This window comes from Quercus suber, unplaced genomic scaffold, assembly GCF_002906115.3.
Source record: "Quercus suber isolate HL8 unplaced genomic scaffold, Cork oak 2.0 scaffold_681, whole genome shotgun sequence".
NCBI classification, from domain to species: Eukaryota; Viridiplantae; Streptophyta; class Magnoliopsida; order Fagales; family Fagaceae; genus Quercus; species Quercus suber.
The window spans coordinates 230,052-300,246 of NW_027070122.1; the positions used below are offsets into that span (position 1 = coordinate 230,052).

Below are 70,195 nucleotides of genomic sequence, written 5' to 3' on the forward strand. Positions count from 1 at the left end.
AGCAATGTCATATTAAGTTTAAGTTGTTTAATATATATTGCCAAGAGCAATGCATTATAATTCAAATAGTTGTCACCTTCTTATATGTTCATTACATTCAAAGTTCCCTAAAATACTATTCTCTCAATCCCTAAAATTATCTACATTTCCGTTTTTCAAGTTCTCCCTAAATAAATTAACTATTTTTTTTTTTTTGAGAAGATAAAAGTCCATTGTAATCCGATGTCGAAAATAATGTGAATTTTGCCTCATCAATTCTAATATAAGTGTTGATGGAGATTGTAGAAGTTGTTGAAGCCATGTGAGCTGTGATAGTCTACTCCACTTTTCATCTAAGTAAAATAGAGGGGAAAAACCAAAATTCTTCCGAGTAAAAAAAAATTGTAATGGTGAACAAAGACTAATTTAGTACATAGGGACCTATTCCAACTACCACATTCCATAACTTTTAAGAATCTTTAAATAAGAAAATTGTTGATTTTTTTTTTTAATAGAGGAAACGATAGTAAATTTTATTAATTTAATAATATATTAACAATGAGAAAGAGAAAAGAGGAGCTCTCATCTTTCTCTTTTGTAGCACTAGCAAGAGCTAGAGCAACATAATATATTATAAAAAAAAAAAAAAATCTCATGAAAAAAAGGTAAACTCAAGCAAAACAAATGTTGATGTTATTATATTATAGTTTTGATGTAATTTTATTTAGTGGTTGTCCCCATTCATAGTTCATAGTTCATACCCTTTTTTTTCCTATGTATCTGTTTAAATTAAATGCAAATTACTCTTTAAAAAAAATTAAATGTGAAAAAAATCAATATTGTTGAAGTTTATGGTGTTGGAAAAATTAGGTTAGGAACAGTCATAGTTATTACTTATAGTTTAAGCAAAACCTTTTCCCTCAAAAAAAAAAAAACATATATTAACCAAAGAGTATTATATAAAAAATAAAACTCAAACACAACAAAGTAAGGAGGGCAAAACCTTGCCACTCGGCCAGCATAATTTTTCCCAAAACCCAGAAGCAACCATAGATCCCATTCCATTAACCCATGGGCTAAAATGCCAAAGCCACCTTCGCGTTGGCCTCAATGTTTGGAATCATAGTCCTATGAAATTATGTAATTTATCCAAATCTTCCAATAAGGGTAGCCACTTATTGCAAAAATAAAATAGTCACATTTTTCCGTCGTAGAATCAAGAAAATAGTCACTTGACACACCATATTTTTTAAGACCAAACTTTTTTGTATTAATGTGCTTTGTGTTATTAATATCAAAATCCCCTTTTATCCCCATCCAAAAAAAAAAAAAAAAAATCCCCTTTTATATATCTTAGTTTAAGCACTTGATTTTATTTTATTTTTTTTAAGAAAAAAATTCCTTAGTTTAAACACTTGGATGGCTAGCACAAGCTTTACAGTTCAACTGACACTTTCTAGTTATGATGTCATTCAATACTTTGTGAATAAACACTGAATTGTAAAAGAAGTGGTATAATGGTTTACTGGTTCAACCAATAGATCATTAGTTTAATTGTTGAAAGAATACATTAAAAAAAAAAAAGATAAAATATATGAGATCTAAAAGTATACCAAAGATAGAAATTAATGTTCAAATAGATGAATAAGAGATTTGTGGTTCAATCTCCACCTACATCAAAAATCGATTGGTATTTTGGTCTGATAATAAAGAGCTATCATCAAGAGTGAACGTCATAGATTGAAACTTTTTTTATTAAAAAAAAAAAAAAGTTTCTCAAAAAAGAAAAAAAAAATGTTCAGAATATTTACTCATATCATTTAATTTTTTTTCTTTTTTGTATTAATTTTCCACCTTCGACATATTATATAATTTTTTAAATAAGTCATATGACTCATTAAATATTTAATGTGAATATAAGTGTACTTAATCTATATCAATGGTCATTTTCTTCCATATTAATTTGGAGGGAAATTTTTTTCAATTAATAATACAAAGTAAATTCTTTAAATTAAACAATAATAGTGTATGCCAACATTACGTTTTTGACTTTTCAATGACCTTTTTTTTTTCCTAAACTAATTGTTGTCATTAATGCATAATAAATATAGAATCGGTGGAAAATTCAAGTAAAAAGAATATTATTTTAATCACAACATATTGAATTAATAATTATTATAAAAAAAAGTTGGGAAAAAAATATTATATCCACAACATTATTCTTCCTAAAAAAAATCCGCAACTTATGAGGAATATAAACCGGACTAGGTCAAAGATATGGTTATTGTCAATGTTTGAATTGTTGGTAGAAACTAGAAAACATGCCAACTTAAATCTCCCTTAAGAACAAAAAAAGAAAAAAGAAAAAGGATATTACCATCTGAACATTTTAAAAACTTGCACAATTTGTTATGAGAAATCAAGACCTAACATGCAAATAAAGAAAAGATAAAAATAACTAGCGGCAACCATTCTATCAAACACCCCTCAATACTCCTAATACTAACAATTATTTATTTAGAAGACTTATACGCCATTTATCTTTTATGTTAGACCTTCAACTTCCTAGAAGTGAATGATGCTCTACTTGGAGACTTGACTGGCTCAGAAACTGGGAGGACATCAAAATGTGAGGTTCTACCTGGAGGCTTGACTGGCTCCGAAACGGGTAGTATATCAGTATGTGATGCTCCACTTGGAGGCTTGACTGGCTCTGAAACTGGGAGCACATCAGAATGTGAGGTTCCACCTAGAGGCTTGATTGGCTCTGAAATTGGCAATATATCAGTATGTGATGCTTCACCTGGAGGCTTCACTGGCTCTGAAACAGGGAGGATATTAGAATGTGATGTTTCACCTGGAGGCTTGATTGGCTCCGAAACGGGCAGTATATTAGAATGTAATGCTCCACTAGGAGGCTTGATTGGCTCCGAAACAGGCAGTATATCAGAATGTGATGCTCCACTTAGAAGTTTGACTAGCTCTGAAACAGATAGGATATCAGAATGTGATGCCCCACCTGGAGCCCTGACTGGCTCTGAAACGGGCAGGATATCAGAATGTGATACTCCAACTAGAGGCCTTATTGGCTCCGAAACAGGTAGGATATTAGAATGTGATGATGGTTGCTCAGTAGAAGCATGACTCAAAAACATGAGTGGGGACAAAAAGAGAAGGGAAGCAAAGGCAAAGAAAGAAATTGGGACGTGGGAAAAGGAAGCCATATTTGTATTAGCTATTTGTTTGTGTGGTGCACTTGAGAGGGTGATGAGAATTTATAGGAAGAAGCCCCTTGTTCGTAGACGTGTATAGTTTACTGCTCCATTCATTTTGACCTTTTGTGCTAATTAAAATGATTTGCATTAATGGAGAATTTGAATTTGAATGTAGCATTTCCTAATTAGAAGCAGGAAATTTAAATAATTGAAGAATTAAAATATTAATGGATGTACTGATTTTTATAATGGATGTTCTTATTTTTAGAATTAAAATAATTGATGTACATGGCACCCAAAAACATGTCATCGTGCATTTATTATTTGCCCGAAACAACATCATATTGATTTTTATACAGATAACGAATTTGAGGCGGACATTTGCTGTGAAGAATGAAAATTAGGGGGCTAGGAAATCAGAAGATACGGTTATAAACCAAATATATAAAAAGCTGATTACATTTGATTTGATAGCCTTTTTTTGTCATGTTTATCATCAGGCATTAGATGTATTAATTAATATTAATTTCTCACTTTATATTAGCTCAAAACGTCCGTTTGAATATAGCTTATTTTGTTGAAAATTAAAAATACTGTAATAAAATAATTTTTAAATAGGTAAATAGTGCTGTGAAACTCATTTTTAATGAAAAAGTTACTGAAAAATGAGATTTGTAGGTCCTATAAATAGTGCACATGACCCACTGGTGCGCTGAAAAGTCAAATATTACAACTACTATTCACTTTTTTTTTTACTGTTCATATGCCTTTGTGCACAGACATGAACAGTGCTTGGGGCGCTGGCCTAAAAAAAAAAAAAAAAAAAAAAAAAAACGCAAAACGCAGACCGCACGAAATAATTTGTATCCAAACAGCTGAAAAGGAAGAAACGGATTTTTAACATTATTTCCTAATTGTAATAGGTATTAATGTATTATATTAATTTCATTATATTTTGTGTCATGCTTATGACAAACTGTGGTAATAAATTAATTTATTTCCCTTTATTTACTTCAAAACCAAGTTGTTTTTTAGATCCCCAAGGTCAACAGTCAACACTATAAAGTATAAACTAATTTATGCTTTTTTTCAACAAAAAATTTGGATTGGTTTCAACAAAAAATTTGGATTGGTTTCTATCAATATCCAATTTGGATCTCCTAAAATCCTACATCTTTAAAAAGTTCGGGATCTCACTATGATTTTTAGTGAAGTGAGATATGTATGAGGATCTCAATTTGGATCTTAAGATCTTATAGGATTCCAATCCTATAAGGAAACTAAAGATCTTGTGCTATGAAAGTTTTTTTTTTGCTCGTTTTAGGCCTCCAAATGGAGCACAAAGACCCAAAATTGATTATTAAAAAAAAAAAATCAACAACAACAACAACATAATAAACAAATCAGCGCTAGCCCAAATTGATAAAAATAAATTAAAAATCGAAAAAAAACCCTGAATCTCACATCACCTTAATTGCTTAACCTAATCAACAAAATCACATAAGACAGATGATAAGAGAAGAGACTAGAGAGTAAAGGGCGAGTGTGAGCACGGTGGCGCTGCTATGAGAGAGATCATTGATGTTGATAGTGAGGGTTTTTTTTTTTTTTTTTTTTTTTGTTGGTCTAATTCCAGTGCTGAGTAGTTACTTAGTTGCCTGACATAGACACTAACTAATTATAATTTCTCAACAAACACTCACTGATTACAATTTCTCAACATTAGAAAGATTATTTGATGAATCTTATTATCTTGGTAATTGTTTAATGGAATTGTTATTTGCTTTATGTTGTTTATGTGAGATATTAGGTATTTTTTTTTTTTAGTTATTTATGTGAGACATTATGTATGTTTGTGGTGTTAGAACTTCAAACTTGGTATTTGTGAGTTGTAAATTTTGAACTTTGAACATTTGTTTATGTATTTGTAATTTGGTACTTTCCCTTTTACTAACAATTTGTGTCAAAAACTGCTTTTGTTCAATATTTCTTTAATATGTATTGTGAATTATAATTATAAGTATTTTTATAATAAGAAATTAAGATTTTACGATTCTCATGCCGATATTATGATCCGATCCCCAAACCCTCTCACCGATCTCATGTAGGATCTTAATCTTGATAACCTTGCAGAAAAGTAAAAAATGGACTTTTTTGCATTATCCCCTAAATTCCTAATTGCGATACATTTAATATATATATTTTTATACAAGATAGAAATTTTACTCTAGCCTAATCTAAGTGTATATGTGTGTGAAGCTCCATTTTGGATACTTGAACTCCAACCTTTGCCCCCCACACACCACAAGCACTTATACTTGTGGAGTGACCATCGCACCAAGGATGTGCAGTGGTCCAATACGTTTAATATTAATATCATTAAATTTTGTGTAATTTTATAGTCAACACTATGATAAATTAATTAATGCCTGTTCTACCAAAAAAAAAAAATTTGGATTTTGTTTCTACCGTTCTGTTATGTTTGGAATTCCATTTATTTCTCATCAAATTAATATAATTTTTATTATCCAATTAATGAAAATTTAGTGATTTGAGGAGTTGTATAGTTTTTTTTTTTTTTATTAATTTATTGTCCGACGATTAGGGGCTTAGAGCCGATTAATCTACCTTTACATCTCTCGAGCAATTAATATAATTTTTATTATCCAATTAATGAAAATTTAGTGATTTGAGGAGTTGTATAGTTTTTTTTATTTTTATTTTTATTTATTAATTTATTGTCCGACGATTAGGGGCTTAGAGCCGATTAATCTACCTTTACATCTCTCGAGCAACCCGTCCATGATATAAAAGAAGCACATATATGAATATGACCATTTGCTCCTTATCACACGTCTTCCAAGTTCCAATGAACATTCCCTCAAGTCCGCCATGAAATGCATTTGCCTTGCTTGATCTCTCTCCATTTAATTCCCTTGAAACCACAGGAAAATCTAATCGAAGGAAAAAATTATCAACTAATTCAACATGGTCGAGTTTTTTATTTTTTAAATTTATTTTTGGATAATTGTGTTTAGAAATACAATCCAAATTGCATCAATATCCTTTTTTGACTCATCATAAATTTAGATCCAACTATTATCAAAAGAAAAGGCAAGTCTTTTGTCGACTAAATGTTAGCATAATTTTTTTTTTTAATGCATTTGAAATATACACAATTCAGATAGGGATTGAATTACATGTGGATATTGTTGATAATGCCGTGTTAATACAATTAGATGCTATATTAATTTGATGGAAAAATGCAAAGAAAATTACTATGGATAAAGTTTGACTACAACTTCACTCGGTATCTTTTTATTGCATGACTACATTTTCTTCTTATATCCTCTATACTTGCAAAATTTTTAAAAGATCAAAGATCAATAACTACATCATTAATTAAATGTTTAAATTTCAAGTTTTTGTAGTATAAAATTATGCATAAAAAATAAATAGATCAAATAGTAAATAACATCTAATTGACATGAAATTTGACATGCATATTAAGAATATAAAGAACATGTAATCAGACTGCTAGATTTTCAAAATATGTAATTATGTTAAATTTTTTAGTGGAAGTGGTAATCATTAGTGATGTATAACCAAAAATCACATCTATGATTCGTCCAGACGGGTCGTCCAGAGAGTTGCGGTTAGCCAAACATCAGGCCATTTGGCCATCTTCAATTCGTCTAGGTATCACGTCTTTGGAATGTTGGGCAATTGATCACTCCAGGGAATCAAGTCGAGAGAGTCGTCCATGCACAAGGTGCATGGACGACCACACGACACGACAAAGAGTCGTCCATGCGCAGAGCACATGGATGACTACGCAAATACTTGGCGAACTTCGTAGCGGTTCATCAACCCGCGTTCATCGCCGCAAATCCCTCTACTACATGTAACTTCCAATGGCGGTTATGACTTTTTGTAGCCGTTGAGGAGGTTATGTCCGAATTCCAAGATTCTAGGGGAAGTTATTAAACTAGTAACCGCCCTAGGGTACCCTATATAAGGCCCGGTCTTCACCACGCAAAGGTATGAAAAATTCCTGAGATTTTACATTGAGTAAAGTTAGAACTCCATTAGAAGAGAAACTAACTTCATCATCGGAGGGTGTTTGGCCGGCTCACACCGGTCACCCTTTGACTGCTTTCTCTCTTTGTAGGCCTCCGCTAGTGCTGTGGTCCACCGAAACCGAAGTGTTCAACTAATTGATCTCATACATCATCAGTTGGCGCCGTCTATGGGAATCTATATTAGAAAATAAAACTTTCGTGAAACGATTTGCGTTTCGTTTTTTCTGGGACAAAAGTCGAATGGTTCGGACCAGATCGAGGGCTACTAGCCCAGGCCATCAAGGGAGTAGGGATGCTTCTAGCCATCCCCATCGAAATCACCAATCAGCGCCTGCCACGCAGTCGCCTTCCATCTAACACATACAGTCCATGGCGGCCGCGATGGCGGAATTAACCCGCCAAAACCAAGAGTTGACTAGGGAGATAGAAAGGCAGCGACGAGAAGGGCAAGCTGAGAGACAATCCCAGAGTCGAGGAGATAGAGGAAATGCTGAGCCCGAGATCCAATCAAGAGGTACCACTTTGCGAAGGGTGCCACATCTGGAGAAGGAAATGGATCAGATGAGGAAGGTTATGGATGAGATGAAGGAGAACATAAGAAGGGCAAATCCCGTAGAGGATTTGGTCCACCGAACAGATTCCCCTTTTACTGCTTCCATCAATGGGCATCCCTTGTCGCCTAAGTTTAAAATGCCTTCCCTGGACTCATACGATGGAGCACGTGATCCCTTCGATCATATCGCTACTTTCAAGACAACAATGCATCTCCAAGGAGTTCCGGACGAGATCATGTGCAGAGCCTTCCCTACCACCCTTAAGGGACCAGCACGTGTATGGTTCAGCAAAATACCCCTGAATTCTGTGAGTTCTTTTGAGGAGTTGAGCAAGTTATTCGTCAATAATTTCATAGGGGGACAGAGACACAAACGTTCCTCGTCCAGTTTGTTGACCATAGAGCAAGGAGAAAATGAGAGTCTGCGTTCCTTCATCACGCGCTTCAATAGGGAAGCCTTGACAGTAGACGAGGTGGACGATAAGCTCCTATTGGCAGCCTTCCATAATGGGGTTAACTCTGATTTATTTATTCACAAGTTGTATGAAAAAGAGCCCCAATCCATGGCTGAGCTCGTCCATTCAGCCCAAAACTTTATGAATGCAGAAGACGCTATCATAGCTAAGAAGAGGAAGAGATTTGAGAGAATGGAAGCCAACCCCCCGCGTCATCCTGACCAAGGGCCTCGTCCAAAGAAGGGACGAACGGAAGACAAGAAGGACCGAGACAGGGATAATAGGAAGGCAGGCCCATCAGCACGGAATCAGAATTACACCCCCTTGAATGCCCCACTCGATCAAGTGCTCATGCAGATTAAAGATGATCCTTCCTTGAAGTGGCCAGAAAAGATGAAGGGAGATCCTAACAAGCGCAATAAGAATAAATATTGTCGCTTCCATAGGGATCATGGTCATGACACAGGTGAGTGTTATGACTTGAAACAGCAGATTGAGAATCTCATCAGACAAGGAAAATTGAGGCATTTCGTTGGAAGAGATCATAAAGATGAAAAATTGAAAGCGAAGATGGAAGAACTATCACGGCCCCCACTCGGAGAAATAAGAGTTATCATTGGTGGGACGTTGACGGGGCAATCCTCCAAGGCGAAGAAGACGTACCTCAAAGCGGTGCAGAACGTCCAACTCTCTGGACGACCCCCAAGGACGAAGGAAACAGACGAACCAACCATTACTTTTACGGACGAAGAAGCTGAGAGGATCCATCATCCGCATGACGATGCAATCGTCATTACCCTGCTCATAGCAGATTATAAAACCAGGAGGGTGTTGGTGGATAATGGGAGCTCCGTAGATATATTGTACTATCCCGCCTTCCAGCAAATGAGGATTGGACGAGATCAGCTTCGTCCTGCATGTTCGCCGCTGATAGGATTTTGAGGAATGAAAGTGCAGCCCGTAGGCACCATTACCTTACCTGTAGTAGTAGGATCATACCCGCAGCAAATAACCAAAGAAGCAAATTTCCTTGTGGTGGATTGTTCCTCCTCTTATAATGCCATCATTGGAAGACCAACATTGAATAGCTGGAAGGCGGTAACGTCTACCTATCATCTGTCAGTTAAATTCCCTACGGAGTGCGGAGTGGGGCAAGCACAAGGAGATCAGTTGGGAGCCAGAGAATGTTACCTAGCCATGTTGGTTGTGGACGAGCAAATGCAAGCTATGATTATAGAAGAAAGAAAAATTGTTGCAGAACCGACTGAGGTATTGGAAGATGTTTTATTGCAAGAAAATGATGGTGAGAAGTTTACTAGAATTGGGACAAGTATGAAGAAGAGGACGAAAGAAGACCTCACCCAGTTCCTAAAGAAGAATGCTGATGTTTTTGCATGGAGTCATGACGATATGCCTGGTATTGATCCAAGTGTAATCACTCATCGGCTGAACGTATCCCCCTCATCGAAGCCTATTCGTCAAAAGAAGAGGGTGTTTGCCCCTGAACAAAAGAAGGTTATCAAGGAAGAGGTTCAGAAGCTAACTGCAGCACAGTTTATCCGGGAAGTTTACTACCCAGATTGGTTGGCAAATGTAGTAATGGTAAAGAAGGCAAATGGCAAGTGGAGGATGTGCGTCGACTTTATTGACTTAAACAAGGCTTGCCCTAAGGATAGTTATCCTTTACCCCGTATTGATCAATTAGTTGATTCTACAGCTGGCCATCAACTGTTGAGCTTCATGGACGCCTTCTCAGGATATAATCAGATAAAGATGGACGAGGCAGATCAGGAAAAGACATCTTTCATTACCAGTCAGGGTTTGTTTTGTTACAAGGTGATGCCCTTCGGTCTGAAGAACGCAGGGGCAACTTATCAAAGGTTGGTGAATCACATGTTTCGTCCACAGATAGGACGGAATGTGGAAGTGTACGTGGATGATATGCTTGTGAAGAGTTTGGACGAAGGTAGCCACTTGGACGACCTACAGGAAACCTTTGAAACGCTCAGGCGATACAAGATGAAGTTAAACCCAAGTAAATGTGCATTCGGAGTATCGTCGGGAAAGTTTCTAGGATTTATGGTTTCAGAGAGAGGAATTGAGGCAAATCCAGACAAGATCCAGGCCATATTGGATATGGAGCCACCGAAGAACATCAAGGAAGTCCAATCCTTAACTGGACGAGTTGCAGCTCTGAACAGGTTTGTCTCAAAAGCCACCGACAAGTGTTTACCCTTTTTCAAAATCCTCAGGAAGGTGTTTGAATGGACGGACGATTGCCAAAGGGCCTTCCAGGACCTAAAGCAATATCTTACCACAGCCCCGTTGCTAAGCCCATCCGTGCTAGGAGAAGAACTATATTTGTATTTGGCAGTGTCCCCACATGCCGTAAGTTCAGCGTTGATCAGAGAGGAAGGAAAAGTACAGAAGCCTGTGTATTATACTAGTCGGGCACTGAGAGGAGCAGAAGGAAGGTACCCATTGATAGAAAAATTAGCTTTCGCGCTAATAACAGCCTCAAGGAAGTTGAGGCACTACTTCCAAGGTCATGTCATCAATGTCATGACTGATCATCCACTTAAGAAGGCAATAAACAAACTTGAAGCTGCAGGACGATTAATTCAGTGGGCAGTTGAGCTTAGTGAGTTTGATGTTCGGTACCGACCGAGGAATGCAATAAAAGCTCAAGCCCTGGCAGATTTCATTGCAGAATTCACTCCAAGTTATGAGGACTTGGATGGGAAAGAGGATAGTGAAAGATGGGTCGTCCACGTAGATGGATCATCTACGCAGCATACGGGAGGCATAGGAGTTGTTTTGCAGTCACCAGAAGGAGACAAGCTGAAGTGCAAGGTTCGCTTGCAATACCAAACTACTAATAATGAAGTAGAATATGAAGCCCTTCTTAAAGGGTTAGAGTTGGCCAAATCTGTAGAAGCGGACTCAGTACTCGTCTTGGGAGACTCACAACTAGTCATAGGCCAAGTAAATGAGACGTGTGAAGCCAAGGAGGATAGAATGAAAAAATATTTGAAGAAAGTATTATGCCTTGCAAGGAAATTCAGGGAAGCTAACTTTGTACAAATCCCAAGGGAAGAGAACATGAAGGCAGACACTCTAGCAAAGGAAGCCTCTGCCAATGAAGCGATGGACAAGTTTGATGAAATACGACACATGCCCAGCATAGATCTCCCAGAAATGCTACAAATAGAAGGTGAGGAGAATTGGATAACCCCAATAGTATCATACCTGAGGGACGGAAGGCTTCCAGAAGGGAAGGACGAGGCTCGGAAGCTCAGGGTTAGATCGGCTAGGTACATCCTCGTGGATGAGGTTCTCTACAAAAGAGGTTTTTCACAACCATACCTAAGGTGTTTGGCCCCAGACGAGGCTAATTATCTACTAAGAGAAGTTCATGAAGGAGCGTGTGGTAACCACTCGGGGGCCAGATCACTCGTCCACAAGGTCATCCGTGTAGGGTATTATTGGCCAACCATCCAAGCTGACGCTAAGGCGTATGTTAAGGTGTGTGATCAATGCCAACGATTCAGCAATATACCTAGGCAACCATCTGAATACCTTACCCCAATGATGGCCCCTTGGCCTTTTGCACAATGGGGTTTGGGTATTTTGGGTCCCTTCCCAATCGGAACCAGACAGATGAAGTTTTTGGTGGTAGGGATAGATTATTTCACTATATGGGTGGAAGCTGAACCCTTAGTGAAAATCACGCAGCAAAATGTCAAAAATTTTGTTTGGAAGAGCATTGTATGCAGATTTGGAGTACCAAGGGTGTTAGTGTCTGACAACGGACGACAATTTGATAATACACCCTTCAGAGAATTTTGTGAACAACTCGGGATCAAAAATCACTACTCCTCACCCTCCGACCCACAAGCCAACGGACAAGCAGAAGTAGCAAACCGATCCTTGTTAAAAATTATCAAGACTCGGCTTGAAGGGGCAAAGGGAGTATGGCCAGACGAATTACCAGGTGTTTTGTGGGCTTATAGAACAACGGTGAGGACTCCCACAGGAGAGACTCCTTTCAAGCTAGCGTATGGGAGCAAAGCAGTCATGCCCGCAGAAGTGCATATGGCCAGCCAGAGGGTGATGAAGTATCAAGATGAAGAGAATAATGAACAGATTCGTCTTAATCTTGACCTCATAGACGAGATAAGGATGGACGCGGAGCAAAGAGTAGTAAGGTACAAAAATCTCATGGCGAGACAGAATGACGCCATGGTGAAACCTAGGTGCTTCAACATTGGGGATCTCGTCCTGAAGAAGGTTTCTTTGGCTGCCAAAAATCCGGCCCACGGAAAACTAGGACCAAAATGGGAAGGACCTTACAGAGTTATCAACTCCAAGAGACCAGGATCCTACTATCTGGAAGCCCTGGACGGACGAAAGTTAGAGCACCCGTGGAACGTTGAACACCTGAGGAGGTACTATCAATGAAAGGTGGTCATGGACGAGGCATGAGGTGGACGAGGTCTTTGGATGTTTTAAGTAATGTGTTTAAATGTTATTTTCCAGTGTGCTTATTACTATTGTGTTTTAAGTGGATAAGTATTTTATGCTGCTCATGGAAGAAGTTATGTTGTATTATGTATTTTTAATTCCCTAAAGGCATAAGCTCTCAAGCATGTGCCATGATTGTGGACGAATGATTATATAGTATGGATTTCTGAAAATTATGCGTTTTGAGTATGATTGTATGAGAATCCCTCATTTTCTATGATTCAAAATGATCCACGGAAGGCGAAAGGCCAAAGACGAGTAAAATCCTTGGACGCAAGGATTTATCGTCTAAAAGCTTTCCTTTAGAGAAGGATAAAGCATGAAAAATAAACGAGGTATGTCCGTCTAAGCTCAAGACGAGGCAAACCTGAAGAGCAATCGTCTACACTATGGACAAACCATGTGCGTATGAAAACACCATGGGCCCATAGACGAGTCTAGCCAACTTAATCCAGCCCATGGAAGAGAATTTGTTGGGAAAATTTTATTAAGGACGAATGAATAATCGTCCTAAATCCGAGTAACGATTAAGTCTGACAAAAGGACATCGTTCATGGACGAACATTACTTAATAAACATTTCATAATGTTACACAGGAAGGAATTTGTCCACATGTTCAAGACGAGATGAAACATACAAGGAAAATCCCACAACAGCCAAAATGGTATGGACGATATAAATGAAATTTTGTTCACAAAACTTAAGGAATATTCAAGCACAAGGAACAATGAAAAGTAAAAACATTCATATATTCATATAAGATTCATAGGGTGGACGACCACCGTCCAAAAACCCTTAAAAGAGTAATGAGTGTATGTTCATAAAACTCGTCCATAAACTTGGACGAAGAAATTATACTTGAATAGATTTAAAAAAAAAAAAAAAAAAAGGTAAAAGTAAAAGCCCAAAACACTAGGGCACTTTAAACAAAGAACATAAAAACTCTGAATGAATTCAATTTGCTGGGTTCTTCGGATCGTCCTGGTTCACCTCATTAGTGGCATCGTCCTCCACATTCACGTCCTCAGAACCCGTCACAAGCAAGGAACTTTCTGTGGCTTGAGGAATCTTGAAGGCATCAAAGTCAGGAAATGCGTCCTTGGCATCAGCACGGAAGTCCTCATACCCAGCAGCATAATGGCTGTCTAGACGATTTTTGTATTCGCCAGACTTCTTGAAAGCTGATATGGCTTCTTCACGCGCCTTCTCCAAGGACGAGTTAAACTCTGAGACTTGTCCCTCCAAGTAGGTGATGCGAGTATCTTTTTCCACAGCATCTGCCTTAAGTTCCTCAACCTCGTCCTTCAATCTCGTCTCAGTTCCTAGCAAGCAGTTGATTTCCTCCGTCAGCCTGATCACCTCCCCCTTTTTCAGCAAGACCTCATTGCCTAACTCTTTAGCCTTCTCATTTGTCGTCTTGGCCTCCTCAGCTAGTTCCTTGGCCTGGCACGTCGCTGTATAAAACTTTGACATAGCCTATGCAGGGACGAATAAGAGTTAACCAGATATATATATAAAAAAAAGAAGAGAAAAAAAGAAAAGGGAGCAAGGACGAGTTAAAGTCTACCTTAAAGAGATCGTGGATGCCAGAACGTTCAAATTCTTTCACTGACATGTTGTAACATTCGTTAACCTCATTGTCAGTGACGATCCCTTTGAACGTCCTCCACGCATACCCCTCGTCCAGAACTAAGTTGGAAGGACGATCTAATTGCTCTGGTGGATGAGGCTTCCTAGAAGTCTTGGTTGAAGGAGCAGGGTCAGTCTGAACAGGATGAACCGTTTGGACGGGCTCCACATCGGTAGGAGACTCGTCCAAATTCACCGTGGGGGGAGTGAATTTGGGGACCTTGGGAAGAGGAGTCTGAGTGGTTTTTGATTTCTTAGGACCTCGACGACTAGGAAGGTCGTCCAGGTCCACAGAACTTGAAATCTTCTTGGACTTCCTCTTCCCAGGCTGGACGGCAGCCTTCTGGACGATTGGAGGTGGAACATCCTCGTCCCCACTAGTTACCGTTTTTTCTCTATTCTCTCTCATTGTAAATATTCCTACAATGAAGGAAGTCAGTTAATAAAAATAAGCAATGTGAATAATGAATATGGGAATGGAAGGAGCTGGACGATACTTACTCTTACGCGTGGTTTCCTCGTGGCTTAAATTCTCAGCAATTGGTTCTGGACCAAGACCCCACGTGGCTAAACTGCTAAGAGTCACTAAATCGTGGAAGGTCCTTCTAGGGAAGGCACGTACACGATCAATTTGTTCTAAAAAAGCTTTGTTTAAACGTAGACGAGTAACAGCTACACCAACAAAAGAAAAATGGTTAGACAAATGAAAGATAGAGAATATAACAAAGTGAATCACATGAAAAAGAAAACATACCCTCAGGACGAAGGCGGCCTATGGGGCTGGTAAAAGGAGGGAAGGGGGCATTACTAACATCAGTTGGGTCCCCAGCCCAGTTACCAGAAATGATAAAAAATTCTTGTTTCCAGAGCCTATCAGACGAGCTACGGCCCTTTATTAAGCTATAAGGAGAGCCTCTGGATGAGAACTGGTAAAAACCAGCTGATTGCTTGATTTCTGAGGGCTTATAACAATATAGGAACTCGTCCACTGTTATAGGACGGTCCCCTTCCAGTGCCTCACGCCATAACACTTGCATGGCGACTATCGTCCTCCAACCATTGGGATTAAGTTGATTGGGACCAATACCTAACCTATGGAAGAGACCTCTACAAAAAGAATTGAGGGGAAACCTGAGACCAGCTAAGAGATAAGACGAATAAACCCCCAAACCAGAAGAAGGTGAACAGCACCATTCTCCTTCCCTAGGCAGACGAGGTTTAAACTCGGTAGGAATTTGGTATCTATCTACTAATGTCTTTAACTTAGGTGCGTCCAAGGTGGATGCTACCTCAGGTGCACAGCTATATATAATGTTTTCCTCCTCCTCGTCCTAAGGAGGGCTGGGTGGCACTCTGGACGAGCTAGCCCCAGTCCCAGAGGTCATCCTACGTTGCATTTCCTGAAATTCTTCTAAAGAAATGCTAGGCACCCCAGACGAATACTGCTCGCCTGAGGAATTGTTACTAAAGCTAGTACTACTCTCACCACTCTCATAGCTTCCAGATGAAACGTCCTAATACTCATCTATTTCTCTCTCTGTACTACTGGACGAAGACATAACTAAAGTAAAGGTGAAGACGAAAACCTAAAAAGAAGAGGAAGTACCTGAGAACTAGGACGAAACGATAGACAATATTCTTGGACGAGATAGCGGAAGGAAGTTTATGAGAAAGGTGAAGGGCAAGAAAGAGAATGTGCCAATTTATAGGGCCCAGAAGTGGGGTTAGCGAAGCGACACCACCCACTAAGAAAATGACACGTGGCAATCGTGTGGGGAAACGTAATCGATTTAATTGCTCAACGAATTAAACCGTGACACGTGGCCACGTAAATGGGATAAAATTTCCATAATGTCCCTGGACGACGCTCTGGACAAGGGGGCAACTGATGTATAACCAAAAATCACATCTATGATTCGTCCAGACGGGTCGTCCAGAGAGTTGCGGTTAGCCAAACATCAGGCCATTTGGCCATCTTCAATTCGTCCAGGTATCACGTCCTTGGAATGTTGGGCAATTGATCACTCCAGGGAATCAAGTCGAGAGAGTCGTCCATGCACCTTGTGCATGGACGACCACACGACACGACAAAGAGTCGTCCATGCGCAGAGCACATGGACGACTACGCAAATACTTGGCGAACTTCGTAGCGGTTCATCAACCCGCGTTCATCGCCGTGAATCCCTCTACTACATGTAACTTCCAATGGCGGTTATGACTTTTTGTAGCCGTTGAGGAGGTTATGTCCGAATTCCAAGATTCTGGGGGAAGTTATTAAACTAGTAACCGCCCTAGGGTACCCTATATAAGGCCCAGTCTTCACCACGCAAAGGTATGAAAAATTCCTGAGATTTTACATTGAGTAAAGTTAGAACTCCATTAGAAGAGAAACTAACTTCATCATCGGAGGGTGTTTGGCCGGCTCACACCGGTCACCCTTTGACTGCTTTCTCTCTTTGTAGGCCTCCGCTAGTGCTGTGGTCCACCGAAGCCGAAGTGTTCAACTAATTGATCCCATACATCATCAATTAGCTATAATCAAATTTGTAGCCAAACTTTGTTCAATTTTTATTACATTTATATGACTTCTTTCGAGTTTGAGACTGTTCTTTAAACTCACTCCATCATTTTTCTTGAACTTGGATTTATGGAACATGAGATTTTCAATTTATATATTGCTGTAGAAAATTAGAAATTTAAGAGAAATGAGTTTGGAGGTTGGACAGTTATTGAACCTTGAACGATATGCTTGTGTGAGTGAAAACATTGACAATATTAATAGCCTCATTATATTGTTTTTTTGTCTGTCGAAGTTTTAATTGAGGAATGATATCTCAAAACCATATTAAGGTGATTGATAATAATGGTCATTTTTACCTATGTCATAAGAATAATTGACACTTGATTATTTTTTATTGAGCAATAAAATTATTAAGATAGACGATTCATAAATTTGAAGAGCATTGACACAGGCTACTTTTAATCTCATTGATAATAAAACTTTTGGATATGTTAAATTGTGTATGACTTTTGATGTTGATATGAAACTAAATGAAAATGATTTTTTTTTTTACCAAACTTTGGGGTGTTCACAACAAATCCTATTTGGCATGTTATTATTGGTTATAATTTAGGTAACTATTTTTTTTTTTTTAAGAAAGATAATTTAGGTAACTTCACGTTACTATTGTGATGAACTAAATATCTTTTCGATTGTAGCAATACTTAAAACTTTTGATTTTAGCTAAGCTTAGAGAGTGGTACAATAGAGGATCTAGGAAAGGATTAGTTCTATCTTGGCTAGATTGCTAACAACTAAGTAATGATAGACTGAGAGATTTAGATGAGAACACCTCCTGTTTTCCTTTGATAAAGAAATCCTGTGCATCAATAGCCCCTGGGCTTTTGATCGCAATCTGGTGAAGGATCTGATAAACAGGTTTGTTTAAACATATACCAGGGGGAGATGAGGGATCTGATAAACTGACTTGATTTATGGTTGATGGTTTTGTGAAAGAGGAAAGCTCCAAGAGATTCAACAAGTACCCCAGAGTATAACCAAATAGATGTAAAGTGAGCATGCTTACAGTTTGTTAGCATTGGAAAAAGGTGAGTGGATCCACGATTACTTTAGAGAAAAATGAATTTGCGATGGATGCTCCTCTTTGCACTGCGTGCATGCATTAGAAAAAGTTTGAAGAACTTCATACTCCAATCCTATAGTTCGTTTAAGCCTTTTATTGGGCTCACCAGGTTGGTATTTGGTAATATCAAAATGGGTGAATCGTGAATGTACTGCACAACATGGCATGGAACTGAACTACAGAGTATACATTAATACTCCAATCCATATGGCCAATCCTATAGTTCGTTTAAGCCTTTATTGGGCTCACCAGGTTGGTATTTGGTAATATCAAAATGGGTGAACCGTGAATTTACTGCACAACTACAGACTCTACATTAATATCAGCTGCAAGTCTGTAACATAGATTTGTCCTCTAATAATGTATTCAGCTGCAAGCACGCATAAGCTTACTTAAGGCTCTGGTTCGACTTAAGTTAATGGTATGATTCACAAGTTCAGGGTAGCTACCCCGAACTTGTGAATCTAATCTCTCATAAATAAAAGGCATATATGCTACATTCGTTGCTACCAAAGACACTACCAATGAATCTCGGCCCCAGAATAACCCATCTTAGTTGCCAAACCGGAACATCTAGCTAGCAAATCAAATACTACAATAAAAACAAGAATCATCCAGGCATGCTCACAAAGAAGGCTAAAATCTAAGTCAGACAGCTGATGCTAAGTAATTACTTAGTTTAAAAGTGATATAAAGCCACCCTGTCTTCCAACAATATGTCAAGGGGTAAATAATAAAATAAGCCCTACCACTAAGAAGGCAAAGCAATCCATACAAAAAATTCATAGAGAAAACACTTTTAATAGTTTTATGCTGCCGCATGTAGCAAAATGGATAAATAAGGAGCTCAACGCTTTCCACCCCCACCTCCAAGCTTGGGGCCCTTTGGTACAGCGCCCTTAGAAACACCACCCTTGGATTGTGCCTTCTGTGTCTTGGCCATCACCTCTGCCTTCTTCGCCTTCTTTTCATCCTTGGTCTTCTTGATCCTCTCTTTAATCTCACTGAAATTTCAAAGGTCAACAAAACACAAATAGAACTATTAAAAATTATATATTAAACAACTAGGCTAAACGCCAGAATGAATCTAAAAACTTGGCAAATCAAAAAAGTACGGCAGAAAGTTTCAACTATACCGAAGAGCAGCTTCACGTGCAGCATCTCTGACTTCTGGCTTCTCAGCCCGTCTTTTTTGTATGACTTCCAAGGTGGCACCAACAATGGACCTTGAATAAGGCTTCTTGGCGGCACGGCGCTTCTTCTTCACAGATTCGGCAGCAATGTCCTAAGAAGCACCAGAAAAGAAAACAACAGATAAATCAATAACTAGTGCACCAAAATGCTAGCACTATGAGCCAAGGCCCCAAGAGGGGCATAACAAACCAGGAAATCAATTGGTTCCAAAACATCAAATCACCTTCTTATGTTGTTTCCTGTACATGGCTGTCCATGTAAGCTTTGACGGCTTCAGGCGGTTGTGAAAATACCTCTTGCATTTTGAATTGACAAAGAGGAAAACCTTAAGCAATCAAAGAAGAGAGCATATTTTAGTATAGATATATCTTATGAGATGATGAAACAAAAGAGTGGAACATATGCTATGAAGCATGAAGAGTTTGTTACAGTTACAAAACCAAGTAATCCCACCAAGTACCAACATAACTTACCTGAGAATCTGACCGAATAAATCTGATACCCCTACCAGGGTATATCTTGGCACCACTGAATCGGCAAAGTTCAGTCCTAAAACACCAAAAATCAAATACCAAATTATACACAATCAGTATATCATAGGACAAAAGTGACCACAAAGCACAACCAAGCACCAAGTGCAAAAGCTTTGATTAAACCAAGAATTTAAAAGAGCCACACAGTTACAAATCATTGGCTCCCACAAGATAAACACAAGATTAAATCAAAAACCAAACTGAAAGTTCATCTGATTGACTGTAGTCTTTCATTCCTGTTTTAGCCTCTATTCCGAATCATAACACTGTTTTCGTTCTTAGCATTCTGAAATGGTTATTCAATTTTTTCATACAATTCTTTATTTTCTAGTTAGATTCTTTAAATAAAAAATAAATAATTGAGCAACAAATTGTTAATATTCTACAAAATTTAATGAATTTTTAAGGTTTCATTACATAAACCTGACTCTCAAAAAAAGCAAAACATCGTTGTTTCCATTGTTAATCTATGTACTTTTTGATTCTAGCATAAAACCGGATAGCAGTGTCAAAATCAAAATATGGTAGAGAACAAACATTTTTCATAACATATATGGTCTCCAGAAAGAGAGGAAAAGAATGTCATTTTCAGATCTAAATATTGCATTTGGTAGAATCAATCATGAAAACAAGTTATTCAAATCGATGTTATTCACAGAGAGAGAAGCTTACTTGAGAACCATGGCGGCGGATGCAGGTGACGCCGCTCGTAAACCCCTAGTTGAGTTGCAGAAACCCTAGCAAAGCACTTCACGACTCACCGATTTAATAACGAAGGATAAAGTTATTGACTTCTAAGGACTTGAACGACACCGGTTTTAGTTGTTGGGCTCGTCGTTATGGGCTAATTGCTGGATCAAAAAGAGGACCGTAGTTAAGATTGGTGTTGCACTATAAGGCCCCCCCACCCCCGCTCCAAAATAATTTCTTTTTAAAATTATATATATATATAATATATATATTTAAAATTTTATATATAATATATATTGTGTCTCATCCTTTAGCTAAACTCTTCCACTCTCTACCCATAAGATACTTTGGAAACTTTATAGATCAATAGTGTGATAGATTGTATCTAAGACTTTTGAGTTTACGTCATGCTCCAAATCAATAAACTCACCACCTAAATACATTTATAGGGCTTGTTAAATATGCAAATATATTTGAGATAAAGTAGCAATCATGGTTTAAAAGAAAAGGGGTGGGGGGAGGAGAGAGGGAAGTAAATTTGGATTACATTCTAGTAAGAAATACATTTTTTTTAAAGGAAGGAATCTAAAGAGTTAGGGATGGTAACGAGACAAGTTGAAATTGTATCATGGATGCCCCGTCTCTTCTTCAAATTGAGAAGAACTTATGGAGTGAGAGAAGGCCAAGTAAAGGACAAGATGGATTGCAAATATTTTGTTAATACTTAATGATGTAGCTCTTGCATTGATAAGTTAGAGATGAGAGTAAAAAGGGAGGGACAATCATAAAGGTGTTAAGAATGAAAAGATAAGCATTTTAGGGAATTCTTGAATACTGAACTACTTTGAACTGAAAACGGATTCTTTGAACTGTAGAAAAATACTTTAACCTGCAATTATTTACTGTTTATACTGAGAGTAGATTTGATGTTAACGACAGACTGTTCATAAATGGTAACTTGTCAAGTACTGTTTCAATTAGTGACACTATTTTTGTCTTAACTTCTTGATAGTACTAATCATCCTTAACTTTTGTGAAGGTAATTTATACACACACACATATATATATATATATATATGTCAAATGAAAAATATATGTACACACTTGAGATGAGATCGAGGAGTAAAACGTGTAAACGCTCTCCCCCCTATTCAAGGCAAGGAAGAACCACACGGACAGAACATTTTTATCATCCATGCAAAGAGTCAAAGACATCTTTTTGCATTATGTAGGCCTCTTTAAATACTCATTCCAAAAAGAATATATATAAATGAAACCAAATCACATGAATCAAACCCATGCATACATTTTCTTCAGGAAGATACAAGAGTTGTAATTTAGAACGCATAAAAAGGACATTACATTGATGGCATGCTCACTTATGTATTCATTGTTATCAAGAGTCAGAATATTTCGTATGAAATTGGCCTCGGATAATTTCTTAGAAATTGATTGAGTAAAATTTAAATACAATTTCTTAAATGTTGTACCTTAAGTTTGCCAATTAAATTCAATCATGTGATTATATTGACATACTATAAAGTTGGATTTTATTATTTGGTCAATATAACTACATGATTGAATTTAATTTTTTTTTTTAAATATAACATTGTCCTTTACTTGTCATTGCATTGGTCATCCAATCATATGGTTGAATTCAATTAGAAAACCTAAGAAACAACACCTTGAATCTGAGTTTTACCCTAAACTAAACACACAAGAAGAGGCACAGGGAATTTGAACCCTTGTGAGCCACTAAAAGTAATCCTTAGGGTATTATATTCCAGCTCCTGGCGGTGAACTTCACAATCTCCAGTAAAATAACAAAACAATAGGATGGTAAGGGATATCAACAAGAGTTCAAGACCTGTTAAGGTAACTCCTCAGACCTCAGTCAAGTTTGGCCATGAACTTTCCTCTTTCCCTGTTTGACTCAAATCATGACATCCCATATAACTTGTAAACAAGGGTATCATAAACGCAAACCAGAAGAGAATGCCTATTTGCTCCCAACAATTGTAACCCACCTTCTGGGGGGCTGGTTGGGTTGGGTTTAAGAAATTTGGCTGACTCCAATGCCACAACTCACAAGCAACCCTCTCATCATCATTCATTCATACAGTCCACTGTTTCCTAATATTAAGTACGCTCACTGGTTTTCAGATATTATATTAAAATGAAGAAGCCCAATGTTGGGTACCCCACTACTTGATACTACTAGGCAATTCAGATACAAGTTGAACTTCCCTTTGAAACTTTTGTTACCTCCGTAAGAAAACAGTCACATCTGAGCAACAGCACAATTCTCATGTTTACAGTAACAATTTCACCATCAAAAGACCAAATTGAAGAAGGTTCAAGTTTTAAGTACCACCTTACTAAAAAAAAAAGTTGTAACCACTACTACTTATGCAGCTTTAGCTGTTTCTCGCACCAGAGCAAGCTTAGCCAAAAGACCACAGAGCTGAAGATATGAACCAACTCCATCACAGATTCTCATATGGGCAAATCCAGTTTCCTGGAAACTCAAAGAGAACAAGAATTAAATATTGTAACAAAGACAAGACATTTGAGGAGTAGGAAGGATCATGGTCAGCATGATATCTGTACCTTCATGAATTCCAATTTTAGATACTCAGCCATATCATAGTTTTTGATGATGCGGAATAGGGTTGTGATTATGTCAGTGGGGGAATAGCCCAAATCATAGAGCTGCTTGAGACCAGAACAAGATTCATCAAATCTCCCTTCTAGTACATTGCGCACCATGTTCTTCACATGCAACGGATGAGGCTGATCGCAAACCTGAAAACCAATGACAGACATTATAGACCTCCCAAGCTATATATAGTGAAAGTAAATTACTAAACTGAGAAGGTATTCAGAGTCATAAACCTTGAAAACATTTTCTTGGTTGACAAAACGGAACCCACTGTATGTAGCCTGCAAGTTATTCAATGCCTGCCTCATGTCACCATCAGCAGTGAAAATTATGGCTTCAAGACCTTCCGGAACATAGGGAACCTTCATTGGTTACAAACGCAGATCAACCACACATTTCTATCTTTCTTCTAAATTTCTAATGCATAGCAATAGAATATCCAGATTTAACAAACAATAAACTACTATAAATTTTAACTACCATATAATCTCCTTTGTCATGGTTCTGTTGCAAACAAAATGAAGAATTCATTCAAAGTTCGCTCATATTAACTAAAATTGCCTAAATGCTATCTAAACAGATTCATACATTTTCCTATAATACCTGGTTGTTGATGTTCCCTTCAAAATCAAGCTAGATGAACTACATCTTATCTTGTTGCACATTTGACAGTGCAATAATATACAAGCATTCAAGTAGCTGACGCAAGATAAAACCAAAACTAACACCGAAATTGAAGAATAGAAAATAAAAAAAAATAACCTAGGAATCAACACCCAAGCAAGAGAGAACATAATCTAGCAATCAGCACCTAGAGTTGCCTAGAATCAGTGCCAAGCTATTTGAATGAAAAATTCCAACAAAAAATTTTATTACTCAAGAAAACTGTCTAACTGTTATTGAATTACAATTGATTTAAGAAAGTCCAATTATTGAATTACAAAAATAATCTTGACTCTAGGAAATTAAATAAAATACTAATAACCTTATCAAATAATAAGACCTAAAATAAAATCCAATTGACCAATAAAAATATAATTGAATTCTATATGTTGAAATAAAATTGTCTCTGCAGTTCCCATGTTAGTAGCTTAACCAGTTCATGATGATCAATCAAACATTTTAATGTGAGATCTTATTGGCAACAACTTTCAAGCTATATTCCTAATAATTTCTTCACTTTGAAAGAGAGTCAACATAATTGCTCATTTATGTTCCTTCCCAAAAAGAGTCAGCTTGGAACTTGAACTTTTCATAATGATCAAGCATCGCATGCACAAAAAGAGCAAGCAACGAAGATGGAGAGAGAGAGAGAGAGAGAGAAATAACCATCTATTAAAATAGTGAAATTTTTTAGGGTAATACAAAAATAATGGTAACCATAACACCAAAGCTCAACTAGATGTAGCTTCAAGGCATCCTAGATGTTTAAAAAGGGAGGCAGACTATACTACAAAATCATAATGCACTGATAGAAAGATCCTAGTCCCCCACACACCCGGGGGGGGCCCCGTGAAAATTAAAAAGATTAATGAGTGGGGTTGGTAATAGATGCATGAATGTAAGCATGCTTATACACACTGACACAGGTAGGGACAGAGAAACACATGCCTTCATTGAATACATGAATAAGATCTGATATTTCCAACCCTTTGGTGTGAGAAAAAACTTGAACTGAATAATTATACTAAAATAACCAAACAATTATAAAAATATATATCATGAAGCTTTATTAAATAAGGGATATATGGCTTTTGAAAAACCAGACAGAGAAAAGGCCTATTTTTTAGTGCCCTGAATGGATGCTAAATTAATAACTGAAAGCAATTTGCATTGACATTGATGACAGTAATGCTGCTATGCACCTGTGGCACATTATTTATTAAGGAAACTAAGCATACCTTTTCAGCTTCAACCACCACCATGAGACGACCAAGTATCTCTTGATCAGATAATCTTGAAAATCGAACAATAGCACATCTACTTTGAATAGGCTCAATAATTTTAGAAGAAGTATTGCATGCAAGAGCAAAACGAGTGGAGTTTGAATATATTTCCATTGTCCTTCTCAAAGCTTGCTGTGCTCCAGATGTCATGCTGAAAATTGAAAAGGTTATTGACAAATACAACATTCAATACAATTGCTTAGATGGAAGAAAATATACCAAAGCCTGAACAATATAACATCAAACAACAAACTACTATAATTCCAGATAGAAGCCTTTAATGATTGGAGAGTAAAGAGACATTATTATTAGAACTTACCTGTCAGCTTCATCCAAGATTACTACCTTGTGCCGCCCAGGGGGCAGTGTCACTTTCTTTTGAGCAAACATCTTAATCTTGTTCCTTACAACATCTATTCCCCTAAAAAAGACAAAGCAACAATAAAATATTTCAGAACCTAATCAAAAAGGCCCCCCCAGAAAAAAAAAGACAGGATACTAAAGCCTAGAAAATTTTACCCACCTGTCATCTGATGCATTGAGCTCCAAAACAGCCTCCTTAAAATTTGGTCCCAGAAGCTCATGTGCTAGTGCCAGTATACTTGTGGTCTTACCGGTTCCAGGAGGACCCTGAAATAAACAATGTAAAGTGGATGAGCAGCATCACAAGCCTTTTACTTTACGAACATGAGCAGAGAGCAATCATATGCAAACTTCCCAGTGGGTCTCTTAACAAATCTGATCAAATTGCTTGCTATTACAATTTCCACATAACCCAAACCCAAACACATTCATCAACTGAGTCCAATGCAACTATTTGGCTTCACTGAGTTGCCTTTTCATTTCAGAAACAAAATAATATAGCACATTACACACACCCTACATGCACACATGTACATACATACATATATACACACATAATGGCACAAACAAATGTGTGTGCCATTATGTGTGTATATATGTATAAAAGGGGTTTTTCTCCCCTTTTATATACATATTTTTTTTGTTTTTGCTTTTACTCTTATCAGTTGTGATGCTAAATCAATTAACAGAAATTTTAAAATAGAATAACAACAACAACAACCAAACCTTAGTCACAAATTTTGGAGTTAGCTATGATCCTAAACAGGCTAATGAGTGTCAGTCATATTTATTCTATTTGAATCAACTGAATCTTCCTCGCTGATGCATTAATTGAAGATGTAAAATAGAATAAGCAAAAAAAAATCTTAAAAAGTATAACTAAACAAATCAAAATCCAAATATACATGAATGCTGATAAAGTTTGAAATTGCAAAAGAGAATTGCACTTCCCAGAAATTTGATTTCTACATACTGTAATTTCAGTGACTGAGAGAGACTGAAAAGAAAAAACGTACGGATAAGATGAGGTTGGGCATGTTGCCGTCGCGAGCGATGACTTGGAGCCTGGACACGGCATCCTCGTTGCCCACGATGTCGGCGACCCTGTTGGGACGGTACTTCTCTACCCATGGCATGTCGTAGCCACTGCTCGAGCTCCCTCCAGAAGAAGAAGAAGAAGCAGCCATTTTTGTGTGAGAGAAAAAGGAATTGCTATAAGAACTAGATTTATAAACAGATTGGGTTGCTATGTTATGCTAATAATGCTTTTGCTCTGGATTCGGAAACCAAAACCCCCATACCACCCCCCAAATGGCAAAAGGCCAAAACCCTTTCTTTTCGATTTGGAGGGAAATTGCACAAAAAGATGGGGAAAAACCTTTTCCTTTCAATGTTTTTCTTTTTAAGGCCCGACAAAACGTTCCAATTATGCTTTATAAACATTCTCCATTTTTTTTTTTCCTATTCTATATTATATATATATATATATATTTCCCTTAATAATAACCTTGCAACTCAACTACAATTTGTGTTCATGTATTGGGTTCATGTCGTATCAACTCATTCTTATTTGATTATATAAGTCAACACTAATTCGACATGTTTATTAAACGAGTCAAAATTTCTCAACCCTAAAACAACTTATTTATTAAACGAATCGGTTATGTTAACCTATTTATTAGATTTTATTAAAATGTAAAAAAAAAAAAATTTATTAAAAAAACAAATAAATATTTTAAATATAAAATTCAAAATTAATGAGTAATTGCATCACAAATAATTATTCAAAATTAAAGTATATCTCAGTATCACAAATAATTATGGGAACCCAATCAAGTTGGGTGGAGGACTGGAGGTGGTGTTTTGAGAAGCAACAATGGTGACTAGTTAGGTGGTTTTGCGAGGAAGCTAGGCAGTACATTGAGCACTGTGGTAGAACTTTGGGCACTAAAGGATGGGCTCACTGTGGCAAAGCAAATGGGGATTAAAAACATTTGTATTGAAATGGATGCTAAGTTTATTGTACAAATTGTTTCAAAACCTTCAGTGATCAATTTAATGCTTGAACCTCTATTAACTGAATGTAGGAACCTGATTCAAACATTCCCTAACTTCTCGGAGGTGCACGTGCTTAGGGAGGCAAATGACTGTGCTGACCGCCTAGCAAGGATGGGTGTTAAACTTGATGTAATAGATTTTCATTTTTTGTTTAACCCACCGGATGTGGTGGTTGAGATGCTGGCTAGAGATAAAGCTGGTCTTGCTTGTTGTAATAGACTTGTTGTTTCTTAGTTAATACCAAGCGTCGTTTACCCAAAAAAAAAAATTTCACAAATAATCAATCATAATATGTCAAAGAAAATGAATCACAACAACTAATAAGTTTATATACCTAGAGTTTGAAGAGTATATTGGTAAATTTTATTTAATTAAATGAGTCAAACGAATTCTATAGGTTGAACACTAACCCAACTCATTGATCAAATGGGTTTGTCGTGTCAACCCAAATAGGACACGAACCCATTAAGACTCAACCCATAACCTACTAATTTCGTATCATGTCAGGTTCACGAGTCATGTCCAATTTTGTCACCCTTGCTCAACGTCCCCTTGTAACTATGGAATTATTACATTTAAAAAAAGAAAAAAAAAAGTGGTATCTTTCTTGACAAATGGATACACGTTGATTAACTTATTAATTGTTAAAATCATTGTTTTAAAAACTAAACCAGACCGATCGATTCAATCAAGAACTGAATTGGAGAAAAAAAAAACAGGTCAAAATCAAGAACTAAATTCAATTATAGTTCTTTTACCATTCCGGTTTTTTAAATCATTGTTTATGATTTAAAAAACTTCGGTTTATGATTGTTTTATGATTTAAAAAACTTCGGATTTAAATCATTGTTTATGATTTAAATCCGGTTTTTTTTTAAATCATTCTTTTATCATTGTTTAGGATTTAAATCATTGTTTAGAGTCCCGTGGTCTTTGAAAAATAGAAGCTCCAAACTGCGGTATCTCTTGCAAGATCAATCCTTTCATCTGAAATAACAAATTTTTGTAGAGACTTCTATTTCTTTGTTATTTCCTCTCATTTAGTATTCCCACACCCTTCTCCTTTTCTCATTTGCATTTATATCAACAAATTGTTGTAAAGTAAGAATGGCAACAGGTCAGATTCGGGCCGGGTTTTTTCATACCCGGACCCGACCCGCGGGCCAAGGCCCATGGCCCGAACCTGGCCCGTTTACTAAGCGGGTTTTTTTTTTTCGGGGCCCGAACCCACCCCCCCGGAGCCCGCGGGGCCCGCGGGCCCGTTAAGGGATTGGGCCCAATTCGTGGCCCAACCAAAATTTTTTTTAATTAATTCTTCAATTTTGAAAAAAAAAAAAAAAAAAAAACACAAAACATAAAACAGAATTAAAACACTAGAACACGCATGATCTGATCTTAGGCCATGACCATGTTAAAGCCCATTTAATATGGGCCTAAAAATTGAAAGCACCCGTTCTAGTAAGCCCATTATACACCTCCCCTCCACTCCTCCAAATCAAATTCCAATCCCTCACAGTCGAAACGAACTGTGTTCCCTTCTGTTAGCGTTATGGCTTCCAGATTGCTTTTCTTCGAAAGGCTACCAAAGCTTCTAAAGCTGAACTCTTCTTTTTCTTCTTCTTCTTCTTCTTCTTCTTCTTCTTCTTCTCAATCGATTCGTAGATTCCATTTTCTGCTTCTAGGAAGTTCGAGACCTCTCACTCTTTCCGAGAAGACCGCTCATCGGTTTCCTGCTTCTAGAACCCAGAAAAACCCAAATTAATTATCCAACCAAAATTTGAATAAACCCAGAAATTTTCTTTGAATAAACCCAAAATATCTTTGAATAAACCCAAACCGTCTCTAGCAAACCCAGAAATATCTTTGAATAAACCCAAAATTTCTTGGGAAACAAACACACAAATCCAAACACCATACAACAATACAAACCCAAAAACACCATTCAGTCTGTGAGTATCACAACCTTCACTCCATAAACCACAGTTCAATTTGTGAGAAGAGAAATTGAGATAAGAGAGAGGCGAGATTAAAGAGAGTGTGTTAGTGACTGAGAGTGAGTGAGGGCTGTGCAAGTGTGAGGCCGTGTCGGATTGAGGGTGTGTCGGAGTGACTGAGCTGAGGGAGGGAGGCGTGAGGCAGTTTCGGAGTGACTGAGCTGAGGGAGAGAGGCGTGAGTGCTGAAGAAAATAGAAATGAGGGATTAGGGATTTAGGGTTAGATTATAGGTATATATATAGAGAGGGTATTTTTGTAATTTCCGAGTACCGGGTTTTTATCTGAGCCGGGTTTCGGGTCGGGTCTCGAATTTTTTTAAAAAACCGGACCGGACCCGGACCCGGACCCGCTTCGGGTTTTTTTTAAAACACATACCCAATTCTATTTCTAATCGGACCGGGTAAAATCCGGCCCATTAGAGTCGGGCCAGACCGGGTACCCGCGAGTCGGGCAAAAATTGCCATCTCTATTGTAAAGGCTTTAATTTCCTTGGATCTTTTTCCCTCTGTATTTTATGTACCCTTCCCTTTTCAATACCATCTTTGTGTTGTAATTCCCTTCAAATGGATGCATATTTGGAAGAGATGTGGAGAATGTTTCGTCTCTCAGATGAAGGGAAAGGAGTGATGACGGTCAAGTCAAATGAAGTAGCTATTTCACAACGTCAAATCCAGTTTTGTGCTCAAACCACAAACTAAGAAAGATTTCAACAAGTAGGCTTTCAAGTCTAATATTTACCAATTATGGCGTGGATCACAAAGTTTTGCTATCCAATAAGTGGGAAGCAATTTATTTTTGTCCATTTTTGCTAGTGAAGAAAGTCTAAAAGAGGTGTTTAATAAAAATCCTTGGTCTTATGACAAAAAGACTTATTCTTCTGAAGATTCAAGATGATATGAAGCTCTAAAATTCTCTATTTTGGATTCGGGTTTTTAGTATTCTCCATTTTGAATCCGGGTTTTTGAGTTTAATAGGTGTTTAAATAGTTGTTAATGATGGGCAAACTTTTATTTTGACAAAACTAAATCTTTTGTATTTAAAAAATCGTGTTTAAAAAACCTAAAAAAAAGAGAGGTTAAAATGGATGACAACGCGAACGAAATCGTACTAAAAACTGAGGACCATGTGTCAATTGACAGTTGGCCCAAGGCTCTTTGTATGTTGATCAACAAATTGAGCCTCATGCCAAGTGCCGATCAGCACTTGGCCAAGGCCTTCCCTATTTTTATAATTTTGCAAATTTGACGTTGTTTTCACACCAATTTGACATCGAATTGATGTGACTTTTTAAGATAATTTCAACTCTGTTTTGGATTTATAGATTATCAAATCAAGACATTAATTGAATTTTTAGTAGTGTAGGTAGAGATTAATGTGATTTTTAGTACTCAATCACTACAACTTCTTTTAGTTAATATGATTTATCGAGAAAGACAACTATATTACACTAGGGCCATTCAAATAATGTTTTACCCTTTGTAATATTTAAGCAGTGAGATTATTATTTTTAAAATTTTATTTTGTACACAGGAGCATTGAATTAATTTTTTCTTTTACTTGTCAAATCAGTCATAAATTCATTTTTCATAATCCGTGGCATTCAACAAACATCAAAGATTGGTATTTTGGTCTACCGACAAAAATCGCAATTATTATAAGTGGATGCTATAAGTTAAAATTTTCTCTAAGAAAAACAAATATTGAAGCCCATTTGAATTTTTACATATTGATTTCACAAATTATAAAATATTGTAAATGCATTTGGTATACTAGGGAGATTCGATCAATATTGAGCCCCGTTTAAGTCTATAACTTGTAAATAAACACACTTGTATACCAGGGGCATTCAATCAATGTCGAACCCCAGATGTATTTGTTTCATAACATGTAGAAATTGTCAATTTAGCTTGTATGTAATAATTTCATAGCTTGTAAAAATTGTTTGTAAACTAGAGGGCATTAGAAAGTTGCAAATAAAGAACATTTCGTATACTAGGGGCATTTGATTTATAACTTCAATTTGACTTACGCGTATATAATTCAGTTGCTTGTAAATGAACTAGGCTAATACTTTTGTGACTTGCTTAATCAATTGTAAATGAATGAACTAACATTTTTTTTTCTTTGGCTTGTAAAATCCATCAGATTAACATAAACTAGGGGTATTGGAAAGTATCTGATCTTGCAACAAATTTTCAGTGTGAAAACGGGTAGAGTTTCCCCGGTTTTCATAGATACCAACCTGTATACACATATTCTACGCAGTAAGCAAGTTCTAATTGTTCATCACATTAAATAACTAACACAATCTAAAGAAGAACAAAAATCTTTTGTTTTGCAGGAAGTGGAGAGAGTCAAATGTTTTCGTCTTCATCAGAAGGGCCTCGGGTTCTCCTACGAGATGACCTCCTTGTATTACGACTTCCAGAAGCCCCTTCATCACCCCGCTGTGATCGTCTTGGACCAGCTCCAACTCCAAGCCTTTCAAACAATCCCTCCATAGTCTGGATGTGAGACCGTGCACTTGCCAACTCCGCCCTCTGCAAAGTGAATAATCTAAGAACCCAACTTCACAATTTTTAAGGACTACTTTATGCAAGAAAACATAAAGCAGCCAAAGATTACAAAAAAACAATAACTATGTACAAGAAAGAAGCGAATCTACAAACATAGGGAGAGATTCGCTAGATGTGAGTCCCCAAACTCAAGACCAATCAACCAAAATGCCAACAAAGGAGGCAAGAACAAATTTCAAACATGGAATCTCCAGAAGGCAAGAGGGGAAAGAATATACCAACGAGAAGTTTTGAGCTGATTGTGTATAAACAGTTTGTTGTAGTGATTCAATCATCAGCAGACTCTCATCAACAAGATCAGTCCCAATCTGCATGAAGAGAACTGTCAGGCATGCACCAAAAATGAAAAGCACAAGATGAATGCAAGACAACATACTGCCACCTGGCCCGTCCATGGAACATTTGGAGCATGTTCAGGCCTGTCAAGTCGCATATATCCAATAGAGCCATCTTGATTCATCACTCGGCATGACCATGAAGGAAAATGAGGGTACCTCTCCTGGAAAGAACCATTGGGGCCCTCAACATGACTAGAGGGTTGAGGAGCAATCCCCTCAGGCGATGAACCTTCAGAATCAGAACCCTGTTCTGCAGTTCCCTGCAAGACAAGACCGTTACTATACATGACCAAGGCACCGTTAAAACAACTCACAGTCTCTCCACATAGATGTGCAAAGCGCCCCTGCAGGCGCCTCTGAACAAATTCTCCATAATCTCCAGCCACTCCCGTGGCATCACTTCCAGCTAGAGCTGCTTTCAAGTCATCTCCTTCCAATAGACCTCCTTTTCGCATCGAGTCAGGGGGGTCTTGTGGCAAGAGGGGAGGGTATTTGTGATCCACCTGTGCCAGCACTCGATCACCCAGGTACCAGTACCTCCCCAATGGACATTCAAATAAGATCTTACGGTGGTTCAAGGTAAGTCCAGAATATTTATTAGAAATTGGAACAGCCTGCCAAGGGTCTAAGTTCATCTGCAATATAAAAAGAACTAATTCATCCAAAAAATGAAAAAGAAAAAAAAAAAAGAGCAAACCAAAACAAAAAGAAATAACCAAAAGAAAGCCTTTTTTTTTTTTTTTTTTACTCACATTCGTCTCCGTCAAGCTCTCAATTATCAATCGCCAATCTTGCAATGTACGCTTCTTGCCCCCACTAACCCTATTCCTGGAAGACCAACGAAAAAATCTTGGAAAGACCTGAGCCTTAGAATTATGAAGCTTAGGACCAACCCCAAAGTACTCATACATCCAAATCTGAAACACAAAACACAACAACATCAAGCTCAAATTTCCCAAACTTAGAACATAAAAATTTGAGAAACCCAAAATTTACCTCCCAAGTAAATAGCGGACCACCCAAATTGTTCATTGCACACCGAGAATACTGGACCATATAATGGAGTAAGGTTGCGTAAGTCATGCCTCCCCAATCATACTTCCCAATATCATCCACATTCTCCAAAGATGCCAGGTAACGGAGACTGACTGTACTCCCTGTGTTTGGGGACAGCACTTGGCCAATGAGCAGAAGCATGAAACTCCGTACACACATTTCCACATCCTCAATTCCCCGAAGATGTTTCACAAGCCATGACAATTTCACATTCAGCTCAGACCCTTTAGGAGGTAACCCCCCTAATAAACGCTCCACATCACAGTTGGTGAGATTGTCATTCACCTCTATACGCTCTCCCCCAATTCTCAAACCTGTTATCACTGCAAAATCGTGAGGCGTCAACATTACCTCACCAATACCCGGAAAATGAAATGTGTTCGTAGTATCCCAAAACCTTTCCGATAAAGCTATGATAAGGTTGATGTCCTTGTGCTCAACGATCCCATCATTATATATAGAAGTCAGAAAATGATTCAAACCAGCAGCAGAAATCTTGGCCTTAACCTCAGGACCCATAACAATCCAACAATTACGAACGTCTGAAAGGGACCCCCTAATTTTGTAAGACGTAGGCTTCTAACAACAACAAAAACACAAAAAACCAACGTAAAAATCAGAAAAATTTTCCAAATTGCAAAGATAATGTCAGAAACAAGTACAACAAGGAAATACAAAAACAGAAAGAAGCAAGCAAAGAATTCAGTTCTTGATTCAAAAAAAGAGAAGAATAGCATTGTCCTATATCGATCATGGTCAAGACTTCAACTAAATACCCCTCCACTAAAAAAAAAATTCCCTAACAAACCAAATTAATACGACTAAACTCGTCCAAGAACACCACCCATGGACATGGCTCATGCAAATAAAAATGCCCATGTCCTTTAACACACTTTTTACAAACACTCTCTAAGCATTAACAAAACCATTGTACAACATACAAAAGCAATCACACACTTCCAAACAACAATCCGAGACATGTAATTCACCGAAAAGAAAGATGAACTTACCCGTTGAAGGGCTTGTGAAGACATGTGGGTATTTTTGTCTTGAAGGAGATCCTCATTGCTATTCCAACTCTTTGGTTTGTATCTCTTGCCACATCTGCCATCAAAGGAAATAAATTTTGAACCCCCTTGTGAAGAGGTGGAAGCCATGGAAGTGGTAGGAAGAAAATGTATTTGCTAGGAGAAGTTGATATGGGAGAAAAATTGAGATTTTTTAGGAAAACCCACCTGAATCTCGATAGATAATGATGGAAAATCATCAAAATTGTGAAAAACTCTTTAGATTAAACTGATTTGGAGTATAAAAAAGAAAAGAGGAGGCTTGAAAATGGTGGAAATTGGAGAAATTAAAAAACGGCTGAAAAATAGACCAGAAATCAAATTCTGTTTTTTTAAAACAAATGGGCTGCCATTCCACATTGGGAGCCCCGAATGGCTAGGCCCGCTAAGTCAGTTGACCCGGTAAAACGGGTCAGCCCAAATAAAAAATATTAAAATAAGTGAGGAAGGAATGAAGGATTTGAGAAAAATAAAAAAATTGAGACGTTGGGTGGGCAATACAAATACAATTTAACACCTTCTAAAAATAAAAAAACTACAATGTAACACGTTGGTAAAATTTTAGAGGAAACAATGGTTCTTGTAATTGCCAATCCAATAACTTTGGGTGTGGTGAGTTGGTAGGAGTTTTAGACTAGGTTATATTTGTGGGTTTAGGACTTACTTTGTTTAAGTAGTATGCTTCCCAAAAATTTGATGTCATGACGTAGATAGCTCTAACGCACCCAGGGTGTCCCATGTTATGAATTTTGCATGTTCAAGTGGACCGAGTCAATAATCACACATTTAAAACTTTTTTTTTTGTTAAAAAAAAAATGCCAATCTAATTGTCAAGAGTTAAGCCTCCACAAGTATAACTACTTGTAGGGTATAGAAGGTAAAGACTAGAATTCAAGACTCTATAAAGGAGTTTTACAGATATACTCACTTAAATTAGTTAGGCTAGATTTGAAATTCTATATTTTATATAAATATAAATATAAATATATATATATATATATATAATTTAGAGAAAAAAAAAAAAAAAACACTAAGGGTGTAATGAAATTTTTTTAAAAAAATATTAAACAAAAAAAAAGGAGTACAAAAGAAGCAAATACATCATGATGAAGTAAAAAAAAAAAAGAATAAATGCATGTTTGGTAGATTGTAATAAACACTGTAATGTGATAGTTGTTCTTATGGTTTAGTTATTCTTTAGTTTGATTATGTTTTTATTACAAGGAATAGTCATTCCTTATGAATAGCTATTTTTCAAAATAAAAAATAAATATTAATATTTAAAATGTTGTATTAGCTATTCCTTAGTAAGTGCAATAATTTCAAAATTTAATATATTTTCAAATAAACAAACTTTCCATATACATCTAACAATTGTAAAAATAAAAAATCATAAAAAATAACACATATCTCTCTTAAATTTAAAAATAATAATTTTTAAGGAGATATAATTGTATGAGTAAGATATTTTCTAAAATAAATGTTAAGTTTTATTTTAATGTTATAACTCACAACCAAACTAAAGAATAAGTTTAGTTATTACATTACAATACACTTTATTATTAGTAATAAATATTACAATTCATGTCGTAATCTCCTTTCAGTGTACTAAACATACCCAAGTGGGGTAAGTTTTGTAGATTGTAAGAGTTTTAAAACTAACAAAACAATAATCCTATTTTGTAGGAAGTTAATGAGTAAAAGTAGAAATTTAAATCAACGTAAAAGTAGGAGTTTATTAGAAGTAAGAATACATTTCAATGTAAAAGTAGGAATTTATTATTTTTGTCAGTTTATTATTTTAACCTCATTTTTAAGTTTTAGGTAAGACTATTTTTTACCGTAAAAAAAAAAATAATAACTAATTTTCTTTTTCTAATTTACTATTTTAATCTCGTTTTTAAGTTGATGATTAATTAATTTAGAAGTATTTTTGACAAAAAAAATGTAATAACTAACTTTCTAAACCCTTTTAATATATACAGATAATTAATTTAGAGGTATTTTTGACGGAAAAAAACAAAAACAAAAACTAATTTTTGGAATCACCTTAATATATCCATACAAGTCAAGCCTCCTCGATTGAGAATGCAGTAGTGGAGCTTCAACGACGTCGTACCTTTCAATCTAATTGTGGGGGTTTATACAAAAAGGCAAACCAAGACGGCAACCACTCGATTCGCGAAGCTCAGCCGGGCTTTAGATCTTTTTTCTGCATACTGCAAACGAAGGCCACAAAAGCAACCAAAGCAACAATGACAACAATTACTTGAGCTCCTAACGACGTCGTAGGTTTGTTTCTCACTTCACCTTTCTTTCTCTTTATAGTTATTGAAATATGATAATCTAGCTTCTGAATTGTACCAACAAGTTTAGTCCTACTATTATCTAGTGTTTGTGTGTGTTTTTTAATAGCTAAGTACTATATTATCTAGTTTTATTTGACTACTTTGTCGGTATAGAAAAGAAAATTCACAATTTGAAATTTTCATTGTTTTTTTTTTTTTTTGGGAAAATCAAACAGGGCCTCATTATTTGTATGGATAAGTGCCTAAATTTCACTTTCATTCCCGTGCTTTGCGTTATTCAACCAAAAATTTCCGTCCATTAGTACAGCCACTGTTTGAAAAAAATGCCGGGTTTTGTTTTGTTTCAAGTGTTAAATAGCCAGAATTTTTTTTGCAATCATAATGGCATGTGAGACTAAATGGTGAATAATTAGTTTTATGAAGTTGTAAAATTTGTGTTTTGCATGAGCTCCATTACTTGAGTATTGAGTGTTTTAAGAGTTTAAGCCTTGAAAGTTAACCATTGAAAATGATGATGCAATTAGTTTGTTGATTTTCTGAATGGATGATTGAATTTGCTCGATTCTGTTGTTGTAAGAGGATTGTAATTTCATGGAAGCTTTCAGTTTATATATTTGTAATGAACATGATTAGCATTGTCTGCTCAAGCTGCTCTCCAGTCTCCAATTTTGTATTTTGCGGTTGAACTTGACTACTTGAGAGCTGGAATGTTGAGTTAGTAGAGCCCATTACTTAAAATATATTTATTTATTTATTTAACTTAATTGATGGGATTATATTTCTTTTTAGTTGGTTTATTCATATCTTACAAGTTAAAAAACAGTTTCAGTGTATTTTTGTATGTTCTTCTGGGTTGTAGAAATGGAATAACTTATTCTTGCACAGAAGCTAAAAGATATCTATTTCATTGCATTATTGTAACCCTTGATTCTGTTAATTTTGCTAATGTGGATTTGACTAGGATTTATTGACGTGTCTGATTTTGGTTGGGCCAAGTGTGTTATATTGCAGGGTTTGCATACAAGTTACAGGTGATTTGCTCCCAGGTCTATATGAGCCAGTATCTGTATCTACAAAACCAGAGGCCTCAAACTAAAATCACCACTCATCAAGCAGCAGTTTACTCATCTCTTTAGATCCCCATACACTTTCTTTCTACTTCCTTCCATTACCAGATTGTATCAACGATAGGTTTTTTTTCCTCTTATCCCTCTCTGTGCTCCTCCTCTACTATCTGCCCGAGCTCTTGGATTGTTCGTTGGGTAATCTTTAAACATCCTGGTTTATATTATGAATAGTTAGAACAGTGTTGAGCGTTTCCTTACTGCCTCTACTGCTGTGGGAAGCAGAATTCTTTTTTTCTTTGTTTATCTTCTTCTATTTCTCCATTATCTTATTTCACTTTGTAACGTCAAAATCTATACAAGTTTATGCTTTTCTGTGTCATTTGATCAATCACCTATATGAATTATTATCTAATTCTTCAAATTCATTGATACCCCGGATGTATTTTCATTTATTTATGCCAGTTTCTTTTTAGATATGCAAATTGAGGGATTGCCCCTAGTTAGATATTTCAAAAATAGCCCAATTCATAAATATATGAAACACATTTTTCTATTTTGATATTTCACTTTGCTAATGGGGATCTATGCTTGTAACATGCTAATTTATCCCAAGTCAACTTACCCATTAGTCAATAATATTAGGAAAACCTTTTACTTTCCCTTGCAAAACTGTACTTTCCAAACACCCAGAGAATTTAGTTTCGGTAAAGTACATTGTCAATTGGGTGCTCCCAATGCGGAAGACACAGGAAAACCAGAGAATAAAGTAGAGAAACTGAGGTATAAGTGGCTAGAGATAGGTACTAACATCACAGACGCCCAAAAGAAGGCCATAGCTCAACTTCCTCCTACAATGACCAAACGATGTATGGCCGTTATGAAGCAGATTATCTGCTTATCTCCTCAAAAAGGCAGTTTGTCTGATTTGTTAGCAGCTTGGGTGAGGCGTATGAAGCCTGATAGATCTGACTGGCTTGCAGTTCTTAAAGAGTTGAAGATAATGGATTATCAGCTTTATCTTCAGGTACTTCTTCCTTTTTCGTTTTCAATTTTCTGGTCTTTATTGATTTCTTTAAGTCATGCCTGATTGGACAACCTGCACTCTGTGTGTGTAATTGTAAAAATTTCTTGGTTTTGATTTGCTTTTCAGTTGCTATTGTAGTGTTAAGTATAATGTTGATTTGAGTTCCAAGGCTTATATAAAGTTGAAGACCACATTGGATGAAATCTTAGATGAAATCTTTATGGAAATCACACACACAGGTTTGCCATCTTTTGAAGGCTTCTGATCATACTACTGACTTGGTGAGGTTCTTGCCAGTATACAGTGACGAGCTCCAAAATGCTCTGGTTGGTTTTAGTCAAATTGTTTATGTGGGAATAGAATTCCCCAGAAAAAGGTCAAGTGCGTCAAACCTATCAAATGTTAGTAAATTTATCTTTAGTCTAATGATGAGGTCATGAGCTCTTAAGTGAGTTCTACCTCACTTGGTGAGATCTTGCCCATGAGAGGTTATTGTTGTGGACTGGCATAGTGTAGCACAATAGGTAATATTATTAGAATTGGTGACTTTCAAGTTTCAACCACTTAAAGAGGTCTTTATAGTTCAATATTGGAAGAAATGGATAATATGTGACACAATATAATCTTAAATTGTTTACTTTCTTTGAAAGTTGTGCCATTTGATAAATTTTTTGATAAATTTTGGCTAAGCAAAAATCAGGAAGATAAGAACATTTTATTTTGAAGAGATTTATTAGAAAATAGAGGCATTAGCACGTTTCTGCACTAAACATGGTTTTGTTTTGCTTTGGTCAGATGCCTACTCTATTTCTACTGCAATTGACATTTAAAAATGTTAATCTTCTCATTGAAATTGCCTTCTTACAGATATTGTATATTTGGTGCATTGAAATGAGACTTAAGACTTTTAAATCTCCTTACAACCTGAAGTGAATTCATGGCTCTTTGCACTTCCTTAGGTGGCAGAACTTGCCTTCTTAGAAGAATCTTTTGAAGCCAATGTTCGTGACTATACCAAAATAATCCATGATTACGGGAAGCAGAACCGACTTCAAGATGCTGAAAAGATCCTCTTATCCATGAAAAGTAAAGGTGTCATCTGTGATCAGGTAACTTTAACTGCCATGATTCACATGTACAGCAAAGCTGGGAATCTTAAACTGGCTGAAGAAACTTTTGAAGAACTCAAGCTGATTGGAGAAACTTTGGATAAAAGATCATATGGCTCAATGATCATGGCCTACATCCGAGCTGGAATGCCAAAGCAAGGAGAGACTTTACTTAGAGAAATGGACGCCCAAGAAATATACGCAGGAAGGGAAGTTTACAAGGCATTGTTAAGAGCATACTCCGTGACTGGTGATTCTGAAGGAGCTCAAAGAGTCTTTGATGCAATTCAGTGTGCCGGTATACCTCCTGATGTTAAGCTGTGTGGGCTTCTTATAAATGCATATGGAATGGCAGGTCAAAGTCAAAAGGCAGGCATTGCATTTGAAAATATGAGGAGGGCAGGTCTTGAACCAAGTGATAAGTGTGTGGCTTTGGTGTTGGCTGCTTGTGAAAAGGAGAACAAGCTTAACAAGGCATTAGAATTTCTGGTAAATTTAGAGAAGGGTGGTATTATTGTTGGAAAAGAAGCTTCAGAAATATTGGCTAGGTGGTTTCGGAGAATAGGGGTAGTAGAAGAAGTGGAGCTTGTCTTGAGAGAATATGCTGTAGGTGAAGCAAATTTCAAAGTTCCCTCCTCACCCTTGGCATTTGCCCATTCAGAGCCTAATGATCACTTAATAGCCTATCCCTAATGTGCAAACTTTTGTAGAGTACAATATGGAATTATTGCTTGAATTGGATAACTACTTCTACCATGATTTATTTATTAGTAATATGTTTTCTATATGTTGCTGTGACAAATAAAAGCAACAAGAACAATATTAAAAAGGGATTTAAAATCTGTTGTTATGCAGCTGAAGCAACTGAGAAGTAAATGATCATAGTTTCTTATTATATCATTAGTGTTGCTGTAGCTTGAATTCTTTCTATATTTTGATAGTGATTTAATAAGAGTCATGGATATTTGTATGGTTTTGTATTTGGAATTGGGTCTTCAATTTAGATGGCAAGAAGAAATATAGAGGAAAACTCTTACAGCTAATCTGGAGCCAATAGTAGTAACAGTTTGATGAATTGAGATCTATCATCTATCATCTCCTTGGAGCTTACTGTTATTCTGGTTTTGGGAGCTGTTAATATTGACCCGAATACATTCATTTGGAGTACTGCTCCAACCCCTTTTTTTGACCACCGCTTAAAGTGAAAATGATAAACCAACATGGTGCATAATGCTTGGATGTTTGTGTGGACACTTGTCAGAGTAATTAATGAGGATAATTTATCTTAGATAACAATTAATTACTATGATTTTAGTTAATTACTTCTTTAAAAGAAATCTAGCTTTTGCTGACATGATTGAGGATTGTCTAGTCACTAATGCATTGGTAATAATTCCTTCTTATCGTGCCAATTATTATATTTTTGGATTGATACACTAATTATGCCCTCGAACTATTAAGTAATAACAGAATTCTCAGATCTAATAATTCTAGCCTTTATTTTAGTAATAGAAAATCCTGATTATTAATAATAAAAGCAAATTGACCACTGCGCATATTTGGTGCGGCAATTACTCTACAAGTATAAATGATTGTAGGGTGTAGGGGGTAAGTATCGGGATTCAAGTCTCTAAGAAGAAATTTCACACACATATATATACTTAGATTATGCTAGAGTATAAATTTTATCTTGTAAAAAAAAAAAAAAAAAAAAACAAATTGAGGAAAAACAAAAAAACAAACTTCAGCCCCCTCCCTTGTCAAAGTAATGCTAAATGCCAGAAAAAGAAAAAGAATAAATAGTGCTATTTTAATTATACCTTCCAATTTAAGGCAAGGAAAAAAAAAAACAAAAACTCCAAATAATGCAAAAGTCCTTAAGCAATTGGGTTCTTAATAGCCAAGCAAAAATAGGCTTGCAAGATTTGCAATTTTTTGTGGTAGTTTGACACTAAAAACTTAATAGCAAAACCATGTCTTTACTCTTTCGTACACCATTCAACATGCTCAATTTTTGTAATATTAAATATGCATCTGATTTTGATTGCTATAAATGACAACGTCATCTTAGCATGTAAATATATATATATATATATATATATATATTTTTTTTTTGTTGTTGTTGAGGCATGTAAATATATTATTTCATATCTAGTGTGCGTTTGGCATTAGTTTAAAAGCCAGTTTTTTTTTACCATTTAACTTATTTTTTGTACTATTCATAAGTTTCATTGCACTTTTTAGTAATATTCACGAGTTTTACTGTATTATTTTAGCTATTTTTTAACTTTATCTACAATTATTAGCAAAAATTTTCAATTTTAACTAAATAAGTCATTCCGAATAAACACCTAAATTAAGTCTTTTTTTTTTTTAAGTTGACTATGAATTTTCAAAAAGATACACATGGCTGGCCAAACAAAAAATTATCTAAAATTTGGAACCTTATTAATTTGATATTTGCTTACACTAAAAACCAAATTTACCCTGGTAGATTTTTTTGAAACACCAAAAAGTCTAAGATACAAGACTATTAATTATTTTATTTTATTTTAATATAATAATAAATTGACTCCCCATCTTTGGCCCCAAGATAGTTTGAAATTTGGTATAAATCATTTCAATAAAGTTAAGCGTAACAATTATTTATTCACAATATTTACAAATTAGCCTATCACCTTAAACATGAATATGTTTCAATTGAGTAATGCTACAGACACAAATTATTTTACAATATTTTTACAAATTGTTGATGTAGCTTTAGTAATTTTCAAATAATTATTGGTAAACATAAATGTGATGTTAGTAGTGGATTCATATTAGAACTAATAAGAATTTGCCACATCAATAATTTATAAAAATGTTGTAAAATAGTTTGTAACTATAGCATTACTCGTCTCAATTTGCATTTTATTTTTTTCAATGACATCGTAGGTTAATTAAAGAATGTTATAAAACTGTTTTAATTTTTTTTGCTCGTCTTAACATGATTTTTTTTGTTTTTTTAATGAAGTCTTTATCATGACTCAAATAATCTTGGAAAAAGACCAAAAGAGTTTACTTTTCAAATAAGTTTTAAATAGAATTCCATTTTGGATAAAAGCTAATGGCTATTTTCTTAATTTGCAAGATTTGTACCTATTATTTAAACAGTTTATAAGAAAAAAACAAATTCAAAAGGTATTTGTCGGCATTAAAAACGTCAGTGTTGCAAATAAAATTAAAATAGCATTATTTTGAGAATTTGTCTCCAAAAAAATAGCATTAGATAATAATAAGGTTGTTAAATAATAATAAAAAAAATTCCTCAGTAGCTGTCCTGTGCAGATAAAATTGTAATTACCGGACCAACCGAACTCGAGACAAAGATCAATGTAAGGATGAGTAGTATATTTCATTATTTTGTTGTCCTGTACCAAATAAAACTGCAATAACCGGACCAAATGTACTCGAGACAGAGTATCAAAAAAAAAAAAATGTACTCGAGACAAAACAAAAACTAAAAAAAAAAAAAAAAATACAAAGTCTCTTTTCAGTACCATTTTCATTTTCAGCATCATCGTCGACGCCTAAAATTACCCGACCTTTCTTTCATTATCGTTCTTCACACCTCAATATATAAGATCTCGAATCCCTTCATTACCTTTCTCAATCTTGCATGGGCTGAACGATTCAACTCACCGAGTTAGGGTTTCCAAAACATCCCCAAATTTAGAAAAAAAGCAGCAACAAAATGGCTTCGACAAGGTCTCCGAACCGATCCACCTCCGACATCGTCGACACGACGCCGTTTCTGAACAACAACACCGCCTCGAGCAACTCCAGCGACGATTCTAATACTAACATTAGCCCAAACAACCCCAACACCAGCCGCCGATTCGTGCAGCGCCAGAGCCTCCGCCAGGCCGCGCGGTTCCTCCGCCAAGCCAGCAGCCGCCGCGTGATGCGCGAGCCGTCGATGATGGTTCGGGAGACCGCGGCGGAGCAGCTCGAGGAGCGCCAGAGCGACTGGGCCTACTCGAAGCCCGTGGTGATCCTCGACGTGCTCTGGAATCTCGCCTTTGTTGTTGTGGCTGCTACTGTCCTCTTCCTTAGCCGCTACGAGGCCCCTAGCATGCCCCTCAGGCTCTGGATCCTCGGCTACGCCATCCAGTGCCTCCTCCACATGGCCTGCGTCTGTGTCGAGTACCGTAGGCGCCTGCGCCGCCGACGCCAGGGCCGTGAAGGCGGGGCGAACACGCGAGACGAGTCGGGGCAGCAGTACGTGAGTTTGGCGGAGCATTTGGATGAGGAGGAGAGCTCTGGGTAATCTCTTCTCTTTTTTAATAGAATCGAATTGGGTGTTTGATCAATTTTGAAACAGAGTTCTCTTATTCAAGTTGGAAGCTTTATAGTCAGTTGCATAGTTATCTGATATTTTCTGTTCCCAGTTTGTTTATTGGATTTTTTGGATGAAAGTGGTTTTGGGTGTATTGAATGGAAAATTTTTTATGTGGTTTTTGATATTTATGTTTTGGTGGTAGTGGTGGAAAATGAGAACACAGAATTCATTTCTGTATTTATGTTTTGGAGCCTTATGTTTTCTTGTATTGGTAATTATATTTTTAATTGTGTATGAAGAAATGTGTGAACTATTTATGCTTGATGACATGCTGTAGAAAGAAGACTGTTTTTTTTTTCCTGGTTGTATCATGTTTGGTAAGATGATTTGATTTGAATTTTTTTTTTTTTTTTTTTATCACATACATTTCTGTGTTGTGGTTTCCTTTTTGAATTGATTATACTCACAACACATTATGTGTTTTGAATTCTACGATTTGCTAGAGTTAGTAGGTGCTGGGTACATTATGTGGAGTATAAGATGTTGGAATTTTTAATTGAAGCTTTACAAAATTCAAATTGACATTTTTTATGTGACTAATTCTATTTGATTGATTTCCTATTCGATTGGGAGGGTATTTATTATCGTTTGAGATTGCATTATATATGATCTTTTTGTGCTATTATCCTTGCAGTAGTGTAGCAAAACATCTTGAATCAGCAAATACTATGTTTTCATTTATCTGGTGGATCATTGGATTCTACTGGGTATCTGCGGGTGGTCAAGATTTAGCACATGACTCACCTCAGCTTTACTGGTATTTGTTCGTTCTCTCTATCTCTCAAATTGAAACATTATTTTTAATTGAATCTTACACTGGGTAATATGATGTGGAATGCAGGCTTTGTATAATCTTCCTGGGTTTTGATGTTTTCTTTGTCGTTTTCTGTGTTGCACTGGCATGTGTCATTGGTATCGCTGTTTGCTGCTGTCTTCCATGTATCATAGCACTTTTATATGCTGTGGCGGACCAGGTAGCACTGTTATACTACTTTCCTTGCATATGTTTCGTTTTTCATCGCACTGAGTGCTCTATTTCACTAACTTATTTATGCTGTATGGATTCTGAGCAGCAATAGTAGCCTAGAAATAATTTACCACTTAATTTTTAGGTTAAAACTTGAAACCAGAAAGACTCATTTAATGGATTAAACATTTCTAACTAATTATGTATCGCAAATATTAGAGTTCAATTGAAAAACAGTGACAGACAAAGTCACTGAGAATGTGACTTTGGGTTCTAAAATGGATGTTCCCTATGATGGGGTTAGTCCTGCAATTACTTCTGTAGCAGGTGATTCAATCTGAATTTATTTATTTTGCTGGGTTGGTGTGTCCATCTGAAATGTTTGTTATGGCAGAATATAGAAAGAGAGTTGATTAACTTGGGAAGGTCTTCAATTTGATGGTAGACTTTCAGGTTATTAAATAGTCAGCCCCGAAAGGATTTTGATGCCTATTTATGAATAACTGAATATAGGTGGAGTTCTAGTTGATGTCTACTTTGTTCATTTATTTTTGGTTTGAGCCTTTAATTACGTTCTACTACTTGTAGGTTTTTGATGCAGGAGCACAACCGGAAATTGTTTCAATATTTTATTTTGAATTTTCATTGGATAATTTTATATTTAAGTAATTTTTTATTTAGTTTTAGTTGTGATAGGGATTGAATTTCATGGTCTTAGGTAAGGATTAGTTTAGTATTTGGATTACTATTTGAGTTCAGTTAGGATTCGTATTATGGATGTTTATCTTTATCTCTTATGTTCTTGGTAGCTCTATAAAAGTTCCAGATGGCTTATTTTGTAGTTAGACTGTTATTATTAATCAAAGAATTCTTCGTGCAAATTGAAGGTTTAACAGGTGGGAAGCCTAGATTAACTTCTTTGTGAGTTTTTGTTGAGATTTTATTAGTTAGTAAGTTTTATAGGGGGAAGTTAGAATTAAATATGTTGGAAATGTTTCATTGAGCAGCATTTATTCTGGCCTCGTTAGGAATTTGATTTCCATGCACCTCTGGAAAGTGGCATGCTCGGGTACATGTAGCTTTGATGGTGCTCAATATGGCTGCCTACTTATTGATGTACCTACAAGGGAGCATTTGTTCCACAGAGCCCTTCTCATTGCCATATTGAGTGGATTTTAAAGTTTAATGGACAAGAAAAACATAATAATTTCTTTTTGGTTTTGTGGTTGGGTTCCCCCCCCCCCCCCCCCCGGGGGGGGGGGGGCAATTTGCAAGTGTCTTACTCAAGTCAGTGTCATATAGTGATCTTTTCTTATTTGGGGTAAAAGGAGCTTACGGTGGGTTTATTTGTTTCAGGAATAATTGTCTGAAATTTTGACTGGAGTTTATATTTTTTACAAAATGTTGATGTTTTGTTGGATTATCTAGACCAGAGTTAACCAGATTTCCCCATCCTCTGGAAACACAATCCAATTCCATGCATCTTGGTTCCTGTAATTTTGCTATACAATTACCTAAACAGGAGGTTCTAACTTTAATGATTAATTGTATTTTTTTCCACAAATTATCCAATAAAGATCTTTGACTAAGAACCAAGAAAAATTATGATACAGTGGCAAGAAAAAAGAAATAAAAGGACAGAATGGAGGGATATTTTTCTACGAACTTTATTTATAGAGCTGTGCATCCTTGTAGAGCATGCACTGACTTGTCACGCTGTAACGCAACATATAAATATACCAAGTTTTGCAGAAGGAAGCACTTTGAAGAGCAAGGGAAAGGAAGTAGAGCATTAGTTGGTAAATTGGTGATGCTGTTCTTCATGTTAAGAAAGGCTTCCTCCAACTTATGACATGGCAGATGTACCATCCTAATTATTTCACACTTTTACCATGAAGCCAACTGTATAGGTTCCAGTTGACTCTGCTATGGACCAATATGGGCCCATTTGGTTCCTGATTTCAAACAACAATTTTTAGTGTTTAAATACTAAAAACTGTTCCCAGAAAAAACATCATGTTTGGTAGGATTATTTTTTTAGGAGTTTTTGAGTTATGTTGTTCATTTTAGGGTGTTTAAAAACTGAATTTAGAAAGCTCGTCATCAGTTTTCAAGTTGCAAACGACGTTGCTCAATGGCATTGTTGTCTGTTGCATTCATCTAACTCTTCTACTATCCTTTAGGATAAAAGGGATTGGGTGGACTTTTTGAAGTAGGAGACTGCTCATGGAGATTGGAGTATGCTTTTGACTTAAATTTTGTGGCCAGATTCTGTGAAGCCTGCAGCCTGCAGGTATATGTTGTGTTAGAATGACATGGGTTGATTATTTTCCTTATAGGAGACATGGACATTTATTTATAAATTAAAAATCGTTCTGAACCTAATCTTTTATGATTGAGGCGCAGAAGTGCATGGAGACTTTTCAATGCGCAAGCCCACATTGGGCATTTGGAATATAATACTGATTGTAGACCTATCGGCTAGGGGTGGTGGTTGATTTGTTGTACCTTTATTCGGTGACGTGTTTGAATTGCCAGATCCAAAAGGGTATGTTGACATCTGCTTATGGCGGTTTATGATACTTTGCACATCGGAATATCAAGTCAGCTCAGAAAAGTGTTAGGCCCTACTGATTGGGGTTAACTGCATAATCCTTTTTGCCTTTTGTCCCTGACTAAAGTTTTGTCCTATGTTAACTCACAGCATTTTGGGATTAAAAGTGTCTATAATTAATATCTATGGACTACTTGACTTACAAAAAAAATAATTTCTCTGGTTTGATTGACAATTATTGGATGTATCACTTGGCATCAGATATAAATAATTTGCTATTATCTGAAAATTAAAATAAAGGCAATGCTTGAAAATTTGATTTTTACTTTCAGGCAGCTCATATGATTCTAAATTCTACTAGAGTGAAATATTGTAATTCATGCTGATGTTCTCCTCCTCCCCCCTCCCCCCCCTCTCTTTGTTTCCTGATCGGCTATTATCAAAGCAGGAAGGTGCAACAAAAGATGACATTGAACAGCTATCAAAATTCAAATTTCGAAGGGTTGACAATAATGAGAAACTTTCTGGCGATGGACAAGGACCTTTTGGAGGGATAATGACTGAATGTGGCACAGATTTACCGATTGAACATGTTCTTTCAGAGGATGATGCGGTATGTAGTTTAATATTTTAGTGTTTTTTTTTTTCTTTTCTCTCTCTCTCTTTCCTGGTTAGCTTTCTTTTTTTCCTTGCCCTTTGTTTTCTCCTACTGTTATTACAGTTTTTGCAAAAATGACGTAAAACGTATTTTCCAGAATGGTTTTTTTTTTTTTGGTTTGGTACAAGTATTTAAGCTTGTTTTGTTATGAACTTGGCATTTAACCATGTTCTTATGTAAATTCCTATGTAATGTTTTTGTGGCTTAACAAAAGCTTGTTTCCTAATTAAGAGTTTTTGAATGCTTATGATCATCTGTAGGAGTGTTGCATCTGCCTTTCTGCTTATGATGACGGGGTCGAGCTTAGAGAACTTCCTTGTGGTCACCATTTTCACTGCAACTGCGTGGATAAGTGGCTCTATATCAATGCTACCTGTCCCCTCTGTAAGTACAACATATTGAAGAGTAGCAGCCACGGTCAAGAGGAAGTATAGAAGACTTTCAAAATATTGTGGATGGCAAGCCGGCGAGCACTGTATACAGCTAGCTCCAATGTATTTTTTATGTGCAGCATGTCAGTAGACTAAAGACAAGCACTCTCACCTGCTGTTGATGTTGTTTGTTTTTAATGTCTGCCGTAGTTGTAGTTATACTGAATCTCCCAATTGTTGTAATCGTGGAGGCGGCAATAGGGCTGTTGTGTGTATCGATGTCCTGGCATCTAGAACTGCCCGTCTACAAGGGCGGCTTTAATTATCTCGAAAGCTGTATTTTGCCTCTTTTTTTTGGTTACTTGTCCGAAGGTCTATAGTATCAATTAACTATATATGTTGTGAATGGCTGTTCTATATGCTAGCTATCGATGTGAACTACCTCTTTAAACTTGCTCTTTGTAAGATTCTGTTGTTATTTACTCATTTACTGTATAAAATAAGAAAATTTTGTCACTTGAAAAAAAGAAAAAAAAAAATCATGATGTTGTTGGTATAGAAAACGCATGCTACGCGATAGTCTTCAATCTTGTCGCTTTAAAGCAGGAGCTGCTTTATTAATGTGGAAGTTGCATTGCAGCTGTCTTTCGAAAAAGGGGTTTGAAACCAAACCTTAAAGATCAATGCTTGTATCCACAATCACATGTTTGCCATGATTTTGTTTTTGAGCTTATTGATCTATATATAACTTTTCAATTTTTTAATTTATTTATATATTTTCTAAGTGTATTGCAGTTTAGTAGTATTTTTCAAGTCCAATAAATTGGCTAAAATAAACATAAAATAAACATATTCAAGCGAGTACTGAGAGTAGTCTATTCCAGTAGAGATGAAGTAAATCTGAGGAATATATGATTAAGGGTCCTTTTGAATACCGTTGATTTTGCTGAAAATTGAAAACATTGTAGCAAATAAGTGAAAAATGCTTGCTGATTATTTTGGGGTCTGAGTACTGTAGCTTAGTTGAAAGTATATAAGGTTGCGTTTTATTTTTTATCTTTTTACTTCTATTCACTCACCCACCCTAACACCTGTGTTTTCGAGAAGAGAGGTCCACGCCCACCAGAGAAATCCACAAGGAAGACTTACATCGGTCTGACGCCAGCGAAGGGCTCATAAGAGAAACTCACGAGGAAGATAACCCAGTCCGATTCCGGTGAAGATCGGCTTCCCTCTGGTGTAGTCTTCCTTCCATAAACCTAGGTCCACCCTCTTCCCCAATTTCACTTCTTTTCCACTGTAACACCTCTCTTCCCATAAACCCCAATTGTTCTGCTTTGCTTTTAATTTATGTTCTAAAATGGCCTATTGAGGTTAAGAGCCTAATCTGTTAAGCTTGTTTTATGCATATATGATTAGAAATAAGAATACAGTGCATAGGGTTTTTTAATTTCTAGACCGATGGGTTTTTGAGTTTGTGAATTGTGATAGTGTTTGATACTCCTTTCTTCCCTTTCCTTTCCCTTTGTATAAGGGGTACAATGTTTTTGATTTAGAGTCGAATTAATAGTGCTTTGGTCTTGTACTGATGTGTATTTATTTATTCTTTTTTTACATTAGTGACAACTTTAAATCTATAGTAGAAAAAAAAGATAATGACATGGGCAAGGGTAGCATGCATTTTTCCATTTTTGTTCGCTTCATATTGTCAGTTTCCCAATTTCATGTCCATGTAAGAATTTTCATGCAAAATTCATTTAGCTACACCCTTGCTTTATCATGTAATCATGTCCTTAAGCATAAACAATTCTTTCTTTTTTGCTAGACAAGTTTTAAGCGGATATTTTTGTTGTGCATTGCACAAACCAAACATGATACTTGATGTAGGAAATTAAAAGAACATTCTCATTAGTAATGCACTTCAACTATGGTTCATGTTCATTTCAACTCTAGTTGGAAATATGCCAAAAATAGATACAAATAAAAAGTGGAGGTGACGATGGCTGTGAAACATAATTCCATTCCTTTTTGCATATTGTATTACTTTCATCATTCTATTTAATAAGTTCTTCATTTTTATATCTGGTCATCATGCACTCTTTTTTTGAAACTTTCAAAATTGAAGCAATAACATAATTGACTTGGAAACAATGCCTAAAACAAATGCGTATTTAGAAAATGAGTATAGACTAAAATGTTTAATTATTGATTTGTTTAACCAAACTTAAAAAAATTGTAAATAGTCATTGAGCAACATTGAGTTGGAAATTTTGTTCTGAACAGCATGCTATTCCTCATCGTATTTATATTGCAATTATATTCTATGTATTTATGGTGCACCCTAAAGTCAGTTGAGAGTGGATTTCTCAACTCTTACAAGTAGTAGGGCTCTTTAGTTACTCATGCAGTCCTTGTCTTGGCCCGTTATTTGACATAATAAATTTGAGACCATGGTACCTGCAAGTCATCACTGAATATGCTTAGTTATTACTTTGTGTTTCTTTGGTAGGGCCGTTGGTTTCAGCTGCAGAGGCCATTGGTTTTTGATGGTGTCTCTCTCTCTCACACAGGTTTTGTTTGGTTTGGTTTTCTGGGTTTTATTAGATTGAGTTTTGGTTTTTTTTGTTTTTGTTTTATTATGCTAAGGTTTGTTTTGGCAATAAAGGAAGACTCAACTAAGAATTGGGAAATCGAGGATGTCACTCAACTAAGGTTTATCTTCTTTTTGTAATTGGTCAATTATTTTTGCCCCTACATTAGCCAATAGAGTGGTTCCCAAACATACTATGTGAGCTGTTGGTTTTAAAGATTGAGAACTACTCCATCTCTTTACATCCGGGTTCATCCAAGATGGGCTAGCCCCTTGAGATCTTTGTGTAGTTAAATAAATGCAAGTTCTACTTCGGTTGGTATTAATATTTATAACATTTGAGACTGAAGATTGGACCTTAGTAGAAAGTATAAATGTTAGAGATTTCGATTTAAGTTCTTGGATTTGATGGTAGTGAAGTCTGATTTGCAAGGCTGAATGACATAATATTGTGTTTTGGACATGCCAAAGAACGATAAAAAATAAAAAATTATTTCATTGATTTATATGTTCAATGGAAAAACTTAGGGCTCATGAATCATGAAGTCCCCCCCCCCCCCTAGCTTTCTTAGTTCTTGAGTTATATTGCTTACTTACATATGCACCTTATCCTCTATTTTTATTTTTCAACAGAAAAATATGTCAATGTCGGAAACGAGTAACTATCTCTCTAGTTCTGATAATCATTTTTGTGATGTTAACAACTGCATCATTAGGACATCCCTGAAACTTCATACATTCGGTAGAAGGTTTTATAGTTGTCGCTATTGGTCACCAGTAAGTACTATATCCAAGTATTGGCAAAATATTTGTGTTGTGTGTTAAAGAACCAATTCGTTGTATTCATGTTTATGTGTTGTATTGTATTGTGCAGGATGATGATCGTGCATGCAATTTCTTCAAGTGGTTAGACACCAGCATTTGTTGTACGCGTGGCGTAGCAACAACACCTATTGATATTGCCAAATTCAAGCGATTGGAGCATGTGGTGAAAGTTGCCAATGAAGAGTTGAAGCAAGCACATAGTATTGGAAATGGAGCGAGTTGCAAAACGAAAGGCTGAAAGAGCCAAGGCTGCATGCATGATTTCTGAAGAGAAAGCAAAGAAGTTGACAATAGCTCTAGTAGTCTCCTGGGCCTTCAACGATGATGGACCTTTCCCCTTATTCATTGCTGGCCTTGCCTTCGATGATGATGGGCCTTCAACCTCCATTGGGTCAACATTTGTAGAAGGTTGACATTTAGGGTCAACAAATTATTTGCTATCAGTGGAGTCCCCAGACCCTTCGATGCATTTCTTTGGTATTTCACCACTTGGGCAGAATGCATTTTTATACGTTGCAACCGTGCCGTCAAACACGATTTCCATGGACTGAATATTTGGCAAAGGTTTGTTTTTAAAGGTTAATGCCTTGGGACATGCCTACATGTGGACAACCGATAGTCAGAACATAATATAGTTGTAAACAGTTAAGTTTTTCACAATTATGTAAAGTGAACTAACCTGAAACTTTTGGGTTCACCACTCATCACTGGCCTCAAGTTTCCCAGTTACAGCATCATAACCCAACCCAATCTCAAGCTCAAAACACTCATTCCAAGCCTTCCATTGTTTTCTTAAATGATCTCATTTGTTTTTAAACTGCGTGTGAGTTACTACTTTTTCCATTTCTCCCAACTGCTCAATCGTTGCATCAACCCCTTCCCTTCTAAAAAATCCTCCATTCCTCTTGTCACCTAGGACTTAAGCAGCACACAAATCACAAAAAGCTTTTAGTTTCGCTGGTTCTTTCACCCAATTCTCACTTCACTACCACCGTCCTTCAATTTCCTCTTACCCATTTTTGCTACAACTTCCTTCTATACTCATTGAGGCATTTCAACAAACAGTTCGTATGCATATCATAATCAGTTACGCATGCTCACATGAAAAATGCAAAGTAAACTCACATAGTCCAAATACAACATAGGCAAGAAGAGAAACACACAAAATTACACAAAGGAGAGAGAAACTCACATACTAGTGTCATGAAAAACATAAAAACCACACACAAACGCTGAACACAAAAACCACAAACAAACGTTGAACACAAAACCACAAATTGAAGCCTTATGGAAAACAATATAACCACACACTAACAGATCAGAGAATATGAGAAATTAGACACAACTGACCCATGAATGCAGAGATCCACAATGGTGGCAATGACATCCCAAGCGAAGAGAAAGTGAGCTCGAGCGAAGGAAGAATAGAGGGGATTGGGTTCGTTTGTTTTGCGTAATGGGTTTGCAATTACCGTGTTTCCTCTGTTTTGATGGCTTATTGGTTGGTGGGTAGGTGTAATTCATTGTAGAGGAAGAGGAGGGAGCATTGAAGAAAATTGAAGACATCTCTGCCACGGTAGTTGAGAGAAAGAAGAAACCGGAGAATGCAAAAATTAGTTGTTGGCCTTAACGCATCGTTTTGTGTTTACTTTGCTTTGTGGGTTAGATGAGTTAACAGTACACAATAGCAACACATTTCCTTTTAAGTTGTGTCAATGAACAGTACACACACACACACACACACAACATTAATGAAACGGTGAGTTCAAGCTTTCATCCATGCGTTTCAGTTGGAACTTTTGCACGTTTATTTCGTGGCACTGTAATGTGGGTCCCACGGTGAGTAAAACACAACCCTCAAAACGCTGCCCTCAAAACGCAATCCAAATGCTACCTAAGGAAGAAAATCTAATGGGATGGGCTAAGCTATGACTTATGAGCACCGTTTTAAAAATCAGACCGGACCGACCCGACCAGTCGGTTTAACCGGGAACCGAGAGCCAGTCCGGTCTGGTTAAAACCCCCAAAACCGGTCAACAACCGAAAAATCGGGCAAAAATTAGGTAAAAAAGGAGGTTGAACCGAAAATTTAAAAAAAAAAAAAACAATCCAATGTCCGGTTCAGTTTTTAAAACCATGCTTATGAGTAGGCCTTTACAGCTATAGGATCAAGCCTGAGCGTGCAATACTATGCTTTCGACTTTGGGCCCGGACCAAAATGCTACTCTATAAACTTACTTTTTTGAATTGTGTGTTAAACCCATGTTGCAAAAGGAACTAGTCCTCATATTAGTATATTACCATGCACTAGTGACTACTGTTGTCTTTGAAATACACAAATTAATTTAAAACTGGTGAGTAATCAATGGCAATGCAATCTCTTAATAAAAATAGCCTAATAGTAGACATTGAGTACAACAAATTATGTTAATACTACTAGACTATCACTCAAACCATTGATCCTAACATTTTCGTTGCATTTTCTCCTAAAATTTGTCATCAGTAGAAGTAATCATATAGTATGCCTTGGTTGTCACACGGTTTTTCTCTGTAATGTGTTGGGTGTTGGTATTCCTTACTTACATGTTAAGAGCACTTGTACCATTCTTTGAAAAATATAAAAAAAGTGGTTAGTTTTACACGTTTTACTCCTAAAATCTCCCACGTTGATTAAGCTAGAGTTGTCTAAATATACATGGTTGTTGTCCATTATTGCTACAACAACTATGTATATTTACACAATTATTGTTAATTTGTATTTTATGTTTTATTTATTTTTTCTCTCTCCCCATATTCTAACTCTCTCATCCCTTTACCTTCACTTTCTTCCCCTCCCTTGCTTCTCTCTCTAATTCATCAAATATACTTTCCAAATACAAAATCCCCACACAATCTCAACATCAAATACTTCACCTACACAGACCCATAGTCAAGGCCCAATCCACAAAAAAAAAAAAAAAAAAAAAAAGGGGGGGGGGTTAGATTTGATTTGGGTATTTGATATTTGAGAATTTTGTGGGTTTGCTAGAATTGATGATCAAATTTGTGGGTTTTGTTTTGGTGTTGCTTTTAGGCTTTGACTAGGTTTTTTTTTCTCTTATTTGGCTTCAAGTTTGATGGTTTGGTTGATAGGGGTGGTTGATTGAGGAAGATTGGTTGAGGAAAGAGAGAGATATATGATTTGGGAAAGTAATAAAAATTGATAGGGATAATGAGCGAGAGGAAAAATGGTCCGGCCTCGGAGAGGGGTTCGGACTCACGCACGAGAAGATGTCTGGAAGACGTTCTGCGAGTGACCCTGAAAATGGCTTGGTGGGATCTTCTCGGGGATCCTCTTGGCGAGAACGAAGGCTAAAGAGGCACGAAGATAGGGATCACGAGCGAGAGGAAAAAGGGTTCGGCCTCGGAGAGGGGTTATATCAAACACAACGAACAGTATCCAGCGCTTTAGGGCACAGGCAATTTGAAGAAAAGGATGAAGAGCTTGAACGACTACGCAGGCTGGTGAGAGATTTGGAGTTGGAAGCAGAGAACATGCACCACATAATGGACCGAGACAACCGAGAAAGAAGATCTCGTACCAGGGAAGAACGACATGGGACGGGGTCTAATCAGTCTAAATCCCACTAACACCGAGACCGTTCGCATTTAAGGGAATCCCGCCGACGAAGAGACTATTCACGTTCGTGGGAATATGCGGATCGAGGGTCAAACTCCCCAGAAGAACGATGGCCCTACAACGCGGCCATGGATGCAATGAGCCGTGCACTACGCAGAGCTGCTCGGTCTCCGTTCTCGGCTGACATCGAGCGTGCCCCTATGTCGGACAGATTTATGCGCCCTTCATTCAATTCCTACAATGGGAAGACAAATCCGGTTGAGCACATCAGCCACTATATCCAAATGATGTCTCTGCGTACCTGTAATGACGCACTAATGTGCAAGGTGTTTCCCTCAAGCCTAGGCCCTACCGCTTTGAGATGGTTTAATGGGTACGGAAGGGTTCCATCCACAACTTCGTCGAGCTGATACAGGAGTTCGGAATCCAGTTTGTTACTTGTAGCTGGGTAGTACAACTGGTAGATGCATTGCTGTCCATAAAAATGAGGGTAGGGGAAACCCTTCACAATTACGCTAGCTAGTACTGGGAGCTTTACAACGAGATCGGTGAAGGGAACGAAAAGATTGCTGTGAGTACTTTTAGGATGGGATTGCCCAAAGATTCTGGACTAAGGGAATAACTAACTAAGAAGCCTCTCGAGGACATGAGGCAGCTGATGAGGCGCATCGAGGAGTATAAACGGCTAGAACAAGATTAAGCACGAGCCGTTCTTTAGGTTAGGAATGGCAACGGGTCGGGTTCGGTCCGGGTTTTTCCATACCTGGACCCGACCCACGGGGCAAGACCCGTGGCCCGGACCCGGCCCGTTTAGAGTACCGGGTTTTTTCACAAGGCTCGGACCCATCCCAGCCAGGCCCCGTTTAGGGATTGGGCCCAATTCGTGGCCCAACCAAATAAAAAAAAAAGATTTTAAGCCCAAATTTATTTTTGCCTACATTCCCGCGGGCCCGGCTGGGGATTTGGCCCAATTCGTGGCCCAACAAAAAAAAAAAAAAAAAATTTTAAGCCCAAATTTATTTTTGCCTACATTTAAGCCTGCATATTCTAATTCAAGCCTAGATAACATGGCCCAAATGCCAAATCAGTCCAAATCGTAGGCTACTAATCATAAATCAATAAATCACTTGTTAATTATAAATCTATAAATCAATAAACCATAACTAATATCATAATCATAATTCAATAAATCATAACTAAGATTTTAAATCAATAAATTACCTAGCTAAGATAACCATTTAATCATTAATCAACAAAATCATAACTAAAATCACCAGCTAAACATAAAAATAAATAAATCCAACAAGTCTAAGAAATAAGTATCAAAAGTCCAACGAGTCCAAGAAATTAAAAAGCTACAAAATAAATCCCACAAGTTTAGAATAATTACAAACCAACAAATTAATCCAACAAGTCTAAAAAAATTTTTTTAAAAAAAAAACTACTAAATTAATACAAAATGTTTAATCTTCCACAATTGTGACACAACTCCCATCAATTGTGGCACAACTCCCATCATCTTATCTGGCTCCCCGTCATCAAGAATGGATTGAAATGTACTATCTCCAGATATAGTTGAAGAACCTACAACAACGATGAATAAAAAATAGAATAAACTTCATCAAATTGTAACTAACAAATATAAAAACACAATTATGATTTTATAAATAGAAATTAGATAATTGCTAACCATTGATTTCACTCCATAACCATCTCCGTTTTAGGCTCTGCATTCCCAACAAACACAAAAAATGCAAGTATTGAACAATAGATCACATTATACAAGAAATGCATTTAGGCAAAGTAGATGCATTTGGACATCACAAAATAAATGCATTTAAACAAGAAATGCAAGAAATCTATTGTTAGAATCAAAATAAATGCATTTGGACATCACATTTTCACAATAAGAAAACAAGAAATGCAAGTATTGAACAATAGATCACATTAAACAACACTATTCAGCTTCATAGCCCTAGACATACATATATCAACAGTGAAAGTGCAAAGTAGAACAGAACACACAAATCAGCTTATTCATTACATTACAATTCAGTGCTCCTTTATAGAAAACATGTGAATTGTTTTCCATGGTGGACATCATTCTTCTTTATTTGCTCTACATATTCGAGTGAAAATTTCGATGATAAAAAGCCTAAAATCCATAACTAAACTGAATGGATTTTTCCATGAATATGGAAAATAATATGAGGTGCAGCTGAAGAATATATATTTTGCAGAGATGCAACTAGGAAAGAAAGTGTTTGGACCTTCATGTCTTTGAGTAAGTGTACCAAATAGTGGGTGGTTGCAAAATTCTGTTGGAATATGAAGCAGAAATGTGCAACTCTATGCTAAAGAAAATTATAAACACACAAGATGACCAAGAACTTTTCTTTTTTATTGATAGGATATATATGTAACCATTGGGTCTTAAACCCAAAACCTCACCCTCTATCAGATTATTGTGGAAGAGGAGATGTCATTTGAGCTAGATCTTAACGGCCATGGTGACCAAGAACTCATGTTCATTATCTGAAGAATTTATTATACCTCCCAACAGCTCTAACATACAACCAATTGGCAACACAAACTTGAGATGAACCAAGTGTGCTATGAAAATGCATAAAAACTATCTCTTAATATTAACAAGTTGAGCATCAGCAATATTTTTTTACAATCAAGTGGGAAAGAATATAGAAATGGAATGCAAAGGAGAGACAATGCCAATGTAATATGATGTTGGAGGGACTGAAAGCAAACCGTGAACCCAAAATTACAGGGAAAGGTTGATAGAGCACAAATGTGACGAAATCAATAATATACAAAGAGTAATCGGAAAGTGGGAGACGTGGTTAAGCGTGAGAAATACAAAAGACTTGCAACGCAACTAATTGTTTCTTAAGAACAATATGTATGAGCATTATTCTATAGAATGCGGATCACAATAGAATTTGTAGTACCAAAAATTCAACCAGTACCAAAAATTTAAGCTTCCGCAAAAATGTTTTCTAAACTAAAAGCTTCCACCAACTAATATTTTCTTATAGCATAAATATATTCATTAGAAATCAAGAGTCTCAGTATAATGAAAAACACTTTGTTTTCATATAGAATAGGAAAAAGCTTTGAAGAATTTTTGTACCTGATGGGATGACAAAAAGGGAAGGAAGATCAGTTGATTCAATTCAGACTTCAAAGTTAGTACTGAGGCTGTAAGGAAGATCAGTTGATTTAGTTCAGACCTCAAAGTTAGTACTGAGGCTGTAAGGAAGATCAGTTGATTTAGTTCAGACTTCAAAGTGAGGGAGGGGTGACTGAGGGAGTGAGGCTTCGGAGTGAGGGTGAAGAGGTGAGGGAGACGTGACTGAGGGAGTGAGGGAGTGTTGGAGTGAGTTGCTGAGGGAGAGGGAGTGTCAGACGGAGCTGAAGGAGAGGAAGAGGGAGAGGGAGAGTGAGTGTCGGCTGAAGAGTGAAGAAGTGAGGGATTATGGATTTAGGGTTATAATATAGGAATATATATATATATATATATAGTAGGGTATTTTTGTAATTTTAGGCTACCAAGTTTTTAACCGAGCCGGGTCTCGGGTCGGGTTTTAGGTTTTTTTGATAAAACCCGGACCCGACCCGGACTCACTTCGATTTTTTTTTAAACCCATACCCGACCCTATTCCTAATCGGATCGGGTAAAATCCGACCCATTAGGGTCGAGCCGAGCCGAGTACCCGCGGGTCGGGCAAAAATTACCATCCTTCCTTTAGGTGGCCGAACAAAATGGGTGATGATCCATCTAGGAGGAATTAGAACTTGTATTGCACTTACCACAAAGACAATGGCCACACTGCCAAGTAATGCCGAGTGTTGAGAGATCATCTCAGCCAGCTTGTCAAGGCAGGGTATCTAAAGGAGTTCGTGGTGGACGCAGGAGACCGAGGAACGAGGCAAGGCACTCCAAATAGGGGGAACCCCCTCCCGCCTCCTCTAGGCATAATTGAGGTTATCCATGCTGCCCCAAGGGGCCTCACCACAATGAAAGGGAAATGAGTAATGGCTGTAGAATCAGTGCATGGTAGCTCGAATATGCAGCGGTCCAGGAAGAAGATAAAACTTACCCGAGAGCCCATCGCCTTTGATGATAGTGATTTAGAAGGAACGGTACAACCACACGACGATGCGTTAATAGTCACGGCCAGGATAAATGGTTTCTTAGTAAAGAGAGTGATGATAGACCAGGGGAATGAGGCCGACGTGATGTACCCGAACTTATTTAGGGGGTTAGGACTGAAGAACGAAGACCTCTCGAGGTACAGTACACCCTTGGTCGGGTTCGATGGCAAAGTAGTGGTTCCCGATGGGCAAATCTCTCTACCCATGAATATGGAAGGCAGGAAAGTGGTGGTAATGTTTATAGTAATTTCTTCGTTCTCCCCATACACGGCGATACTAGGAAGACCATGGATTCACACAATGGGGGCTGTTTCATCTACCCTACACGTAAAAGTCAAGTTTCCTACAGAGCAGGGAATTGCTGTGGTACAAGGCAGCCAGCGGACGGCTAGACAATGCTTAGTTGTCTTAGTAGATTGGAAGAAAGAGAGAACCGACCAGAAGGAAAAAGTCGAGCAAATGGACCCATTACTGCGGATCCTTTTATAGCAATTATAGAATTCTCAAGAAGAAAAGGGAGCCGGATGAGCAGATGGTGAAAGTAAGAATATTGCCGGATGTCGGCAGGCACTTCCAAGTAGGAGAGGGCCTAAAGGATCAGGAGAGGGTAGAGATGTTGCTATTCCTTATACAGAATGTGGATGTGTTCGCATGGAGTCCATATGAGGTGCCCGGGGTGGATCCCGACTTCATCGTTTATAAACTTAACGTAGACTCCTCGTTTCCTCCTAAGAAGTAGAAGGCGAGAAGATCAGCTAAGGAGCACGTTGAGGTAGTAAAAGTGAAAGTTCAAAGGCTGAAAGAGGCTGAGACAATAAGGGAAATCTATTTCCTAGAATGGTTGGTGAACACCGTGGTAGTGAAGAAGAAGAGCGGCAAGTGGAGAGTTTGCGTAGATTTTACTAACTTGAAATGAGCATGTCTGAAAGACCCGTTTCCAATGCCGAAGATTAACCGGCTGGTAGACGTCATTTACGGACACCTGAGAATGAGCTTTTTGGATGCCTTTCAAGGGTACCACCAAATTGCCCTTGCCCCCGAGGATCGAGAGAAGATAGCATTCATCTCCCCGGACGCCAACTATCACTACATTGTAATGCATTTTGGGTTAAAGAATGCCGAGGCCACCTACCAGTGGATGATGATGAGAATGTTGCGGGATAAGATAGGATGGACGGTTGAAGTTTACATTGATGACATGGTGGTAAAAAGTAGGGAGCAGGTGCGGCACATAAAGGACCTCCGAGAGGTGGTTGAAATTCTTCGGCGACATAAGTTACACCTTAATGCCGAGAAATGTGCTTTTGGAGTAGGGGCTGGTAAATTCCTAAGGTATCTAACCACTAACCGGAGAATAAAAGTAAAACCAGAACAAATAGAGGTCGTAAAGCGTCTAAAGCCGTTGAGCAATCCGAAAGAAGTGCAAGTATTGACAAGAATGCTTGCCACCCTTAACCGGTTCATTTCCAAATTCGCTGATCGTTGCGAAAAATTTTACTAGCTCCTGAAGAAGTGGAGAGGATTTTAATGGAATGAGGAATGTGATAAGGCTTTCCGAGATTTGAAGGAGTATTTAATGCAAGTGCCCATGTTGACGGCCCTAGAGCCCGAAGAGGATTTATTCATGTACCTGTCGGTGTTTGATCATGCAGTTAGTGCCATTCTGCTTAGGGACCGGGGAGTGTAGCAGCCCGTGTATTACATTAGTAAGACTTTGGTCAATGCCGAGACGAGGTACTTACCCTTGGAAAAGTTAGCGCTAGCCCTAATACATGCCACAAGGAAGTTGCTGCATTACTTTGAGGCCCATGCGGTGTATGTCCTGACTGAGTATCCTCTACAATCGTTGCTAGAGAGATCAGACTTCATGGGCCGAATAGCTAAGTGGGGGACTAGGCCGGGTTCCTTTGACATACATTATAGACCACGAAATTCAATAAAGGGGCAAGTCCTCACCAATTTTGTTGCGGAGTTTTCTCCTAAGAACGATGGGGAGATGGTCTATCATGTTGAGAGTCGCCCGTTGAAGGTATTTGTGGATGGAGCGTCGAGTGCCTTGGGGTCCGGCGCCGGGATCGTTGTTATCACCCTCGAAGGGATACAGTTGGAGCATTCTTTTAGGCTGGGGTTCAGAGCCTCTAATAACGAGGCCGAGTACGAGGCCTTGCTTGTCGGATTGAGAGTGGTTTTTGAAATGGGTGCCTGGGACGTGGAAGTATATTTGGATTCTCAGTTGGTTGTTAACCAAGTCTAGGGAACCTTTGAAGCCCGAGACCCCCGGATGAAGGCGTACTTGTAGTCGACGAGGCAAGTTCTAAACAAGTTTAGCACAGTGAAGGTGTCCCAAGTGGGCCAGGCACTGAATAGACATGTTGACTCCTTGGCCACGCTAGCATCGTCGACGATAGAGGAGGTCCCTCAGCTGATCAAGGTAGAACTAATACCAAAACCGAGCATTTGTGTGGTGGATAGCGTTGGCAAAGAGGGGTTCGGTATAGCCGTGATTGAGGCAACCGGGCCGAGCTGGATGGACCTAATCATAGAATTCCTAGCTGAAGATCGAGTCCCGGGTGATGAGAAAGAAGACAGTAGGGTTCGTCAAGTAGCGCCTCGGTACTGGTTATCGACAGATCGCCAACTGTATAGAAGGTCTTTTGGGGGGCCGTACCTTTTGTGTCTGCACCCAGATAAGGTGAGTGAACTCCTGGCCGAGCTTTATGGCTGAGTGTGTGGCAGTCATGTAGGGGGCGCTCGTTGGCACATCGAGTAATGACTTAGGGATTTTGGTGGCCACAAATGCAGAAGAACGCTGTCGAATACGTACGAAAGTGCGAACAGTGCCAAAAGCATGCATCATTGATCCATCAGCCGGCAGGTCACCTAAATCCGGTCAGCAGTCCTTGGCCCTTTACACAATGGGGGCTGGATATTCTCGGCCCATTTCCTCGGGCAACCGACAACAGAAGATTTGTGCTGGTGACCATAAATTACTTCACCAAATGGGCAGAAGCAGAGGCTTTAGCTAACATTCGTGACGTGGATGTCAAAAGTTTATATAGAGAAACATAGTCACCAAGTTTGGGGTGTCGGACTCACTGAAATCTAATAATGGACTGCAATTTGATAGCAAAGCTTTCTGTGAGTTTTGTAGTGATCTCGGCATCAAAAATAGGTATTCCACACCAGCCTATCCGCAAAGCAATGATCAAGCCGAGGCCACCAACAAGGTAATCCTGAATGAGCTAAAGAAGAGATCGACGGCGCAAGAGGGAGGTGGGCTAAGGAGCTACCTAACATTTTGTAGGCGTACCAAACCACCCCCAGTAAGTCCATGGGTGAGACTTCGTTTTCCTTGACGTACGGGGCTAAAGCAATAATACCAACCGAGATAAACCTTTGCAGCACGCGGGTTGTAGGATTCGACCCCACGTAAAATGATAAGCTGATGGCGAAGCGTTTGAATTGGTTGGAAGAGTGTTGGGAATCGGTGACTGTACAGCTGGCAGAATATCAGCAAAAACTTGCTCAGCGATATAACCGAGGTGTAAAGATAAGGCAATTTAGTGTGCCTGCGGTTCGATTACTATCACCGAGCAAGTGGAAACCTTAATGCTAAAAAATATCCTAAGGATAGAAGCCTGCGCCCGGTTCGATCACTATCACCGAGCAAGTGGAAACCTTAATGTAAAAAATATCCTAAGGACAGAAAGCTGTTGCCCGGTTCGATCACTATCACTGAGAAGGTGAAATATAATGCAAAAAATATCCTAAGGACAGAAGCCTGCTACCCTGTTCGATCACTATCACCGAGCATGTGGAAACCTTAATGCTAAAAATATCCTAAGGACAGAAGCCTACTGCTTGTTCAATCACTATCACCGAGCAGGTGAAAACCTTAATGCTAAAAAATATCCTAAGGATAGAAGCCTGCTGCCCAGTTCGATCACTATCACTGAGCAAGTGGAAACCTTAATGCTAAAAAAATCCTAAGGACAGAACCTTGTTGCCCGGTTCGATCATTATCACCGAGCATGTGGAAAACTTAATGCTAAAAATATCATAAGGATAGAAGCCTACTACTTGGTTCAATTACTATCATCGAGCAGGTGGAAACCTTAATGCTAAAAAATATCCTAAGGACAGAAGCCTGCTGCTCGGTTCAATCACTATCACCAAGCAAGTGGAAACCTTAATGCTAAAAAATATCCTAAGGATAGAAGCCTGCTGCCCAATTCGATCGCTATCACTGAGAAGGTGGAAATCTTAATGCTAAAAAATATCCTAAGGACAGAAGCCTGCTACCCGGTTCGATCACTATCACAGAGCATGTGGAAACGTTAATGCTAAAAATATCCTAGGGATAGAAGCCTACTACTTGGTTCAATCATTATCACCGAGCAGGTAGAAACCTTAATGCTAAAAAATATCCTAAGGATAGAAGCCTGCTGCTCGGTTTGATCACTATTACCGAGCAAGTGGAAACCTTAAGGCTAAAAAAATCCTAAGGACAAAACCCTGCTGCCCGATTCGATCATTATCACAAGCAGGTGGAACCTTAATGCTAAAAATATCCTAAAGACAGAAGCCTGTTGCCCGGTTCGATCACTATCACCGAGCAGGTGGAAACTTTAATGCTAAAAAATATCCTAAGGACAGAAACCTATTGCCCACACATATTACTGATCATTAGGAAAGTATGCATGCATGAAAATAGGAGAATATGACAAGGAAGATAACATGATAATAAGCCTTTATGAAAACAATTGAGGCAAGTGTTCGACAGATAAACCTCACATAAGTAAAATAAACGCATAAAAACGAAACCGTTGTCCTGTCACCAAAGCCCGGTGACCATGAAAAAGTTGAAACAAGGCAAAGTAATGATTGTTTAGTCACCACAGCCTTATGACATAGGCAAACCAAGTAAAAAGGAAAAATGCGATAAAAACATAGGCTAAAAGAAAACGTTAGCAGTCTTGTTCGGCATCTAAGTTTGATAATTTGCGAGGTGCATATGGGCGGCAGGCTCGGTTGGCTGCTGGTCGGTGGGGTACTGAGCTATATCTTCACTGCGCTGATTGGTAGGGTGGGGGACACTGGTGAATTCCGCATCATCTTCCACATTAGCGTCTATTTGCTCCACCAATTCCCTAAAGCTTGCCGTTTCTTCTTCGTTAGCAGGCGCCGGGGGGTTCTGTGTAGCCAGAGTAAAACTGGGAAAGGGTATTTGGTCGGGGTCCCTAAGAGGAGAATCTTCAGGAACCCCATGACCTTCAAGGCAACCAACCAACCAGCTTCAAAACCCAGCTTCCGAGCTTGATTCACAATCGGCTCCACGGAATTTTCTGCGTCGACAAACCCTTCATGGTACCATTTTTCTTTGGCAACCCCTAATGCCACTCTCAGATCAGCGAGTTCCTCAACATGAGCTATATTCAGACCTTCCGCCTCGGCTAATTTTACATTTGCTTCGTTCTGCTTCACTAAAAATTTTGTGCACCTATTCTCCGCCAGCGCCTTAGCCTTCTCCTCAGCAATGGCTTTCTTCTCGGTAGTATTAGCGGCCTTTATCCTTTCTTTTGTTGTCTTGGCGGCCGCCTCCTTGGCCGCCCTTTCCCGATCGACATCCTTGGAAAGTTCCTTCAGACGCCCATCGAGAATGTGAGCCAGCTGGGCAGCCTAATGAAACCTCAGGTGTCAGTACGGCAGAAGATAAAAATAAGTATGCATATGTATACATGTTGTCAATGGCAATAATAAATAATAAATAATAAATGCGTACAAAGATTGATAAGAAGTTAGTAAGTGAAGGATTACTGCGACAGTGAACCACTGCAACCTTCTCCTTATGGACTCCTTTGTCCCCTGCTTGTAAGTGTGTACATCCTCGGGCAAGAGAAGTCCGTGCGCTAAGCTTTGGGCAACGTGACCCCCTTCACCTTTCTCCCAAACTCGTACACTAATGCTCTCGGGGAGTGGCTTGTCTTCCAAGAAAAACTTGGGTTGCCACAACTGAGCCGCTTGGGAGGAAGACGCTACGCCCATCCTAGCTTGAGCTTGTGGCTCCTGTATGACGATGCCCTTGGACGGTTGGGGGGGGACCCGAGTTATGGCGTCTCCCGGCTCGGTAGGGGTTTGCTTGCTGACGCGTTGCCTTTTTCAAGTTCATCCTGTTTGGGAAGGAGGAGGGGGAGGAGGCGTATGGCCTTGGCCTTATGGTGGTTGTTGTTGCGCTAACTGCCGTGCTCCGAGCACAAAACGATCAATGGTTAGGGTCTTCTGGGTCACCATATCTCCACTACGGTCAGATTCTGTGTCAGAAAGGTCAGTAATATCAACGGTCACTTGCTCGGCTACCAACACGGGAGCCTCGGGGTCAACTGGCTCTTCAGGTTGGGCGGGTTTCTCTTGGACGGGAGCCTCCTCCTTAACGGGCATGTGTGCAAGTTCTCGTAAGTGTCGGGATACGCGCTTGCTTGAAGGGTTGCCAAGTGGAGTAGACCAGTTCGACTCTGAGAATAAGATGGGATGCTCGAAGTTGTCCGTCCTAGTGAACGAATATCTCGGACCTAAGTACGAAGTTCAAATCCCTCACATGGACCCCCTGATCTCTGGGGTGAACAATCTATCGTCTATAAAAAAAAAAAGAAAGAAAGAAGAAAAACAATAATAAACAAATGAAATAAAATAGATGAAGAAATAATGAATGTATGTATAGACGGAACATCACGTCAGTATTTAGGTGAGTAAAATAACCATAAAAGAAAGACGTTTAAGTTAGAAGTCAATACGAACCCATTTTGCGACGTGTGAGGGGGCAGGGGATATCCCTGGCAAACCAGTTGTCATGCATCTAGACGAACTCCCCGGCTGAATTCCTATTGGAATTAGGTAGGCATGATATCAGCCGTACCCGCTTATCTTTAACCTTTAAAAAATAGTTTGTATTCTTATTCCCACATAGACTGTACATGTGGTTTATATCATGGTGGTTTAATTGTAAACCGAACGTATGGTTCAACCTACTAATACAACTGACTACTCGGTAAAGTTTGGGGGGAGTTGGTCGGGGCACAACCCATAGTACCTAAGTGTATCGAGTAAGAGAGGGTCCACGGGAAACCTAACCCCACCCTCTAGGATCGCCATTAAAGGAAAGAAATCAATTTGTTCCCCTCTGTGGAGGTCAAATTTGCTCTCGTGGCAATATGTCACCTCCACATCATCAGAAATATCAAACTTTTGCCTAAAGGTGGCTAAAGACGTTACGGTGTTCAGGAGAAAAGCATATCCCATCTTAAAGTCTAAAATTGAAGGAAGAAACTCGAAGGAAGATGCTGAAGTAAAAGGAAGAGGTACGAGACTTACTTTGGGCTCTAAGGAAGAAAAGGGGGCTTTGGGCGGGCGAGTAAATGCACAGATGGATGCTTGGCAGAGAGAAAATTCAAAGAGAGGAGAGTAAAAAAAGTGGAGAAATGATTTGGGATGAACTATTTATAGAAGCGAAGGAGGGAAGAGCAGCGTCTAATTAACAACAATAGGGCTCAATTAACGAGGGATTTGAACGGATGCCAACGCCCACTGACACACACGCCTCTTTGGTTTGCAAACCGTCAGTTAATGATGACGGCTGAACCAAACGATTAGAAGCAGCACGTCTTTTGAGAGCGCATTAATGGGTTTCTGGAACCGCGCTAGCTTCCGCCTGTTAGCCTTTTTAAACAAATGTATACACTGGGCTCCTTGATTCTTCCCGTTAGCCGGGCATGAATCAAGGGGGGGGGGGCTAATGTATGTCCTTGTGGTGCCCAAGCCCATTTGGGCCTTAAGTTCAAACACAACAGTATGGCCCATGGCCCCAACCTTTTTCTACCCAAGATCCCAGTCTAAGCCCACGTGGATTGCAAGCCTAGGTGTCATCACTTGATCCTTGCTCGGAGGACCATTACCGGACAATAAAGGAAGAATAACGCCTGAACATATCATCATTTGCGTACCCAGCAGTACCTAGGAGCATGGCAGCCGGGCACGCCTGCTGAAGTGGGAACCAAGTTCTAAGGCCACTCTCGCCTCATCCTACTCCCACCTAACCACCCACATATGGTTGATAATATTGGACCTCCCATTGCACTAACCGGGGAGGTAATCGTAGCCTCTCCACTAACTTAGAGCTATAAATATGAGAGGTTGGGGGAAGAAATGGGGGTTGGAAGGTTTTGGGAAAAGAAAGAAAGAGAAATAAAGAGTAAAGGGAGAAGGGAGATTCTAGAGAAAGGAGGAGAGTGGAGAAAGAGGGAAGCAGCGTAGAGAGAGAAAGTGATCTCATTGAGTCTCTATGCCGAGAACGACTCAAAGTAGAANTGAACCAAACGATTAGAAGCAGCACGTCTTTTGAGAGCGCATTAATGGGTTTCTGGAACCGCGCTAGCTTCCGCCTGTTAGCCTTTTTAAACAAATGTATACACTGGGCTCCTTGATTCTTCCCGTTAGCCGGGCATGAATCAAGGGGGGGGGGGCTAATGTATGTCCTTGTGGTGCCCAAGCCCATTTGGGCCTTAAGTTCAAACACAACAGTATGGCCCATGGCCCTAACCTTTTTCTACCCAAGATCCCAGTCTAAGCCCACGTGAATTGCAAGCCTAGGTGTCATCACTTGATCCTTGCTCGGAGGACCATTACCGGACAATAAAGGAAGAATAACGCCTGAACATATCATCATTTGCGTACCCAGCAGTACCTAGGAGCATGGCAGCCGGGCACGCCTGCTGAAGTGGGAACCAAGTTCTAAGGCCACTCTCGCCTCATCCTACTCCCACCTAACCACCCACATATGGTTGATAATATTGGACCTCCCATTGCACTAACCGGGGAGGTAATCGTAGCCTCTCCACTAACTTAGAGCTATAAATATGAGAGGTTGGGGGAAGAAATGGGGGTTGGAAGGTTTTGGGAAAAGAAAGAAAGAGAAATAAAGAGTAAAGGGAGAAGGGAGATTCTAGAGAAAGGAGGAGAGTGGAGAAAGAGGGAAGCAGCGTAGAGAGAGAAAGTGATCTCATTGAGTCTCTATGCCGAGAACGACTCAAAGTAGAAAATCCAAACTCACCATACAAATAAGTTGTGAGCTTGAACGAGGCCCAGCCCATTAGCCTCATTTTCAGTGTGCACAATAACCGAGTTTGGTATTTGCTTTCTACTTAAAAAAAAAAAGAGTAACTTTTCTCACTCAAACACATCAAATTACTAAAATAAAGTAACTTTTTGTTTTCATAATATTTATGAATATGCCATTGTATTAATATTTATAAAAAATGAAAACCTTGAAAAATTGTTTCCATTTTTTGTATTCAAATCTAATTTTTAAGATACTAAAATAAAAATTGAATAAAAATGCTAAAATTAAAACAATTTTTTAATAGTAGGAACCACTAAAAATTGAAAATGAAATCAAAAAACAGTGTTTTATATATATATATATATATATTTTTTTTTAGCTAAGCAAACAAATTATGGTTTCACTTGAATAAAGAGAAATCCACATTTCCCATCAAAAAAAAAAGAAAAAAAAGAAAGAGAAATCCACATGAGAAAGGGACCCACGCATTGGCCATCTTTTGGACACGCGCTTTTTTTCAAATGGGCCCAAATATAATTCACACAGAACAAAAAAAGAGAAAAAAAAAATGATGAATTGTCAAATTTAGCCTCTCCTTTCAGCCTTTCGCGCTCCTCGAATACTGAACACCTTTTGGTTTTACTCCTTGTCGTACTCTCAGTTCTCCGATCGAACCAACCCAACCCAGCCTCCTCTTTTCCCATTTCTTCTTCTTGTTCCTCTTTTTCTCGCTCGCTCTCTCTCTCTGATTACATATGATGGAGGAGCAGCCTTATCTTCTATTACAGCGATACCGTCGAGACCGTCGCAACCTCTTAGAGTTCCTCTTCTCCTCTTCTCTGATCAAAGAGCTCCGAACCCCAGCCGGCCACGTCACCTC

At 37.9% G+C, this 70,195-nt stretch overlaps 8 protein-coding genes and 1 long non-coding RNA gene across 19 annotated transcripts in view; 6 read left to right on the top strand and 3 right to left on the bottom strand.

The window, feature by feature from the left end:
• Positions 1-7,645: 7,645 nt before the first annotated feature.
• On the top strand, positions 7,646-9,226 carry LOC136064407 (uncharacterized). The gene has a single exon (XM_065766102.1). The coding sequence runs from the start codon at positions 7,646-7,648 to the stop codon at positions 9,224-9,226; it is 1,581 nt and encodes a 526-aa protein (XP_065622174.1).
• Positions 9,227-18,725: 9,499 nt separating this feature from the next.
• On the bottom strand, positions 18,726-20,612 carry LOC111999492 (large ribosomal subunit protein eL24). Its single transcript, XM_024031618.2, has 5 exons — positions 20,481-20,612; positions 19,749-19,824; positions 19,499-19,600; positions 19,218-19,366; positions 18,726-19,085 (listed from the first exon to the last, which is right to left on the bottom strand). Exons 1-5 carry the CDS (start codon positions 20,489-20,491, stop codon positions 18,929-18,931), a joined length of 495 nt encoding a protein of 164 aa, XP_023887386.1. The 5' UTR covers positions 20,492-20,612; the 3' UTR covers positions 18,726-18,928.
• A 2,117-nt stretch (positions 20,613-22,729) lies between these two features.
• LOC111999495 (replication factor C subunit 2) lies at positions 22,730-26,881 on the bottom strand. The gene is made up of 7 exons (XM_024031621.2): positions 26,486-26,881; positions 25,630-25,736; positions 25,426-25,527; positions 25,062-25,257; positions 23,394-23,522; positions 23,109-23,303; positions 22,730-23,016 (listed from the first exon to the last, which is right to left on the bottom strand). Exons 1-7 carry the CDS (start codon positions 26,654-26,656, stop codon positions 22,906-22,908), a joined length of 1,011 nt encoding a protein of 336 aa, XP_023887389.1. The 5' UTR covers positions 26,657-26,881; the 3' UTR covers positions 22,730-22,905.
• Positions 26,882-31,714: 4,833 nt separating this feature from the next.
• Positions 31,715-34,855, bottom strand: LOC111999500 (uncharacterized). 6 transcript variants are annotated; one of them, XM_065766114.1, is made up of 7 exons: positions 34,728-34,855; positions 34,503-34,596; positions 33,433-34,068; positions 33,189-33,353; positions 32,475-33,071; positions 32,317-32,406; positions 31,715-32,062 (listed from the first exon to the last, which is right to left on the bottom strand). In XM_065766114.1, the coding sequence occupies exons 1-7, from the start codon at positions 34,757-34,759 to the stop codon at positions 31,877-31,879; spliced, it is 1,800 nt and encodes a 599-aa protein (XP_065622186.1). In that variant the 5' UTR covers positions 34,760-34,855; the 3' UTR covers positions 31,715-31,876. The 6 variants fall into 6 exon arrangements, with proteins under 6 accessions (XP_065622186.1, XP_023887398.1, XP_023887395.1 ...); XM_024031630.2 differs by having other exon boundaries at positions 33,433-34,071; XM_024031627.2 differs by having other exon boundaries at positions 34,503-34,851.
• A 1,780-nt stretch (positions 34,856-36,635) lies between these two features.
• On the top strand, positions 36,636-40,963 carry LOC111999476 (pentatricopeptide repeat-containing protein At1g01970). 2 transcript variants are annotated; one of them, XM_024031601.2, is made up of 3 exons: positions 36,636-36,851; positions 37,865-38,959; positions 39,919-40,963. In XM_024031601.2, exons 2-3 carry the CDS (start codon positions 38,510-38,512, stop codon positions 40,759-40,761), a joined length of 1,293 nt encoding a protein of 430 aa, XP_023887369.1. In that variant the 5' UTR covers positions 36,636-36,851; positions 37,865-38,509; the 3' UTR covers positions 40,762-40,963. The 2 variants fall into 2 exon arrangements, with proteins under 2 accessions (XP_023887369.1, XP_023887368.1); XM_024031600.2 differs by having other exon boundaries at positions 37,880-38,959.
• A 2,575-nt stretch (positions 40,964-43,538) lies between these two features.
• LOC111999490 (E3 ubiquitin-protein ligase At4g11680) lies at positions 43,539-49,452 on the top strand. Its single transcript, XM_024031616.2, has 5 exons — positions 43,539-44,373; positions 45,084-45,206; positions 45,291-45,423; positions 48,419-48,583; positions 48,889-49,452. Exons 1-5 carry the CDS (start codon positions 43,802-43,804, stop codon positions 49,060-49,062), a joined length of 1,167 nt encoding a protein of 388 aa, XP_023887384.1. The 5' UTR covers positions 43,539-43,801; the 3' UTR covers positions 49,063-49,452.
• A 501-nt stretch (positions 49,453-49,953) lies between these two features.
• On the top strand, positions 49,954-53,118 carry LOC136064412 (uncharacterized). The gene is made up of 3 exons (XR_010626026.1): positions 49,954-50,262; positions 51,509-52,366; positions 52,464-53,118. It is a non-coding gene; the product is annotated as an uncharacterized LOC136064412 (long non-coding RNA).
• A 6,965-nt stretch (positions 53,119-60,083) lies between these two features.
• LOC136064408 (uncharacterized) lies at positions 60,084-60,692 on the top strand. Its single transcript, XM_065766103.1, has one exon. The coding sequence runs from the start codon at positions 60,084-60,086 to the stop codon at positions 60,690-60,692; it is 609 nt and encodes a 202-aa protein (XP_065622175.1).
• Positions 60,693-69,893: 9,201 nt separating this feature from the next.
• LOC112004563 (protein unc-13 homolog) overlaps positions 69,894-70,195 on the top strand; it is a 7,100-nt gene continuing 6,798 nt past the window's right edge. For all 5 annotated transcript variants that reach the window (XM_065766110.1, XM_024036803.2, XM_065766111.1 and 2 more), the window contains exon 1: positions 69,894-70,195. This exon is cut by the window's right edge and continues 62 nt beyond it. In XM_065766110.1, coding sequence (XP_065622182.1) covers positions 70,071-70,195 — 125 coding nt within the window. In that variant the 5' untranslated portion in view covers positions 69,894-70,070.

Excerpts from the sequence above, each read along its gene's own strand:
- LOC136064407 (XM_065766102.1), top strand. The coding sequence starts at position 7,646 with ATGGCGGCCGCGATGGCGGAATTAACCCGCCAAAACCAAGAGTTGACT.
- LOC111999492 (XM_024031618.2), bottom strand. Across the intron at positions 19,367-19,498 it reads ACAGGAAACAACATAAGAAG|GACATTGCTGCCGAATCTGT; the intron begins GTGATTTGATGT and ends GGTGCTTCTTAG. Across the intron at positions 19,086-19,217 it reads GCACGTGAAGCTGCTCTTCG|TGAGATTAAAGAGAGGATCA; the intron begins GTATAGTTGAAA and ends TTGAAATTTCAG.
- LOC111999495 (XM_024031621.2), bottom strand. The coding sequence starts at position 26,656 with ATGGCTGCTTCTTCTTCTTCTTCTGGAGGGAGCTCGAGCAGTGGCTAC. Across the intron at positions 25,737-26,485 it reads TGCCCAACCTCATCTTATCC|GGTCCTCCTGGAACCGGTAA; the intron begins GTACGTTTTTTC and ends TGTTTATTTCAG. Across the intron at positions 25,258-25,425 it reads ATCTTGGATGAAGCTGACAG|CATGACATCTGGAGCACAGC; the intron begins GTAAGTTCTAAT and ends TTCAATTTTCAG.
- LOC111999500 (XM_024031626.2), bottom strand. The coding sequence starts at position 34,649 with ATGGCTTCCACCTCTTCACAAGGGGGTTCAAAATTTATTTCCTTTGAT. Across the intron at positions 33,072-33,188 it reads AGAGCTTGACGGAGACGAAT|ATGAACTTAGACCCTTGGCA; the intron begins GTGAGTAAAAAA and ends TTTATATTGCAG. Across the intron at positions 32,407-32,474 it reads CATGGACGGGCCAGGTGGCA|ATTGGGACTGATCTTGTTGA; the intron begins GTATGTTGTCTT and ends CTCTTCATGCAG.
- LOC111999476 (XM_024031601.2), top strand. The coding sequence starts at position 38,510 with ATGGGGATCTATGCTTGTAACATGCTAATTTATCCCAAGTCAACTTAC. Across the intron at positions 38,960-39,918 it reads ATTATCAGCTTTATCTTCAG|GTGGCAGAACTTGCCTTCTT; the intron begins GTACTTCTTCCT and ends GCACTTCCTTAG.
- LOC111999490 (XM_024031616.2), top strand. The coding sequence starts at position 43,802 with ATGGCTTCGACAAGGTCTCCGAACCGATCCACCTCCGACATCGTCGAC. Across the intron at positions 44,374-45,083 it reads GATGAGGAGGAGAGCTCTGG|TAGTGTAGCAAAACATCTTG; the intron begins GTAATCTCTTCT and ends TTATCCTTGCAG. Across the intron at positions 45,424-48,418 it reads TATATGCTGTGGCGGACCAG|GAAGGTGCAACAAAAGATGA; the intron begins GTAGCACTGTTA and ends TTATCAAAGCAG.
- LOC136064408 (XM_065766103.1), top strand. The coding sequence starts at position 60,084 with ATGGCTGTAGAATCAGTGCATGGTAGCTCGAATATGCAGCGGTCCAGG.